This window comes from Triticum urartu, chromosome 4A (genome assembly GCF_056163025.1).
Source record: "Triticum urartu cultivar PI428250 chromosome 4A, HENAU_Tu73, whole genome shotgun sequence".
Taxonomy (NCBI): domain Eukaryota; kingdom Viridiplantae; phylum Streptophyta; class Magnoliopsida; order Poales; family Poaceae; genus Triticum; species Triticum urartu.
The window spans coordinates 609496883-609568971 of NC_141876.1; the positions used below are offsets into that span (position 1 = coordinate 609496883).

At 45.9% G+C, this 72089-nt stretch overlaps 2 protein-coding genes across 12 annotated transcripts; one reads left to right on the top strand and one right to left on the bottom strand.

The window, feature by feature from the left end:
- Nucleotides 1-2061: 2061 nt before the first annotated feature.
- Nucleotides 2062-5744, bottom strand: LOC147977301 (uncharacterized). 11 transcript variants are annotated; one of them, XM_087519951.1, is made up of 6 exons: nt 5436-5744; nt 4049-4389; nt 3625-3726; nt 3408-3536; nt 3214-3328; nt 2062-2529 (listed from the first exon to the last, which is right to left on the bottom strand). In XM_087519951.1, the coding sequence occupies exons 1-4, from the start codon at nt 5506-5508 to the stop codon at nt 3450-3452; spliced, it is 603 nt and encodes a 200-aa protein (XP_087376077.1). In that variant the 5' UTR covers nt 5509-5744; the 3' UTR covers nt 2062-2529; nt 3214-3328; nt 3408-3449. The 11 variants fall into 11 exon arrangements, 4 of the variants coding, with proteins under 4 accessions (XP_087376077.1, XP_087376076.1, XP_087376075.1 ...); XM_087519950.1 differs by having other exon boundaries at nt 2062-2564; XM_087519949.1 differs by having other exon boundaries at nt 3214-3536.
- A 30004-nt stretch (nt 5745-35748) lies between these two features.
- LOC147977302 (methyl-CpG-binding domain-containing protein 9-like) lies at nt 35749-37041 on the top strand. The gene is made up of 2 exons (XM_087519952.1): nt 35749-36357; nt 36558-37041. The coding sequence occupies exons 1-2, from the start codon at nt 35752-35754 to the stop codon at nt 36804-36806; spliced, it is 855 nt and encodes a 284-aa protein (XP_087376078.1). The 5' UTR covers nt 35749-35751; the 3' UTR covers nt 36807-37041.
- Nucleotides 37042-72089: the final 35048 nt, after the last annotated feature.

Sequence of the window (72089 nt, forward strand, 5' to 3'; positions counted from 1 at the left end):
TAGATATGGTGTGATCTATGATGTCTCTTACCGATTTACCGCTATCTTTTTGGGGCTATGCTTTAGAGACTGCCGCATTCACTTTAAATAGGGCTCCATCGAAATCCGTTGAGACGACACCGTATGAATTATGGTTTGGGAAGAAACCTAAGCTGTCGTTTCTAAAAGTTTGGGGATGCGATGCTTATGTCAAGAAACTCCAACCTGAAAAGCTCGAACCCAAGTCGGAAAAATGCGTCTTCATAGGATACCCAAAAGAAACTATTGGGTATACCTTCTACCTCAGATCCGAAGGCAAGATCTTTGTTGCCAAGAATGGGTCCTTTCTAGAGAAAGAGTTTCTCTCGAAAGAAGTAAGTGGGAGGAAAGTAGAGCTTGATGAAGTATTACCTCTTGAACCGGCAAATGGCGCAACTCAAGAAAATGTTCCTGAGGTGCCTGCACCGACTAGAGAGGAAGTTAATGATAATGATCAAGATACTTCTGATCAAGCTCCTACTGAAATTCGAAGGTCCACAAGGACACGTTCCGCACCAGAGTGGTACGGCAACCCTGTCTTGGAAATCATGTTGTTAGACAACGGTGAACCCTCGAACTATGAAGAAGCGATGGCAGGCCCGGATTCCGAAAAATGGCTGGAAGCCATGAAATCCGAGATAGGATCCATGTATGAAAACAAAGTATGGACTTTGACTGACTTGCCCGTTGAACGGCAAGCCATAGAAAATAAATGGATCTTTAAGAGGAAGACAGACGCGGATGGTAATGTGACCATCTATAAAGCTCGACTTGTCGCCAAGGGTTATCGACAAGTTCAAGGGGTTGACTACGATGAGACTTTCTCACCGGTAGCGAAGCTGAAGTCCGTCCGAATCATGTTAGCGATTGCCGCATTCTATGATTACGAAATATGGCAAATGGACGTCAAAACGGCATTCCTTAATGGTTTCCTTAAGGAGGAATTGTATATGATGCAGCCAGAAGGTTTTGTCGATCCTAAGAATGCTGACAAGGTGTGCAAGCTCCAACGCTCGATTTATGGGCTGGTGCAAGCATCTCGGAGTTGGAACATTCGCTTTGATGAGATGATCAAAGCGTTTGGGTTCACGCAGACTTATGGAGAAGCCTGCGTTTACAAGAAAGTGAGTGGGAGCTCTGTAGCATTTCTCATATTATATGTGGATGACATACTTTTGATGGGAAATGATATAGAACTCTTGGACAGCATCAAGGCCTACTTGAATAAAAGTTTTTCAATGAAGGACCTTGGAGAAGCTGCTTATATATTAGGCATCAAAATCTATAGAGATAGATCGAGACGCCTCATAGGTCTTTCACAAAGCACATACCTTGATAAGATATTGAAGAAGTTCAATATGGATCATTCTAAGAAGGGGTTCTTACCTGTATTACAAGGTGTGAAATTGAGCTCAGCTCAATGTCCGACCACGGCAGAAGATATAGAAGAGATGAGCGTCATCCCCTATGCATCAGCCATAGGTTCTATTATGTATGCCATGTTGTGTACCAGACCTGATGTAAACCTTGCCGTAAGTTTGGTAGGAACACTACAAGAGATCAGGCCTACTGTGACGAGCCACAAAATGTCATCGAATAGCTAATAACGTCACAAATTACCCCTGAGTGACATTTTATGGGCGTCACAAGCATCGTCACGGAATCCCCATCACAGATTACTCCCAGTGACGGCGCGCGCAAAAGAATGTCACTGAAAATGTGACCTTCAGTGATGTTTTCTAGAACGTCGGCGACTTGCTATTTCTGTGACAGACGATTAATGTCACATGTTAGGAGCAAAGATGCCATATTATACCCCATTCAGTGACAGGGCAACGTCACTTACTTTATGCCACATCAACACCTAGCAAATTATCCCACTACCAGTGTCAATACTTTCATTATTGATGAAGATGATGTCATCAATATATTTACTTTATTTCAAATAATTCACAATGTATTATCAGATCCACTATATTACAAATGTATATCATAATAAGTATTTGATTCACATCACATTATATCAATAAGTTAAGAGCCAAACCACCTTATAAATTGAAATGGAAGACACATCATATCATATATTCAATCATCTTAGACAAATCATCCACTGAATAGAAATGATAAAAATAAAATAAAACTGACTCAAGTTTGACACGACTCAAGTTTGACATGACAATAGACAAGATAAAAAGTAATATTTTGATAACTAAAAGACGACATGTGCTGTGCTAATGATTGTAATATATTATTCAGCAACTATCTTTCTATTATTACAAAACTATGGCCATCATGCACCATCAGGTTTTGGACTGATTTGCTCTGCTGAGTTGCTTGAGCCCTTAAGAGAAAACCAATCAGGTTATCCATCTCTTGTTGCTTCTTTTCCAAGGATTCATTCTTAACTTGTTGGCTCTTCTTCTCGACTTCCAATTCTTCTTCATGCTTCCTATGCATCTCTTCAAATGCTCTATCTTGTGCTTCCAGTCATGTGGCTAACTCCTCCCGGTGCTTATAAATTGACAAAACACAACAACGTGTTGCATCTTGATGAGATGAATACATGCAAGATAACAATGTATAAGAGTACCACTAAGAAGCTTACAAGCTATCAAATTATGAATCTGAGTACAAAATTAAATGTGAAGGCAAGCATTTAGATGGGCGAATGAAATAGTAAACCCAAGAATAACTCATAATGGTTAAAAAAGCATGTATACCCAAGAGCTAGATTTCATTTACCAATCTTGAAAAGCAGCAAGCATCATCAATATGATATCAATTTAGCAACCCAAGTTACAGGAAGCAACTATGCTAGGACAACATTTTTTACTTCAAACTCTACTAGCCTATAGCACTCTGCTAAAAAGCAAGCAGATACTGGATTTCAGGAATTAAAAACCATACAGTACAATGTTATTCCCATGACTTCATGTTGCAGCAACAACCATTGTGCAACAAACCATTTATTTCTCATTACAAGCATTTTTTATGTTACTTTGTGTCATTGGATTTGGATCAAACCATACATGAACAGCAAAGCACTTCTTAGTGCAACTTTCTTTACAAGAACTGAAGACGAAGTCTTATTCACACACACATTTCTGTTTTCATTTTAACTGTCATGAGTGCACTATGCACACAAAAGCAAGCAAAAAGAAACAACAAAGGGACAGAGAGAAACAAGACAAGTACCTGCCATTTACATCGTTTGCCTCTATCCTTTTGTTCAATTCTTTCTTGTAGAACACAGATCTGTGTTGATGAATTAGAGCTCCCAGACATCCTAGATCTGGATGCATACCCCATGCTGAAAAGGAAGGTGCTATGGGCGCTTTCTTCCTTCGGAACTTCAGTCACAATCACTATGTAGGATACTGGCTGCTCACCTTCTGATTGTGTTTCCCTTTTCTTTTCCATCGCATTATGGATTACTTTTGTTGTCGAACACCCTTCTGGATTACTTTTGTGCATACATCATTCCCAACCTTGTCATCATTCTCCATCTCAAAGTTAATCTGAAATAACAACGATATATAGGATACATAACCAAATTGACTATGCAACATGTGAACAAGTGAATGAAAATAAAGAAAACTATCTCACTGACTCATTTGTAGTGGTACCTCCAGTTCTTGTTATTCTTGAGGTAGCAGCTGCACTGTTCGTGGATCTGACATGCTTTTTTGTTTTTGGCATGGTAGGTACCTGGGTCAAACAAGTCAGGTCAAACAAGGCAGCAAATCAACATTGACTTATGCAATGTCAGCACTAGTTCAAATAGGAACGCAGTGAACATAGTAATCATCATCTAGATTAATTAGTAGGGGGGTGAAATTGTGGAGGGACGGAAAATGTGAATCAGTCTTTAGTCAATTATTTGTGATACTTATACTTATAGTGCATAGTGACACACACATGATACGAGCAAGGTAGAATTAAAGACACTGAATCCACACTGAAGTAGATATTATTGAAGATGAATGTCCACACAATATATAACCATTGATTTGGACATAGCAAGAGCGACCTCCTCTTTATCTCTCAAAGTCTCTTCCGCTGCATGGGCCTCCTCTGCAGCATCTGGTTCATACTGTCGACTCACTGCAGTCATCAGCACCTCATGCCTTTGTGTCGGTTGCGCATTAGAGGCAGTAGGGTATACAAGGCTATGAGCAATGCTTTGTATATCTTCAAGAGATTGCTGCTCCGCAGCCTTGCATGTCGCAATCCTTGCTTCCCTTTCCTTCAAATACACCTCACCCTTGTGTTTCCATTCCGCAAGATATGCCCTGCTTTCCCTCTCACTCTCAAGGACTTGTGGCATGATTTTAGCAACTAAGGCTGAAAAATATGATAGTGGAGTGAACACTGCCAAAAGGTCAAATATTGTGTAAAACAATTGTATACAGGCAATACTTCTAACAAGCAGTTCATGTCAGATTACATAAACAGAAAATGAAGATTTCATGCATTGTGATATAACAAGTGAAGCAAGCAACATGCAGGATGCTTAGAAAACAAGAGAAGGAAGTTCAGAACAAAATAAGTATACTGTAGCTGCTGGCATAGTTCAGAAAACCAGAAAGTTCACTATACTCTGTCAAAACCAAGGCTCAATGGATGGTGCTCTATGTTTGTAAATAAGGATCAGCTTATGCAAGGAGTCCTCCCTTAGAACTTGGAATAAACTACATTAGATCATCAGGGCCTACAATATAAGCCACATGTGTTCCCTTATACTCAAACTTGGAACCGATGCTTCTCTGAGATGGCAAAGACATTACTGTATGATGCTTTTGAGGATTTTTCTTTTTTTGCAAAACAAGCATGCACTGCACTATATATATGAATGCTCAACACATATTTTTCACTGTGCCCTGGGTTGCAGAACAGATCAAAATAAACAACATACATGTAAAACTCAGATCCCTAGCTAATCATAGTATACATTTCCACTGTGCCCCTATGTTTTTGTCGGAGTGAAAACTATCCAAAACCGTACCATAAAATGGGGATTTCTTTTGGATAAAAAGAAGCCCAAATACACTTTTAAAAGTTGGTCGAAGATTAATTTTTGGAAACTTGCAATGCATCTTCCAGTTTCCATGAATTTAACTACCACTCAATCATTTTTCAACGAGACACCATGATTCCTCAAAAAGGGAAAAATAAAAGAAAAGTCATATACCAGCTTCAAGTGTCGACATGTCAAGAACTGAACAATCCAAAAAGAAAAAAAAATCCTGTAACCACAGGAAGTTCTATAAATTCTATCTACGGAAAGGTATGTCACTAGTTACAAATTCCTGCGGCTCTGCACTAGAAATACCAATTACAGAGAAGGGCGGGATGAGGAGTAGTATGCCTGAACTCTAATTATAGAACATAAATGGGTGTCGGGATGAGAAAATAACCGAGAGACGTCGCCGGTCGCAGGGGAGAAGAGAGCCGGGGTGCTCGCGGGGTGGGTTGATGCAGTGGATCCATGTTGGACGGTGGGGCGGCCTCCTCCAATCTGCCGTCGCCGGTCGCTGCAGTTGGGGGTAGAAGAGGGCCGGGTGCTCGCGGTACGGGATGTTGGGGTGGATCCGAGCTCGGACGGTAGGGCGACCTCCCCCGATCTGCCGCCGCCGGTCGTTGTAATCTTGGGGAGAAGAGAGAGCCGGTTGAATCGGGGCAGAAGGTAAATGCGGGGTGGGCGGTGGCTCTTCGCGGGTGAGATATACGGGAGGAATTTGGATGGGTCTTTGACGGGTGGGGACACAGGGTAGATGAGGGAAAAAATAGAGAAATGGATGGAAATGGGTATTTGGGTGAAGGGAAAATAGTTATTTTGGGGAGAAATGGTTCTTTTTCAGAAATTAATTGGCACTTTAATATCATTTAAATATATATAAATAATTATTTTTTAAAAGTAAATCTTACATAAACATTGTGATGTGGTATTTTCCATGTATTATTTACAATTCTGAAAAAAAAATGTGATTGGCACCAGCCAGTCGAAATCGATCCGTGTCGTGCTTTACCTATCACCGTCCTACATCTCCCCGCCGTGATCCGCTGCTAGCTACAGTAGAACCGAGAAGCCGATCTGATCGAGTCACATATGCCACGGAAAGAAAATATATAAATATAACTAACCTACATATAAAGTCACACATGCCTACGTGTATAGTTCAAGAAGATAATAAAGATCCTTTAGCACAATTTTATACTAGCTTCCGAACTCTTTCTTAATGGCAACGCTGTTGTACCAAACTTTTTGCATCGACTCTCCTGATTTGATATTTTATAGATAGAACGAAACACATCTTCTCACAAGCGCTCCATTCAAGTTTTTTGCCCAACAACTAGTACCTGTTTATATATAAGAATAAAATAATAAGATTTCCCATCGAGTCTCCTGTCTCCATTTTAACTTTCAAGATAGAACAAAACAACATTAGCTCACAAGCGCCCAATTGAAGTTTTGAGCATTCCACTACCTATTTATTCTACATATAAGAACAAAATAATTGTGTTAAAAATATATTTTCCCATTACCAGTTTACCCTTTTATTTCCATTTTTATCTTTTACATAAACAACATGAGTTCAGGAACGCCCGATTGAAGTTTTTTGCCAAGCCGCTACCTATTTACATTAGAAAGAACAAAATAGCCATCTAAAAAAAGAAAATTTATAGTATTCGGTGACTCCGGCAAGTTTGTCATGCAAAATACCGAACCATCACGGAAATTGGCGGCCAGGCGTGCTCAAGGGCCAATGCATTACAGTGACGTTTATCGTCATCGATTTACGGTAATTGGTGACGCCGCCTACAAGACCGTCACACATTAGGCATTCCGGTGACGTTGTCCACCATCGTCATGAGGATTTTCATCACAATATGTCAATTTTGTTGTAGTGGAAGGTACCAAAGTAATCCCGGCAAGGAACACTGGACAGCGGTCAAGAACATTCTGAAGTACCTGAAAAGGACTAAGGAAATGTTTCTCGTTTATGGAGGTGACGAAGAGCTCGTCGTAAAGGGTTACGTCGACGCTAGCTTCGACACAGATCTGGATGACTCTAAGTCACAGACCGGATACGTGTATATGTTGAATGGTGGAGCAGTGAGCTGGTGCAGCTGCAAGCAGAGCGTCGTGGCGGGATCTACATGTGAAGCGGAGTACATGGCAGCCTCAGAGGCAGCACATGAAGCAATATGGGTGAAGGAGTTCATCACCGACCTAGGAGTCATACCCAATGCGTCGGGGCCAATCAAACTCTTTTGTGACAACACTGGAGCTATTGCACTTGCCAAGGAGCCCAGGTTTCACAAGAAGACAAGGCACATCAAGCGTCGCTTCAACTCCATTCGTGAAAATGTTCAAAATGGAGACATAGAGATTTGTAAAGTACATACGGACCTGAATGTAGCAGATCCGTTGACTAAACCTCTCCCTAGAGCAAAACATGATCAACACCAGAATTCCATGGGTGTTCGATTCATCACAATGTAACTAGATTATTGACTCTAGTGCAAGTGGGAGACTGTTGGAAATATGCCCTAGAGGCAATAATAAAAGCATTATTATTATATTTCCTTGTTCATGATAATAGTCTTTATTCATGCTATAATTGTGTTATCCGGAAATCGTAATACATGTGTGAATAACAGACACCAACATGTCCCTAGTAAGCCTCTAGTTGACTAGCTCGTTGATCAACAGATAGTCATGGTTTCCTGACTATGGACATTGGATGTCATTGATAACGAGATCACATCATTAGGAGAATGATGTGATGGACAAGACCCAAACTTAAACATAGCACAAGATCGTATAGTTCGTTTGCTAGAGTTTTCCAATGTCAAGTATCTTTTCCTTAGACCATGAGATCGTGTAACTCCCGGATACCATAGGAGTGCTTTGGGTATGCCAAACGTCACAACGTAACTGGGTGACTATAAAGGTAGACTACGGGTATCTCCGAAAGTGTCTGTTGGGTTGACATGGATCAAGACTGGGATTTGTCACTCCGTATGACGGAGAGGTATCACTGGGCCCACTCGGTAATGCATCATCATAATGAGCTCAAAGTGACCAAGTGTCTGGTCACGGGATCATGCATTACGGTACGAGTAAAGTGACTTGCCGGTAACGAGATTGAACGAGGTATTGGGATACCGACGATCGAATCTCGGGCAAGTAACATATCGATTGACAAAGGGAATTGCATACGGGGTTGATTGAATCCTCGACATCGTGGTTCATCCGATGAGATCATCGTGGAGCATGTGGGAGCCAACATGGGTATCCAGATCCCGCTGTTGGTTATTGGCCGGAGAGTCGTCTCGGTCATGTCTGCTTGTCTCCCGAACCCGTAGGGTCTACACACTTAAGGTTCGGTGACGCTAGGGTTGTGAAGATAAGTATATGCAGTAACCCGAATGTTGTTCGGAGTCCCGGATGAGATCCCGGACGTCACGAGGAGTTCCGGAATGGTCCGGAGGTAAAGAATTATATATAGGAAGTGCTGTTTTTCGGCCATCGGGACAAGTTTCGGGGTTATCGGTATTGTACCGTGACCACCGGAGGGGTCCCGGGGGCCCACCGGGTGGGGCCACCTATCCCGGAGGGCCCCATGGGCTGAAATAGGAGGGAACCCAGCCCATAGTGGGCTGGGGCGCCAGCCCCTATAGGCCCATGCGCCTAGGGTTTCCACCATGGAAGAGTCCATGTGGTGGAAGGCACCCCGAGGTGCCTTGGGGGGGAGGGAAACCTCCCCTTGGCCGCCGCCCCCCTAGTAGATCTCATCTACTAGGGCCGGCGCCCCCCCTTGGCACCCCTATATATAGTGGGGGGGAGAGGAGGGATTTCACACCAGCCCCTGGCGCCTCCATCCCCCCCGTTACGTCTCTCCCTCGTAGTCTTGGCGAAGCCCTGCTTCTGTGACGCCCTGCATCCACCACCACGCCGTCGTGCTACTGGATCTTCATCAACCTCTCCTTCTCCCTTGCTGGATCAAGAAGGAGGAGACGTCTCCCGTCCCGTACGTGTGTTGAATGCGGAGGTGCCGTCCGTTCGGCGCTGGTCATCGGTGATTTGGATCACGTCGAGTACGACTACATCATCACCGTTCTTTTGAACGCTTCCGTGCGCAATCTACAAAGGTATTTAGATGCATTAGATGACTCGTTGCTAGATGAACTCCTAGATGATCTTGGTGAAACGAGTAGGAAAATTTTTGTTTTCTGCAACGTTCCCCAACACCATGACGTTCAAAACATCTTTGAAGTTCCGATTCTAAGCAGTTAAGCATGGTGCACTAAACTATCAAGTAGTCATCATATTGAGCTAGCCAAACGTTCAAAACGTCTACATCTGCTCTTGCAATAGGTCTGTCACCTAGCGGTGCATCAAGGACATAATTCTTCTGTGCAACAATGAGGATAAACCTCAGATCACGGATCCAATCCGCATCATTGCTACTAACATCTTCAACTTAGTTTTCTCTAGGAACATATAAAAATTAAATGGGGAGCAACATCACGAGCTATTGATCTACAACATAGATATGCTAATACTACCAGGACTAAGTTCATGATAAATTAAAGTTCAATTAATCATATTACTTAAGAACTCCCACTTAGATAGACATCCCTCTAATCATCTAAGTGATCACGTGATCCAAATCAACTAAACCATAACCGATCATCACGTGAAATGGAGTAGCTTTCAATGGTGAACATCAATATGTTGATCATATCTACTATATGATTCACGCTCGACCTTTCGGTCTTAGTGTTCCGAGGACATATCTGCATATGCTAGGCTCGTCAAGTTTAACCTGAGTATTCTGCGTGTGCAAAACTGGCTTGCACCAGTTGTAGATGGACATAGAGCTTATCACACCCGATCATCACGTGGTGTCTGGGCACGACGAACTTTGGCAACGGTGCATACTCAGGGAGAACACTTTTATCTTGAAATTTAGTGAGAGATCATCTTATAATGCTACCGTCAATCAAAGCAAGATAAGATCCATAAAAGATAAACATCACATGCAATTAATATAAGTGATATGATATGGCCATCATCATCTTGTACTTGTGATCTCCATCTCCGAAGTACCGTCATGATCACCATCGTCACTGGCGCAACACCTTGATCTCCATCGTAGCATCGTTGTCGTCTCGCCAATCTTATGCTTCAACGACTATTGCTACCGCTTAGTGATAAAGTAAATCATTACAGGGCGATTGCATTGCATACAATAAAGCGACAACCATATGGCTCCTGCCAGTTGCCGATAACTCGGTTACAAAACATGATCATCTCATACAATAAAATATAGCATCATGTCTTGACCATATCACATCACAACATGCCCTGCAAAAACAAGTTAGACGTCCTCTACTTTGTTGTTGCAAGTTTTACGTGGCTGCTATGGGCTTAGCAAGAACCGTTCTTACCTACGCATCAAAACCACAACGATAGTTTGTCAAGTTGGTGCTGTTTTAACCTTCGCAAGGACCGGGCGTAGCCACACTCGGTTCAACTAAAGTTGGAGAAACTAACACCCGCTAGCCACCTGTGTGCAAAGCACGGCGGTGAAACCAGTCTCGTGTAAGCTTACGCGTAATGTCGGTCTGGGCCGCTTCATCCAACAATAATGCCGAACCAAAGTACGACATGCTGGTAAGCAGTATGACTTATATCGCCCACAACTCACTTGTGTTCTACTCGTGCATAACATCAACGCATAAAACCTGGCTCGGATGCCACTGTTGGGGAACATAGTAATTTCAAAAAATTTCCTACGCACACGCAAGATCATGGTGATGCATAGCAATGAGAGGGGAGAGTGTTGTCTACGTACCCTCGTAGACCGGCAACGGAAGCGTTGACACAACGTAGAGGAAGTAGTCGTACGTCTTCCCGATCCGACCGATCCAAGTACCGAACGTACGGCACCTCCGAGTTCTGCACACGTTCAACTCGGTGATGTCCCTCGAGCTCCGATCCAGCCGAGTGTTGAGGGAGAGTTCTGTCAGCACGACGGCATGATGACGGTGATGATGTTCTACCGACGCAGGGCTTCGCCTAAGCACCGCTACGATATGCCCGAGGTGGAATATGGTGGAAGGGGGCACCGCACACGGCTAGGGAACGATCACGAAGATCAACTTGTGTGTCATGGGGTGCCCCCTGCCCCCATATATAAAGGAGGGAGGGGGGAGGTGCGGCCGCCCCCTAGGGGTGCGCCTGGAGGAGTCCTACTCCCACCGGGAGTAGGACTCCCCCTCTTGCCTTGTTGGAGAAGGAAAGGGGAAGGGGGAAAGAGGAAAGGGGGGCGCCGCCCCCCTTCCTTGTCCTATTCAGACTAGGGGGGAGCGGGAGCGTGGCCTGCCCTCCTCTTCTCCCTTAGGGCCCATGTAGGCCCATTAACCCCCGGGGGGTTCCGGTAACCCCCCGGTACTTCGGTAAAATCCCGATTTCACCCGGAACGATTCCGATATCCAAATATAGGCTTCCAATATATCAATATTTATGTCTCGACCATTTCGAGACTCCTCGTCATGTCTGTGATCACATCCGGGACTCCGAACAACCTTCGGTACATCAAAACACAAAAACCCTAATTACGATCGTCACCGAACTTTAAGCGTGCGGACCCTACGGGTTCGAGAACTATGTAGACATGACCGAGACACATCTCCGGTCAATAACCAATAGCGGAACCTGGATGCTCATATTGGTTCCTACATATTCTACGAAGATCTTTATCGGTCAAACCGCATAACAACATACGTTGTTCCCTTTGTCATCGGTATGTTACTTGCCCGAGATTCGATCGTCGGTATCTCAATACCTAGTTCAATCTCGTTACCAGAAAGTCTCTTTACTCATTCCGTAATACATCATCCCGCAACTAACTCATTAGTTGCAATGCTTGCAAGGCTTATAGTGATGTGCATTACCGAGTGGGCCCCGAGATACCTCTCCGACAATCAGAGTGACAAATCCTAATCTCGAAATACGCCAACCCAACAAGTACCTTTGGAGACACCTGTAGAGCACCTTTATAATCACCCAGTTACGTTGTGACGTTTGGTAGCACACAAAGTGTTCCTCCGGTAAACGGGAGTTGCATAATCTCATAGTCATAGGAACATGTATAAGTCACGAAGAAAGCAATAGCAACAAACTAAACGATCAAGTGCTAAGCTAACGGAATGAGTCAAGTCAATCACATCATTCTCCTAATGATGTGATCTCATTAATCAAATGACAACTCTTTGTCTATGGTTAGGAAACTTAACCATCTCTGATCAATGAGCTAGTCAAGTAGAGGCATACTAGTGACATACTGTTTGTCTATGTATTCACACATGTATTATGTTTCCGGTTAATACAATTCTAGCATGAATAATAAACATTTATCATGTTATAAGGAAATAAATAATAACTTTATTATTGCCTCTAGGGCATATTTCCTTCATCGTCATCACCAACGCTCCTATCATCGGGAGAGGGCAATCTCCATCAACATCTTCATTAGCACCATCTCCTCTCAAAACCCTAGTTCATCTCTTGTATCCAATTCTTGCCTCCAAGTCCGGGATTGGTGCTAGTAGGTTGCTAGTAGTGTTAATTACTCCTTGTAGTTGATGCTAGTTGGTTTAATTGGTGGAAGATCATATGTTCAGATCCTATATGCATATTAATACCCCTCTGATTATGAACATGAATATGCTTTGTGAGTAGTTATGTTTGTTCCTGAGGACATGGGAGAAGTCTTGCTATTAGTAGTCATGTGAATTTGGTATTCGTTCGATATTTTGATAAGATGTATGTTGTCTCTCTTCTAGTGGTGTTATGTGAACGTCGACTACATGACACTTCACCATTATTTGGGCCTAGAGGAAGGCATTGGGAAGTAATAAGTAGATGATGGCTTTCTAGAGTGACAGAAGCTTAAACCCTAGTTTATGCGTTGCTTCGTAAGGGGCTGATTTGGATCCATATGATTCATGATATGGTTAGGTTTACCTTAATACTTTTGTTGTAGTTGCGGATGCTTGCAATAGAGGTTAATCATTAGTGGGATGCTTGTCCAAGTAAGGATAGTACTCAAGCACCGGTCCACCCACATACCAAATTATCAAAGTACCGAACGCGAATCATATGAGCGTGATGAAAACTAGCTTGATGATATTCCCATGTGTTCTCGGGAGCGCTTTTCTCTACATAAGAATTTGTCCAGGCTTGTCCTTTGCTACAAAAAGGATTGAGCCACCTTGCTGCACCTTATTTACTTTTGTTACTTGTTGCTCGTTACAAATTATCCTATCACAAAACTATCTGTTACCACTTATTTCAGTACTTGCCGAGAATACCTTGCTGGAAACCACTTATCATTTCCTTCTGCTCCTTGTTGGGTTCGACACTCTTACTTATCGAAAGGAGTACGATAGATCCCCTATACTTGTGGGTCATCAGAGCACGACCTCGTTGGAATTGATTTGTTGACCATTCCATTTGAGGAGTTCTTCCAGTGGTTCAATCAGAAGGCCCTCGATAAATTAACGGTCACTTGCTACTGTCTGTAAGTACCACTTCTGTCATTAAGTCTCTATATATAGCTCAGCTCTTTCATTGCATGTATATATGATTATCCTCACTATATTATGCAGATTGAAGATCGTCGAGTGCAGAAAAGCAGAAATGTATGATATTGGGTTCATTAACACAAATCTCATAGATAAATTTGAGGTTGACAAGAATGCCGATGATGCTGAGGCCAACTTGCTCAAATCATTGATAGTAAATCAAAAAAAAGATAAAATACTCTTTCCTTACAACTTCGAGTGAGTGTTACTGTCATGTGCATATTCGGTTTCCCTTATTACTCGAGTGAGGTTATAGTAATGTAACTGATGAGTTATGCATGCATGCACAACTTCCACTATATTCTCCTGGAGATTAAGCTTGAGCAGGGACTAGTAACCGTCTTAGACTCGAGACGAAAATCTCCCGAGACCTATGTGGACATGACTAAAATGCTCGAGAAGTTCAATCGATCATTATCGCACCATATCAACAACTTTTTGTTCATTTCCTGATATCAAGTAATTGTTTTCTTTGTCTCGCAGGGTTTGGAAAGTATTCACCGTACAAGCTCCGGGGCTGCCGGGGGAGCTGCGATGGAAATACCCGAAAGTAAGTAGTACTAGCTAGCTAGTTCCGCGCATCTCGATCCCGTTGATTCTAGATACTTTCATCAATGCCATTTATAATGCTTCATTATCAGTTTGATTGACCTCTATTTCTCGTAAAGTGCTTGTGGCAAGAACAAGGGAATGATTTCTGTGGATACTACGTGTGCGAGTTCATCTACAACGCGACTTGCAAAGATAAGCGGGGCTACTCTAAAAGACAATTTGATGTGCGTAAGCAATAATATTCACAATTTCATTTTATTACACCATCATTTCTGTTGAGTTTCATTCATATATATGTATTAACCACCTTCTTCAAATTAGACGTGGGAGATGCGGAATGAACTCCTACCAGAAGATCGCATGAAAGCAATTCAAGAGGAATTAGCGGGATTCTTTCTTGACCACATCATCAATAAAGCCAGAGAATACCATGTGGAACTTGATTTCAGATGCTAGGGGATTGTAACAGATCTTACATATTGTATATGTATGTAGCCAGTAGCGTCGGATAGATAATACGAAAACTTGTTGTTCGACCAATCTCTCGGAGAAGGAGAGGTCAATCACTTCTCTCGGTATGCATGACGAACTTCTGTACTTAATGGTTTCCTTCATTTTCTTACTAGCTAGCGTGTCGAGGGCCTCTCTATACGTATAGTACGTAGCGTCGACCAAGCACGGAAATAAGAGAGGACACTTCTCTCTATTAATTAATTAGCAACCTAACACAATATATGAAACACCTTAATTAATCATACAAAACCCCCAAATCCACCCCCCTTCAGGAAAAAACCCTAGCCCCTGAACAGCTGACGCGTGGATGCCTATTGGTCCCGGTAGGTGGCACCAACCGGGACTAAAGACCCTTCTGCCTGGGCTCGCCACAGCGGCCACGTGGAGGCCCATCTGTCCCGGTTCGTATAAGAACCGGGACTAAAGGCCAAGGGCATTAGTAACGACCCTTTAGTCCCGGTTCCGCAACCGGGACAGATGGGCCTTATGAACCGGGACAAATGGCCCTTTTTCTACTAGTGCTATGTGTCAGTATTTTCCCCTAGGCGTGGGAGACGTAGGTCGGTGGTAAGAATCATTTGTGCCCATCCTATAGTTCGTCATTCATGTTGTATAGTAAGTTGTACTACTATGGTGAGCGATATGTCTGTTGTCCAATTTAAGTGCCCATGCAACATTATCCCAAGACCTACACAAGTAACACATATTATTTGGGAAATCTGCGACCTCTGACGTGGCACGGGGAGACATCTATGACGACGGAAGACAATATGAGATAATGGCGTCCCACCAAACTTAATGCATGGTTCTGGTTTAACTACCTTAATTATGGAGACGACCACGTTGTGACCACATCGAAGCAGGACGATAGTGTGGAATATAACCCCATGAGGAGGAGTTCCATAATTTTAGGGAGATCCACCTACAGAACAAGCAAATCAAATACACCTGGTGATTTAGGGTTTAGGGCATAAATTGATTGGCGCTCTGCATGCATAGAGAGTAATGTAAAAACAATTTAATTTATGACTTATATGCATGACTTGCTTACTTGGCAGTGAGTTGTAACTATTTAAAAGTAGAAGATTATTGTTGTGCAGTGGAAGGGTGAGCTATTTAAATACAGAAGATGACAACATGGCAAGCTTTATTAATTGCAAATAATAGTTACATCTTCTACAAGATCCTTTAGGAAAAACTAAGGGGTTCACAGACCCAATTATGAAAATTATTAAAAGTAAAACAAAATTTAGCTATCTAACGCGTCGTGCCATTCGCCTCACTTAGACAATGCTTGCTATATAGTCTTTACCGCTCGTTTACGAGCAACGTCTCTCTTACTCCAACAAAATCTCCAAAATTAGCCGCTGATGCAGGCGGCAGCGCGACAGTCACTTTCGCAGGGTTTGACGCACAGGGGCATGTACTTGTTCCAACAGCCACTACATCCGTAGTAGATTTTGCAAGGGTTGTTGCACATAACCTTGACGTTGGCGTAGCACGTGTCGAAGCAGCGTTTGTCACAGACGCTGCACAGTATCGCCGGTGTCGGCGCAGGCGTGGGCGCTGCCCATTCATCACAGTCGCTGCACAGTATCGCCGGTGTCGGCGCAGGCGTGGGCGCTGCCCATTCGTCACAGTCGCTGCACAGTATTGCCGGTGTCGGGGCAAGCGTGGGCGCTGCCCATTCGTCACAGTCGCTGCACGGTATTGCCGGTGCCGGCGCAGGCGTGGGCGCTGCCTCTGGCCCAAGTGACGGGCAGCGCCCCATGGAAGGCAGTACCAGGACGGCGAGCATGGCGGCGATGAAGGCTGCCTTGAGAGCAAGGGTAGTGGATGAACCTACAGAAGCCATTGTTTGTTCTGGATGCAGAAAGCAAGTAGCTAGAGACTTCAAAGAGGAAGACACAATGTATGTAGGAGTCGGGGACGATGTTATTTATAGGCATTCAAGAAAGAGCTCTAGGGTTAGCTACACCTCACTAGAGAAAAAGTTTAGTATATGGATAGATCATCGATCTGAATTAAATGCACAAGCAAAGGCGATGCCATGCACGTTAGCAAGTCCATGTTGCACTGGAGAGAAAGTTGACTTGAAGATACAAGTACACACATACTACCCACTCCGTTCCTAAATATAAGTCTTTGTAGAGATTTCACTATGAACTATATACGAATATATGTACATGCATTTTAAGTGTGAATTCATTCATTTTGCTTCGTATGTAGTCCACCTAATGAAATCTCTACAAAGACTTACATTTAGAAACGAAGGAAGTATATTGTAGTAGTACATGCATCATTTCTTTATATGTTATCAATATGCCTTGAGCTTTGCACTCGCTTGTATTTTTTGAGATGCGCAGATCAGTGGCGGAGCTTCAGTGGTAAACATGGGCGGGCCAGTACAAAGAAAGACTCAGTATTTTTATTCTGATGGCCCAATTTACAGTTTGTCTCCACTGCATCTTCCTTTGACTGGGCAGGCCACGGCTGTTTTTCCTAACACGTAGCTCCGCCAGTGGCGCAGATGCTCTATTCTAGTTGCGGTGACTGCTAAATATTCTATTCCTTTTAAAATAGAGTTATAATTACTACCTCGGTTTCCTAATTCTTGCTCAGTTTAGAAGAGAGTAGGAGCTCCACGCAAAATCTACTCAGTTGGATAGCGCCATTAAAATACTAGTATCACATGTTTTAGCAGTCCTATTTGAACTGCAAAAAACATCTTATATTTTGATATTTTGGGTACGGAGGGAGTATCTTGCAAAATATTTTCTCAACAGGTGCGGGCATACTCTTAGTTCAGAACAGAGTAGGAATCAAAAAAGTAAACACGGGACAAGATAATGGGGAGGGTCCTTTGGCATTTGCAAAAAACATTTTTGGAGGGCAGGAGCATATGCTCCCAAGATCCGAATTGGATTCCCGCAGCCGCAGGATAATGTCCCTTTATCATACCATCGAGACTACTGCTCGCTGGTATTTGAAGTGAGTCCATGTAACTGGTCAGGAACCGTCGGGATGCTTCAACTGGTGGAGGTCACTTGTGTCGGTTCACGTCTAATTATATTGTTATTAGTTCGCTCATTTGGCTAAAGTTGAGGCGGGAATCAGGGAAATTGCTCAACACATATTTTCAATACAAAATCTTGTGCAAATTATGACTTATACTCATTCTGTTCCTAAATATAAGTCTTTTTAGACATTTCAAATGGACTATAACATACGGATGTACGTAGACATATTTTAGAGTGTAGATTTACACATTTTGCTCTGTATGTAGTCACTTATTGAAAACTCTAAAAAGACTTATAGTTGGGAATGAAGGGAGTAATTAACATGCATGAATTGATTGGCGCGCTACATGCATAGAGAATAATGTAAAAACAATTTAATTTATGACTTAGGGCGTGTTTGGCAATCGTCTGGCTTCTCAAATCCTTGACTCCATGCGTGGAGTCCAGCCGAACTCGTCCACTCTTGGAGTTTAGCGAGAGAAGCCAGCGAGGAGCGCAGTGTATTTTTTGTGGAGTTGCGGAGCTGGTCATTCCGGGCTCCCAGCTGCTCGAGGAGTTGGAGTTTGTTCAAAATTACGTGGGGATGCCACCGCTAAGTGAGCGTACCGGTTTGATTCCTATTTCACGAGCGACACACCCAGCGGGCGCCAATTGAGTTTCTCCCTAGTCGGGCCATATCCAGTCTAAATGGGCTGCCAGCCCAGGCCAGTGCTAGCGATAGAGAAGTTGTGTTGGCGAACGGATCGACCGATGGCGGCGCTCTCATGAGAAGCTGGCGATCGGAAGTTGGTGGTGGAGTTCAGGATTTTGCGGCCACGGAGGAGTGCCGAACAGGCCCTTACATGCATGACTTGCTTACATGACATGGTTGCGTGTCTAGAAAAAAATAGGTCATGAGTTGTATAGTAGCTCTTTAGAAATAGAAGATTCAACTTCAAAAGAAAAAAAGAAATAGAAGATTCTTGTTTTGCAGAAAGGTGGGGCCGGCTAGCTATTTAGAAATAAAAGATGATATCATGACTAGCTTTATTAGTTGCAAACAAGATCCTTTAGAAAAAACTAAGGGGTTCGCAGACCCAATTACAAAAGAAAGTATTGAAAGTAAAACACAATTTAGCTATCTCATGTGTCAGTGCCATACGCGTCACTTAAACAATGCTTGTTTGCTGTATACTCCCTCCGTCCCAAAATATAAGAACGTTTTTAACACTAACATAGTGTCAAAAACGTTCTTATATTTTGGGACAGAGGGAGTAGTCTTTACCACTTGTCTACAAGCAACGTCTATCTTACTCCAACAGAACCCCAAAAATTAGCCGCTGACGCAGCCGGCGACGCGGCAGTCACTCTCGCAGGGTTTGACGCACTTGGGCATGTATCCGTTCCAACAGCCGCTACATCCGGAGCACTGGCACATAACCTTGACCTTGGCATAGCACGCGTCAAAGCAGCGTTTGTCACAGTCGCTGCACAGTATCGCTGGCGTCGGCGCAGGCGTGGGCGCTGCCCATTCGTCACAGTCGCTGCACGGTATCACCGGTGTCGGCGCAGGCGTGGGGGCTACCTCTGGTCCAATCGACGGGCAGCGCCCCATGGAAGGCAGTACCAGGACTACGAGCATGGCGGCGACGAAGGCTGCCTTGAGAGCGAGGGTATTGGATGAACCTACAAAAGCCATTGTTTGTTCTGGACGCAGCAAGAAGTGGCTAGAGACTTCAGAGAGGAAGACACAACTAGGCAGCACAATATATGTAGGAGCCAGGGACGATGTTATTTATAGGCATTCAAGAAAGAGCTCTAGGGTTAGCTACACCTCACTTAGTTTAGTATATGGATGGATCATCGATCTGAATTAAATGCACAAGCAAAGGTCGGTGCCATGCACGTTAGCAATTCCAAATTGCACTGGAGAGAAAGTTGACTTGAAGATACAAGTACACACATACTATACTATATTGTACATGCATCATTTCTTTATATGTTACCAATGTGCCTTGAGCTTTGCACTCGCTCGTATTTTTTGAGATGCGCAGACGTTCAAGTCTAGTTGCGGTGACTGCTAAATATTGCAATGCTTTGTGTTTCTCTAGGAGTACGATGTCACGTTACCGACGATGAAACTGACATAAGCGCAAGGACACAAGAGTGACGTAGGTGATCTAGAAGAGATGACGCATTAGATTTTTGCCTAGTTGGAACAGAGAGAAAATAAACAGGCTACAAGTTTACAGCCGGCTGTTGCATGAGCTTCAACAAGTGAAACCTTATATAGCTGTCTCTTGGCTATACTATTAACCATGCTCTAAACTAGGCGAAGTAGATTTTGATATATATGGAATTATTCTCCCTATTTATATTGAATATTATAAAATGTGTCGAAGCGAAGACAACTAATGCAACACCAAGTTAAAGGTAAGAGGTCTCGTCCATATGCATGTTAACTTCTATATTTAAATAATTGGTCCCCATTAACCTAATTCTCTTGTTATGCAAATATGGCACCTCAACATTCAACATGCATGAGAAAGGACACACCATAACATGCAACCATGCAAAGAAAAGCCACCTCATCATGCATGAAAATTTCCATTTCATTATGATATGTATCTTATAAATAATCAAACACAATAAATCATACTCACTCTGACCAAAACTAACTGACTCAACTTTGTACTAACTTACTTTCAGATTTAGTTCTCATATTATTACCTAAAATATTCATGTTTTCTACAACCAATTTTCATTGAAATATTGCAAGACATTTGCGCAACAACGTGCGGGGTATCATCTAGTTGTTAGTAATTCCAAGTTGTACTAGAGAGAAAGTTGACTTTTTTCTAAAAGTAAAGAAAGTTGATTTGGAGATACATATGGGAGCCGATGCGCATCTTAGCAGTGGCTACCACCACAGATCTGGGCGCAGACACCACCATCATAGGGCCCTTCACACCACCATCATGCACCATCCTTGCCGCCACAAGCCACCACCGTGCCCTCTGCCAGCGCAGCACCACCACTCGACCGCATCGGCCCGAGCCAGCCAGCGTCGAGCAGGGGAAGAGAGTCCCCGCTGCCGCCGACCCAAACATGGCTTCGCCCGTCCGCGTGAGCCGGCGGCCGTGGGGTGGGGTGGGGGGCTTGAGGGCCAGTGGCTAGAATTTCTTCACTGGAGGGAACGATCCCTTCATTTTACTTTTCTTGAGGTGATTTTAATCACGCTTGTAATATTACGCGATACTCAGTTGTAGAACATCAATACTTCCTCAAATTCATAGATAAGTGAAAGATTAAGTCATTGGATCTTGAGATTGCCGAAGACGCCACAGGTATCTCGTTATCAACCGGGATGTCGTCTACAACTAAAAGAATATTCCACTATTATGATACATAGTAGACCATTAGGTTTGGTTAGGCTTTTGTCAATGCTATACATGATATCGTATTGAAGACGAAGCAGTAGGATCGATGTCTAGCATATACATGATAACCCGCAAGTATAGGGGATCGCAACAGTTTTTGAGGGTAAAGTATTCAACCCAAATTTATTGATTCGACACAAGGGGAGCCAAAGAATACTCTCAAGTATTAGCAGCTGAGTTGTCAATTCAACCACACCTGGAAACTTAATATCTGCAGCAAAGTATTTAGTAGCAAAGTAATATGATAGTAGTGGTAACGGTAACAGAAGGTAACGGTAGTAAAAGCAATGTTTTTGGTATTTTGTAATGATGATGGCAATAGCAACGGGAAAGTAAATAAGCGAAGAACAATATGTGGAAAGCTCGTAGGCAATGGATCAGTGATGGAAAATTATGCCGGATGCGGTTCATCATGTAACAACCATAACCTAGGGTGACACAGAATTAGCTCCAGTTCATTGATATAATGTAGGCATGTATTCCAAACATAGTAATACGTGCTTATGAAAAAGAATTTGCATGACATCTTTTGTCCTACCCTCCCGTGGCAGTGGGGTCCTTACGGGAACTATGGGATATTAAGGCCTTCTTTTAATAGAGTACCGGAACAAAGCATTAACACATAGTGAATACATGAACTCCTCAAACTACGGTCATCACCTGTAAGTATCCCGATTATTGTCACTTCGGGGTTAACAGATCATAACACATAATAGGTGACTATAGACTTGCAAGATAGGATCAAGAACACTCATATATTGATGAAAACATAATAGGTTCAGATCTAAAATCATGGCACTCGGACCCTAGTGACAAGCATTAAGCATAGCAAAGTCATAGCAACATCAATCTCAGAACATAGTGGACACTAGGGATCAAACCCTAAAAAAACTAACTCGATTACATGATAGATCCTATCCAACCCATCATCGTCCAGGAAGCCTACGATGGAATTACTCATGCACGGCGGTGAGCATCATGAAATTGGTAATGGGGGATGGTTGATGATGATGATGGCGACGGATTCCCCTCTCCGGAGCCCCGAACGGACTCCAGATTAGCCCTCCCGAGAGGTTTTAGGGCTTGGCGGCGGCTCCGTATCGTAAAACGCGATGATTTCTTCTCTCTGATTTTTTTCTCCCCGAAACTCAATATATGGAGGTGGAGTTGGAGTCGGAGAGGCAACAGGGGGCCCACGAGGTAGGGGGGCGCGCCCCCCACCCTCGTGGAGAGACGGTGGGCTCCCTGGCCTTCATCTTTGGCAGGTATTTTTCTTATTTTCTGAAAAGTGGCTCCGTGAAGTTTCAGGTCATTCCGAGAACGTTTGCTCCTGCACCTAAATAACATCATGGTAATTCTTCTGAAAACAGCATCAGTCTGGATTAGTTCCATTCAAATCATGCAAGTTAGAGTCCAAAACAAGGGCAAAAGTGTTTGGAAAAGTAGATACGTTGGAGACGTATCAACTCCCCCAAGCTTAAACCTTTGCTTGTCCTCAAGCAATTCAGTTGACAAACTGAAAGTGATAAAGAAAAACTTTTGCAAACTCTGTTTGCTCTTGTAAATATGTAAAGCCAGCATTCAAGTTTTCAGCAAAGATTATAACTAACCACATTTGCAATAACGCATATAGATCTCAAGTTTACTCATATCAATAGCATAATCAACTAGCGAGCCATAATAATAAATCTCAGATGACAACACTTTCTCAAAACAATCATAATATGATATAACAAGATGATATCTCGCTAGCCCTTTCTGAGACCGCAAAACATAAATGCAGAGCACCTTTAAAGACCAAGGACTGACTAGACATTGTAATTCATGGTAAAAGAGATCCAGTCAAGTCATACTCAATGTAAACTAACAATAATGAATGCAAATGACAGCGGTGCTCTCCAACTGGTGCTTTTTAATAAGAGGATGATGACTCAGCATAAAAGTAAATAGATAGGCCCTTTGCAGAGGGAAGCAGGGATTTGTAGAAGTGCCAGAGCTCGGTTTTGAAACAGAGGTGAATAATATTTTGAGCGGTATACTTTCATTGTCAACATTACAACCAAGAGATGGCGATATCTTCCATGCTACACACATTATAGGTGGTTCCCAAACAGAATGGTAAAGCTTATACTCCTCCTTCCACTAACAAGCATCAATCCATAGCTTGCTCGAAACAACGAGTGCCTCCAACTAACAAGAGTCTCAAGGGGAGTTTTGTTTGCAAATATTTTGATTTAGTTTGCATAAAGCATGGGACTAGGCATCCCGGTGACCAGCCATTTATCTCATGAGTGAGGAGCGGAGTCCACTCCTCTTGAGAATAACCCGCCTAACATGGAAGATACTGACAGCCCTAGTTGATACATGAGCTATTCGAGCATACAAAACAGGATATTTATTTGCAGGTTTAGAGTTTGGTACATACAAATTTACTTGGAACGGTAGGTAGATACCGTATATAGGTAGGTATAGTGGACTCATGTGGAATAACTTTGGGGTTTAAGGGATTGGATGCACAAGCAGTTTTCCCGCTTAGTACAGGTGAAGGCTAGCAAAAGACTAGGAAGCGACCAGCTAGAGAGCGACAACAGTCATGAACATGCATTAAAATTAATCAACACCGAATGCAAGCATGAGTAGGATATAATCCACCATGAACATAAATATCGTGAAGGGTATATTGATTTTGTTTCAACTACATGCGTGAACATGCGCCAAGTCAAGTCACTGAAATCATTCAGAGGAGGATACCACCCTATCATACCACATCATAACCATTTTAATAGCATGTTGGCACGCAAGGTAAACCATTATAACTCATAGCTAATCAAGCATGGCACAAGAAACTATGATCTCTAGTTGTCATTGCAAACATGTTTATTCATAATAGGCTGAATTAGGAATGATGAACTAATCATATTTACAAAACAAAAGAGGTCGAGTTCATACCAGTCTTTCTTATCTCAGTCAGTCCATCATATAATCATCATTATTGCCTTTCACTTGCACGACCGAACGATGTGAATAATAATAAGAGTGCACGTGCATTGGACTAAGCTAGAATCTGCGGGCATTCAATAAACAGGAGAAGACAAGGCAATATGGGCTCTTTTGTCAGATAAACAATAATGCATATAAGAGCCACTTCAACAATTTAATTATGGTCTTCTCCTATCGACCCCCAAAGAAAAGAAATAAAACTATTTACACGGGAAAGCTCCCAACAAGCAAAAGAAGAACAGGGAATGTTTTTGGGTTTTCTTTTTAATTACTACTGCAAGCATGGAAGGTAAATTAATTAAAAGCTACAACTAATTTTTTTTAGTTTTTCTTAAGGTTTATTAAACACACAAGAAGAAAGCATAAAAAGGAAAGTAAACTAGCATGGATCATACAATGAAAAAGTATGAGCACCGACATCTAACAATGAGTGTGTGAGCATAAGTGTAATGTCGGTGGGAAATACATACTCACCCAAGCTTAGGCTTTTGGCCTAAGTTGGTCTATGGCCACGGCTGGCCTGGCGAATATTCATAATAATAGCTGGGGTCGTACTGCGATGCAGCGGCTATCGCCTGCTGAGCTGCAGCGTGACGACGAGCGGCCTCCTCTCTCCTCTCGTACTCATCTGCCTCCTCTCTGGTAATAGTATATCCTCCTCTTGCCTGATAATCAAAGAAGGCAGGGGCAGGGAGAGTAATACGGATAACACGGCGTCTGTCAAAAATTAGTCGATACTGGAGAGGTGATTCGTTCCTCTCGACAAACTGGTGGTGAACCATAGCATTAAAATCTAGATAAGTAGGAGGTGATTCAATATCATCTTCGCGTATGGCTATACCAAGAAAATTAGCTATGCGGGTTGCATAAATTCCACCAAAGAAATCTCCATTAAGTCTATTAAGATGCAACCTACGTGCAACAAAGGCTCCCAAATTATATGATTTGTCTCCTGACACAGCACTCCTAAGAATACTGAGATCGGGGACACACATGTGACATGCCTCATCTTTACCATTTATGCATCTACCTATGAAGAGAGCAAAATAATGTATAGCAGGAAAGTGGATGCTCCCTATGGTAGCTTGTGTAATATCTCTAGATTCTCCCACAATTATGCTAGCAAGAAAATCTCTAAATTCAGATTTGTGAGGATCCCTTATACTACCCCATTGTGAAAGTTTTCATGCAGTGGTAAAATCCTCTAAGTCCATAGTGTAAGATTTATCATAAAGATCAAACAGGACAGTTGGAGAATTACGTGAAGTTGAAAATTCAAACCTCCTCACAAAGGTTCTGGTGAGGTTGTGATACTGGCTGCACTTATCTTCCTTGAAGCTCACAAGATCAACGTTACGCAGATATGCGTTGAATTCTTCCTTAATTCCCGCTCGATCTATAAAGTTCTCAGAAGGCCATTCACAAGGATGCACTGGAGCGTCTATTGGTGGCTTTTCATCAGCATCACACATTGCAAGCCTGGGTCCTTACTTCCTTGAAGAACCACCTTGGAACATTTTCCTAAGCATTTTTCCTTCTCTGAAAAATTCTGAAATTTTTTAGTAACTTCAAAATAAAAGTAAACCAAACTCAATAATATTGATAACAACTACTCCTACAAGTGTCTAGAGCCTATATCATGCACCAAAACTACTTTTGACCATATAAATTTGACATCCAAGCTCAAGAACAGGGTCACCTAAGCAGCAACAATTTGCAATGAATAAAACACTAGAACAAAAACTAATTGGACCAATGGAGGAGTCACATACCAAGGAACAATCTCCCCAAGCAGTTTTGTGAGAGGTGCTTTGAGCAAGGAGATCGAAAATGGCAGCAAAACGAGCTTGGACTCAGGTTTGAGCTGGTTATTCGTGTTTGGGGGAGGAAGAAGGAGTGTATGGGTGAAAGGATAAGTGGAGGGGGGCCACCGTGGTCCCACGAGGCAGGGGGCGCGCCCTCCACCCTCGTGGGCAGGTGGTTGACCCCCCTGGTGTGTTCTCAGTGCCAAATATTCTCAAATATTCTGAAAAAATCATATTTAAATTTCAGGGCATTTGGAGAACTTTTATTTTCGAGGTATTTTTATATTGCACGGATAATCAGATAACGGACAGAAAAATATTTATTTTTATTTTTATTTAATATAAATAACAGAAAGTAAAAGTGGGGTACAGAAGGTTGTGCCTTTTAGTTTCATCCATCTCATGATCATCAAAAGGAATCCACTAACAAGGTTGATCAAGTCTTGTTAACGAACTCATTCCGAATAACATGGAACCGGAGAAATTTCGAATAACACCATGTCACCTCAACGGGGATATGCACATCCCCAATAATAAGAATATCATATTTCTTCTTGATAGTAGGAAGAGGAAATTCAAAACCTCCAAATATAATCGATGACATTTTTCCAATAGAGTTGATACTATGAACTTGAGGTTGTTTCCTCGGAAAGTGTACCGTATGCTCATTACCATTAACATGAAAAGTGACATTGCCTTTAGTGCAATCAATAACAGCCCCTGCAGTATTCAAAAAGGGTCTTCCAAGAATAATAGACATACTATCGTCCTCGGGAATATCAAGAATAACAAAGTCCGTTAAAATAGTAACGTTTGCAACTAGAACAGGCACATCCTCACAAATACCGACAGGTATAGCAGTTGATTTATCAGCCATTTGCAAAGATATTTCAGTAGGTGTCAACTTATTCAAATCAAGTCTACGATATAAAGAGAGAGGCATAACTAACACCGGCTCCAAGATCACATAAAGCATTTTTAACATAGTTTCTTTTAATGGAGCATGGTATAGTTGGTACACCGGGATCTCCAAGTTTCTTTGGTATTCCACCCTTAAAGGTATAATTAGCAAGCATGGTGGAAATTTCAGCTTCCGGTATCTTTCTTTTATTTGTAATTATATCTTTCATGTACTTAGCATAAGGATTGGTTTTGAGCATATCAGTTAATCGCATACGCAAAAAGATAGGTCTAATCATTTCAGCAAAGCGCTCAAAATCCTCATCATCCTTTTTCTTGGATGGTTTGGGAGGAAAAGGCATGGGTTTCTGAACCCATGGTTCTCTTTCTTTACCATGTTTCCTAGCAACAAAGTCTTTCTTATCATAACGTTGATTCTTTGATTGTGGGTTATCAAGATCAACAACAGGTTCAATTTCTATGTCATTATCATTACTAGGTTGAGCATCATTATTAACATTATCACTAGTTTCAGGTTCATTACCAGATTGTGTTTCAGCATCATAAATAGAAATATCATTTGGATTCTCAGGTGTTTCAGTAATAGGTTCACTAGAAGCATGCAAAGTCCTATCATTTTTCTTTTTCTTCCTTTTAGAAGGACTAGGTGCATCTATATTATTTCTCTGAGAATCTTGCTCAATTCTCTTAGGGTGGCCTTCAGGATACAAAGGTTCCTGAGTCATTCTACCAGTTCTAGTAGCCACTCTAACATCATTATCATTATCTTTACTATTCAATTCATTGAGAAAATCATTTTGAGCTTCAAGTACTTGTTCTACTTGAGTGGTAACCATAGAAGCATGTTTACTAATAAGTTTAAGTTCACCTTTGACATTAGCCATATAATCACCCAAGTGTCCAAGCATATTTGAATTGTATTTCAATTATCTACCAAAATAAGCATTAAAATCTTCTTGCTTAACCATAAATTTATAAAACTCATCTAAGCATGGGCTAGCAAACTTAGTAAATGGAATTTCAGCTTTATCATATATATAGAGAGAATTTATCTTTACTACCTGTGTCGGGTTATCAAGACCATGAGTTTCTTCAATAGGTAATGGATTAAGATTATATGTTTCTTCAACAGGCGGTAAATTAAGACCATGTATTTCTTCAATAGGAGGTAAATTCTTAACATCTTCAGCTTTAATACCTTTTTCTTTCATATATTTCTTTGCCTCTTGCATATCTTCAGGACTGAGAAATAGAATACCCCTCTTCTTCGGAGTTGGTTTAGGAATAGGCTCAGGAATTGGCTCCGGAGGTGTCCAATTATTTTCATTTGTCAACATATTATTCAATAGGATTTCAGCTTCATCCGTTGTTCTTTCCCTGAAAACAGAACCAGCACAACTATCCAGGTAATCTTTGGAGGCATCGGTTAGTCCATTATAAAAGATATCAAGTATTTCATTTTTCTTAAGAGGATGATCAGGCAAAACATTAAGTAATTGGAGAATCCTCCCCCAAGCTTGTGGGAGACTCTCTTCTTCAATTTGTACAAAATTATATATATCCTTTAAAGCAGCTTGTTTCTTTATGAGCAGGGAAATATTTAGCAGAGAAGTAATAAATCATATCCTGGGGACTACGCACACAACCAGGATCAAGAGAATTAAACCATATCTTAGCATCACCCTTTAATGAGAACGAAAATATTTTAAGGATATAAAATATCGAGTTCTCTCATCTTTAGTAAACAGGGTAGCTATATCATTCAATTTAGTAAGATGTGCCACAACAATTTCAGATTCATAACCATGAAAAGGATCAGATTCAACCAAAGTAATTATATCAGGATCAACAGAGAATTCATAATCCTTATCAGTAACAAAGATATGTGAAGTAGAAAAAGCAGGGTCAGGTTTCATTCTAGCATTTAGAGATTGCTTACTCCATTTAGCTAATAACCTTTTGAGTTCATTTCTATTTTGGCAAGGTAAATTAGCTAAAGAAGCTTCTTGATCAAAAATAGGAATAACAAGTGATTCTTCATCATCACTTTCATCAATATCATCAGATTCAATATTTTCAATTTCTCTAGCCCTAGCAAGTTGTTCATCAAGAAAATCACTAAGTGGCATAGTAGTATCAGGCATAGAGGTAGTTTCATCAGAAGTATCATGCATAGCAGAAGTGGCATCATCAATAACATGCGACATATCAGAACGAATAGCAGAAGCAGGTGTAGGTGTCACAAACTTACTCATAACAGAAGGTGAATCAAGTGCAGAGCTAGATAGCAGTTCCTTACCTCCCCTCGTAGTTGAGGGATAGATTTTGGTTTTTGGATCTCTCAAGTTCTTCATAATGATAAGCAGATATATATCCCAAGTGACTCAAAGAATAGAGTATGCTCCCCGGCAACGGCGCTAGAAAATAGTCTTGATAACCCGCAAGTATAGGGGATCGCAACAGTTTTCGAGGGTAAAGTATTCAACCCAAATTTATTGATTCGACACAAGGGGAGCCAAAGAATACTCTCAAGTGCAGCTGAGTTGTCAATTCAACCACACCTGGAAACTTACTATCTGCAGCAAAGTATTTAGTAGCAAAGTAATATGATAATAGTGGTAACGGTAACAAAAGGTAACGGTAGTAAAAGCAATGTTTTTGGTATTTTGTAGTGATGATAGCAATAGCAACGGGAAAGTAAATAAGCGAAGAACAATATGTGGAAAGCTCGTAGGCAATGGATCAGTGATGGAGAATTATGCCGGATGCGGTTCATCATGTAACAACCATAACCTAGGGTGACACAGAACTAGCTCCAGTTCATTGATATAATGTAGGCATGTATTCTGAACATAGTCATACGTGCTTATGGAAAAGAACTTGCATGACATCTTTTGTCCTACCCTCCCGTGGCAGCGGGGTCCTTACGGAAACTAAGGGATATTAAGGCCTCCTTTTAATAGAGTACTGGAACAAAGTATTAACACATAGTGAATACATGAACTCCTCAAACTACGGTCATCACCGATAAGTATCCCGATTATTGTCACTTCGGGGTTAACGGATGATAACACATAATAGGTGACTATAGACTTGCAAGATAGGATCAAGAACACTCATATATTGATGAAAACATAATAGGTTCAGATCTGAAATCATGGCACTCGGGCCCTAGTGACAAGCATTAAGCATAGCAAAGTCATAGCAACATCAATCTCAGAACATAGTGGACACTAGGGATCAAACCCTAACAAAACTAACTCGCTTACATGATAGATCCCATCCAACCCATCACCGTCCAACAAGCCTACGATGGAATTACTCACGCACGGCGGTGAGCATCATGAAATTGGTGATGGGGGATGGTTGATGATGACGATGGCGACGGATTCCCCTCTCCGGAGCCCCGAACGGACTCCAGATCAGCCCTCCCGAGAGGTTTTAGGGCTTGGCGGCGGCTCCGTATCGTAAAACACGATGATTTCTTCTCTCCGATTTTCCCCGAAACTCAATATATGGAGGTGGAGTTGGACTCGGAGAGGCAACAGGGGGCCCACGAGGTAGGGGGGCGCGCCCCCACCCTCATGGAGAGATGGTGGGCCCCCTGGTGTTCATCTTTGGCAGGTATTTTTCTTATTTTCTGAAAAGTGGCTCCGTGAAGTTTCAGGTCATTCCGAGAACGTTTGCTCCTGCACATAAATAACATCATGGTAATTCTGCTGAAAACAACGTCAGTCTGAGTTAGTTCCATTCAAATCATGCAAGTTAGAATCCAAAACAAGGGCATACGTGTTTGGAAAAGTAGATACGTTGGAGACGTATCAATACACAAGTAGCACTCATATTTGCTATGATCCTTTAATTGCATTTTAGTAGGTCGAGACAAAATTTCACAAACTTGGCAAACTTAAATAGAAGATTATTGAAACCCTACATGGAAATGCTATCAACCCCACAATATGGAAACCCTTTTCCACATCCTAAATGTATTTTGACTAATCAATTCACTTGCTAATTAAAACTCAAAGCCTTAGTATAGCCTTGGGCTATGGTTAACAAGAGTTATTAGTCTATAAAAATCCTTGCACCAGGTTCCTTAGCAATCACAGTGCCAATGGAGAAGTTTATCCAATTTGCCTCGATCGAAGTCACAAACCATGTCATAAAATCCTCCTTGATCAGGTTTTGGAAAAACTAAGAAGGACACCCCATCAGTTCAGGGAGCATCATTGGCATATAGGAGGAGAAGATGTCAAGTTTTATTTCCTCAGTAAAAGGCTTCTCCAAGGAAGCATTGTCAGTAAGTAAATCAGACTCTCTCTAAAAATTAGAGTCAAGATGGATCATGGATGTTAGGTTTTGGTTTTTGTCCAAAGAGTTTCAGAGGAGTTAGAAGCTAGAGGGAGCATCTTGGAGTTAGAATGGACCGTCTCGTCAGACACATGAGACAATCCAACAACTTCCTCCTTTAATTTTCAACCGCCTGAAAATAGGAATTATACCTATATGCATAAATTCTCTCGAGATATCTACCAAGCCTTAGTTTCCTTGGATTTCCAAAAAGCGTCCAACTCCTTAGAGATTTCTTTCAACCCATCCCTTGCTAGTGTGTCGTACGGGTACTACTGTAGCCAGACGACCGCTGCTCACGCCAGCCCAGGACACACTGGGGTGAGCGTTTACAACATGTATGATAAACACAGGCAATATTTGTAAGCCATTGTTTCTTGAACAATACAAAATAGCCATAAGATGGTACTTTACAAAGACAGAGGCAGCGGAAAATATCTTTTATGGTAGCATGAACTTGGAGTGACGCCAGTCCAAAGGGATCTAGTGGGTTACTCTCCTAGCGCACGAACACTCCGGCTTCTCCCTAGTGGAAGACGGATCCACTGTTGAATCTGGCCACGTATAAAGCCATTACTTTGAATGTATTCTCAAGTCAACCATATAACATATATCTTAAGCAAAGCAATCCATGGCATTGAATCATGCATCAACTACGATATCAATAGAGGTAATTGCACCGGTGGTGCCTGAACTTGCCACTGATGTTCACTTTGGTGCCTGAACTTGAAGAATACATCAAACTGGTTCCAATACTTGACACTCTTGTTCAAATATGGTTCAAATCACGTTCGGATACGTCCATATGGCTTACTCGGCAGGCCAACATGGCTGACTTGCAAAATATGTCTCCATGCCCATCGGGTCCCACCTGTTAGGGTGCAACATAAAATAAATAAACAAAATAGATGGTTACCCAGGTATCGATCCGATGACCACACACATAGTGGGCGATGGGTGCGGACCACTTACTCTATACGATGGCATGCACACTCTGAAATTATAAATAAAAAATAGTAAACAACAGTCACAATAATAAAGATATGTTCGTGTAGTTTCAATATTCACGTAATTAAAATAATACTTATGAATTCTAAAAATGTATTCATAATTTTAAAAAGCATTCACATGTTTAATAAACTTAATATAAAAATTTGAAAAAAATACATTTTCAAAACGTTAATATAATTTTTAACACCTTCATGATTTTAAAATAATATTCAAGTGGTTCTTTTATAGAATATTAGTTTTTTTGCTGTTTTACGTGGCCTTTTCACATAAAAATATTCTTGTGTTATAAATAATATGCATACAAAAAATAAGTTACATTTTAGGATCTATAATCTCGGGGAACACTAGGCTATTAATTAATTTTCCACAAACATTTTCTAATTCATTTTTATTCAAATATATATTTTAACAAATGAATAAACTTTATTAAAACACGTGAACACTTTTTTCAAACAAGAAACGCATTTCCTAAAAGCATGAAAATTTTATATACTACACGAACATTATATTAACACATGAGATTTTGAAAATTGTATATATATTTTTAATTAAAATATATATACATTTTACAAGTTTTAATTTTCATTAAGTATATGAACACTTTTATAATTGAACAGACATTTTAGAATGCATAAATATTAATATAATTATGTGAATACTTATTTTATTTATAATTATTATAATTTATATACTTTTATTTCTTTTTAGGGGGATATTTTGTTATTTCAAAAAAAAATGGACAGAAAACTAACACGTGCAAAATGGGCCGAACTGACAGCAGCCCATTTGACCCCAGGAGTGTGATGTATAAGCAACTCAAAAAGAAAAAGAGTGATGTATAAGATATATGATATATATATATATATATATATATATATATATATATATATATATATATATATATATATATATATATATATATCTGCGCGCACAACAATAAGGTATATCTATCCTCATCTGATCAGAAGCACAGTTGGGCGGACTGGTTACGCAGAGGTCATTTGTTCGAACCCCAGCGGCGACTTAAACTTTGGTTATGTTTTTTAGTTTATTTGCGGCTGACAGGTGGGGCCTGATGGTCATACGGACATATATTGGCCTCGCGACACGTTGGCATGCCTAGTCAGCCATATGGACGTATCCAAACATGATTTGAACCGTATTTGAACAAGAGTGCCAAGTATTGGAACCAGTTCGGTGTATTTTAAAAATTCATGCACCAAAGTGAACATCGGTGGCAAGTTAAGGCACCGCTGGTGCAATTACCTCATATCAATACTAGCTACCATTTCCTATCAAATTATGTAGCAAGATTAATGGCTGAAATAAGTACATTATGAGGAAGATAAAGCATGTCAAGTAAATTTCATAATCAGGTTATTCCAAGACCCTCCTTTAATTATTCCAAGATCCTCCCCAAGTTCTCACAATCATCCAACCGACTTGCTCATATCCACTCATGGTTGTACGTCTAGTTTCTTGACATCACCTGATGTCCATGCGCCTACACTGTAAGTCTAATAACTCTCGCCTTTCCATAACTCATTTCCAGCATTAACATTACTTAGGTTTGTACCTCCAGACTAGACACACAATAGCGTACCCTCAAAATTAAGGTATTATTCACCATGGTAGATACTCCCTCCGTTCCGAATTACTTGTCTTGGGTTTGTCTACATACGGATGTATCTAGATACATCTGTATCTAGACAAATCCAAGACAAGTAATTCGGAACGGAGGGAGTACAAGATGTTGCCATTGCGACCAAGTGGAGCTGTGGCAACCAAGGCAAGGAAAGCTCGTCGTCAGGATCCATACATACATATGTACACGCGCAGCTGACAGACGTATACGAGAAAGCGAAAAATCAAGTCATTTGCTACCAACATTACCGGAAAGTCACTAAAGATAACAAACGAGCACTTCCATTATACACCAAGCAAGTTATTCAAACTTCTCGAGCATGTATTGCTCCACACTAGTGCATGAAAGCAACTTCGCAAAGAAAAAGGCTTTGCAATATTTCAACGGTCATGCCTTGAGTTGAATAGAGGATGGCGTTTTTTTTTTCACGAGAGGTGACTTGGTCTTCATCCATTGTCAACACAAGTGCAAGATTCCACCGCTTGGTGTTGGTGTTGCCTTTTGATATCTTCAAAGATTCCATCGCTTCCCTGCACATAATACCCACAATCATCAGCGGTGTGGATAATGCATGCAAGATTACAAACAATACGGTCACATGGCTTTCTTCTATAATACTCCCTCCGTCCGGAAATACTTGTCAGTGACTGACAAGTATTTTCGGACGGAGAGAGTACTAGAACATGAAACTTCTCTCATTGAGGGGTGCAAAAAGGGCACATGCCATAAATCTAGGAAATAGACCGATACTACCATTGGTCAAGTGTTTAGTAAGCACATAAGAGCAGAAGTCAGGATAACATGTTCCCAATATATCACAAACACTGACATGTGCCGAAGCATGCATGCAACGATGCAAAAAGGGGATAACATACATTTCCTTGTATTCCTTTATATGATTTTACTTGGCCAAATCATCTTTTCTCTAGTATTTTACGGTATACCTAATAATTTCTCTGTGTGCTGATTTTCATAGTGGACAAAGTAACAACCTACATTGTCTAACATTTATCTTCAAAATGCAGAGAATAGATATGCTGAAATTTCTTTGTGATGAAATGCTCAACACAGTCCTGATAAGAGAACATATAGAAAAATGCCCAGATAAGTTCAATGATCTCCAGAAGAAGTTTATGCTTTGAATTATGCATTGAAGGATTTGAAAGATAAGGAGGAAATGAGGACTTCATATGGTGAAATGGATACTTTATCGGACCAGATTTCAAAAGTGCATGAGTCAATTGGCACAGTAGAGTCAGAGCTTAATATGGCATCCCTGAGAAGAGATTTTCGGGAAAGGATTCCTTGGGTCGACTGTACTGGGTGTTAGGACGATCTGGTAAACGTCCTTTACTGGTTGCTGATGGGTCTACTTCTGATTGTAAAGGGTGGAATTCTGCATCTGTCGTTGTTTATGAATCGGATGAAGAAATCCGTAGCCTTGTTGACTGGCTAAGGGAATACGATCCAAGGGAGAAGGAGCTGAAACGTGCTATCCAGCAGTGGCAGTGGCAGTGGCAGCGGCAGAGGCATCTTCATCACCAGCTGGGTAATTTTGTTCTCAGTGATCCTCCAGTATCATCCAAGGGGTCGTCGAACAGCAGCGAGCAGCAGCTTATGGAACTTCCCAGTACCAAGGCTGCAGCAATTTTGGGGCAAACATGCCGCTGCGACTGCTTAGAGCCTATTGGCCTGCTCAACACTACTGCACAACATGTCATGAGACTTACTTCACGTCAACGGAGTATGAAGATCATGCTGGAAAGTGCAATGGACATGTCAACAATGAGAAGGATTCTGTTCGTCCTAGCTCCACCTCTGGGTCCACAAAACCGATGAAGTCATGCCCACATGACTTTGAAGAGATTTGCAGAAAATTTGCCACCAATGATTCAAACAAGGAGATAGTGAAGGATATTGGACTTATTGGATCAAACGGAGTTCCGTCTTTTGTCCCTTCACGTGCAGCTTTTATTGATGCTCCAGTCATTCTGAATAAAAACAAAAAGCAAGATGGCATCCCAAATGATGATTGTGTTTCCAGCTCCTTAGAGGATTGCCAGGCAATGTCTGCACAAAAGTTATTGCAGGAGGGGTCCAATTCTGCTCAAGATTGTCCTGCAGCTAGTACTTCCTGTGATGAAAATGTGTCAAAAACTAAGGAGCCAGCCCCTGATACCGATACTACTTCCTGTGAGGAAGCAGCATCTTCTGCAACAGACAAGCCAACAAGATTGCTGGCTGTTAATGGTGGCTTGGTTCCGGAGTCATCATTGAGACCTCTTACAGGAAGAAACTCCCATATCCTAAAGCAACAGAAGATCAATTTGCTTGATATAGAAGCAGCGTTGCCTGAGGGAGCTTTCAGAGCCTCAAAGTCTCAACAGATGAGAAGGCGTTCATGGCGTTCATTTGTGAAGCGTGCAGAATCAATATCTGAGGTGACTTCATCATCTATTTGTTCACCTTAATTCGTCATACAAAATATATATCTATCTACTACGTAGTGTTTATTATTTTTATGCCTGTCCATTAAAAGCTCTCTAACATCATATCCATATATACAACATAAATACTTGAGAGCCAGCGCTGTCATTATCCATTGCACTGATTAATCGTATCTGTTCTGTGCCTCTTCCAGATGGTAGTGGCGACCAGTGTCTTGGAGAATATGATAAAATCCGAATTCCTCAACAATGATTGGTGGTACTGGTCCTCCTTCACAGTTGCTATCAAGACATCAACTGTATCCTCACTCGCTCTCAGGATCCACACTCTCGACAACTGTATCATGTACACCAAGGAGCCTAACACCGTGCCGCCAGCTGACAGTACAAAGGTTGTCAACATGGGGAGGAGGGGGAAAGAGCCAGAACCATCAGCGTCGTAATCTGCGCCACTATTTGTATACCCAAACTTAGATGTTCCGCTTTGTATTGTGCAACAATGTGACGCTGTGGTGATAGAGATGGTATAGACAGATTCTTTGGTTATGTGGCCCTTTGAGGCTTTAGGCTAAGCTTTGATTCTGGTGCTCCTGCAAGGCTGCAACCTTGACCGTTCATCTTAATGCCGGCGAAGAAGGAAATGCATTGTTTCGAGGATAGTTGTGTGCCTTATATCTACCAGACTATAGTTGTGTGCCTTATATATGTTAGTGCCGGCGAAGAAGGAAATGCATTGTTTCGAGGATAGAAGCGGCAAGATCTGGCGTTTAATTTTTCCGCCAGGAGCAGCTGCATGCGAGCGTAGTTTTTCCTTTTGGCCTAACCTATTTTGGCTTTCAGGGATACAGATAATTTATGTTAGGTCTGAGAAGCCGAGGATCTGGTGCCATTTGTACCCACCTTCACATGATTGACAGCACTCTCGCACTGCTCCAGCGCATCCTTCATCACCTCACGCCGGTGAATTTGCCATGAAGGACATGGGCCCTCTGCACTTCTTCCTTGGTATTCACGTCATGTGCACCGCCGGTTGCTTCTTCCTCTACCAACAGAAGTACGCTGAGGACTTGCTCGACCATGCTGCCATGGACACCTGCAAATCCTCCCCCTAGTGGCGGCCCAAACATACTTGGAAGTTGGAATAGCATTCGAATTAATAACATCAATATACATTGATTTAACTGTAAATACTTCAGATCTAGTCAACTTCCAGCGCAATATATCGGGTTGGTCAGACAGTTGAACCTTCATCAGTCTCCTAACTAGATGGAGCCACTGTTCGAAACGATTGCCCGCTAGCGACCGCCGAAACTGAATATTAAGGGGAACAGATTGGAATACCGTTGCCACAAACACGTCGTGTCGTTGAGCAATCCGATATAAAGACGGATATTGAATGGCCAAAGGTGATTCACCAAGCCAAGTATCCTCCCAGAAACGTGTAGTCGTACCGTTTCCAATAACAAATTTCGTCCTATTGAACATAGATTGTTTGACTTTCATTAGTCCTTTCCAGAAAGGCGAATCAGTCGGCCTAACTGCGACCTGGGACAATGTTTTAGTCTGGAGGTACTTGCTGCGTAGGATCTGCGCCCACATGGCCTCAGTCCCGGAAGACAGTTTCCACAACCACTTACTAAGAAGGCATCTGTTCTTAACTTCGAGATGTTCAATACCAAGACCCCCTTGGTCTTTCGGTCTACAGATGATGTCCCATTTAGCAAGCCGGTATTTTCTCTTAAGTTCATCACCCTGCCAAAAGAAACGCGATCGATAGAAGTCCAGTCTTTTCCTAACACCAACTGGGACCTCAAAGAAAGATAAGAGAAACATGGGCATACTCGTGAGCACCGAATTAATCAATATCAAGCGCCCTCCGTATGACATGAGCTTACCCTTCCAACAACTCAGTTTTTTCTCAAATCGATCCTCGATGCATTTCCATTCTCTGTTTGTAAGCCTACGATGGTGAATCGGAATACCAAGGTAAGAGAAGGGTAAACTCCCCAACTCGCACCCAAACAATTGCCTGTAAGACTCCTGGTCATCTTTGGCTCTACCAAAGCAGAACAACTCGCTCTTATGAAAGTTAATCTTTAACCCGGTCAATTGTTCAAATAGGCATAACACTAGCTTCATATTTCTCGCCTTGGCCAAATCATGCTCCATAAAGATGATTGTATCATCGGCGTACTGAAGGATGGAGACACCTCCCTCAACAAGATGAGGTACCAACCCGCCCACTTGACCATTTTCCGTAGCCCTTCCTATCAAAATTGCTAACATATCCACCGCAATGTTAAACAGGATAGGGGACATCGGATCTCCTTGTCTTAGGCCTTTATGTGTCTGGAAGTAATGACCTATATCGTCATTCACTTTAATTCCCACACTCCCTTTTTGCGTAAAGGACTCGACCTGTCGGCGCCAGGCTTCATCAAAACCTTTCATACGCAGTGCCTGTTGGAGGAATGACCACTTAACCTTATCGTACGCTTTTTCGAAATCCACCTTAAAAATTACTCCATCTAATTTTTTGGAATGGATTTCATGGAGCGTTTCATGAAGAACAACCACCCCTTCAAGGATGTTCCTGTCCGGCATGAAAGCAGTTTGGGATTGCTGCACCACAGACTGCGCAATCTGTGTGAGCCTATTAGTCCCGACCTTGGTGAATATTTTGAAACTAACATTGAGGAGGCAGATCGGTCTGAACTGCTCAATCCTCACAGCATCCGTTTTCTTTGGTAGCAAGGTGATAGTTCCAAAATTCAAGTGAAATAAATGAAGCTGTCCAGAGAATAGATCACGAAACATGGGTAGTAAATCCCCCTTAATAATATGCCAGCACTTTTTATAGAACTCAGCCGAGAACCCATCCGGACCGGGAGCCTTGTTATTTTTCATTTGTGTAATAGCATCTAATACCTCCTTTTCTGAGAACGGGGCAACCAGGATATCATTATCAGCAGTAGACAATTGAGGCACGTCCTCGATCCTGGACTCATCGAGGGACACACAATTGTCCTCCGGCGGTCCAAATAACTGTCTATAGTATTCAGTAATATAGGTTTTGAGATTATCCTGCTCTAAAATAGTACCCTCATCCTGCTCTAGCTGAAAGATCCGCTTCTTTCTGTGCTTACCGTTAGCAATGAGGTGAAAGAATTGAGTGTTCGCGTCCCCATGGACTACTTTGTGGACCTTGGCACGCACAGCCCACTTCAGTTCTTCTTCTCGGAGAAGTTCCTTCAGCCTCTTCTCCGCCTCATTTTTATCCTGGAGCTCGGCTGGCAGCAATATCGCGAATTCGGCTTTTACGTCCAAGGCCTGTACAAGAGAGAGGAGTCGATCCTTCTCAATCTTATACACCCCACTGAGGTGCTTAGCCCAACCCCGTAAGAAAGTTCTCAAATGCCTAATTTTGTTCTGCCAGCGCTCGACCGCCGTCCTTCCTCCAACACCCTTGGCCCACTCCCTGGCTATGATGTCTAAGAACCCCTCGCGTTCGAACCAGGCCATCTCAAATGAGAAGGTGTTTTTGTTTCCCACATGGTTCGGCTCCCCTGAGTCAACGAACAAAGGTGTGTGATCGGAGATTCCCCGGGTGAGAGCTTGCACTGTAACAAGAGGGAACTTCTGTTCCCACTCCACGCTGGCGAGAACCCGATCAAGCTTTTCATACGTCGGATTTGGCAGAGCATTAGCCCAGGTAAACTTTCTACCAGAAAGCTCAATCTCCCTTAGATCTAAACTTTCAATAATGGTATTGAACATAAACGACCATCTGCCGTCAAAGTTATCATTATTTTTCTCTCTCTCCTCCTAATGATATTGAAATCACCCCCGACCAGAATCGGCAATTGTTCGGACCCACATATCCGAACAAGATCCGCCAAAAACTCCGGTTTAAGCTCTGGTTGGGCGGCACCATAGACTGCTACCAAAGCCCAGTTGAACCCATCAACTTTAGACCTAACTCGAAACTTTACCGCGAAGTCACCCATAACTACACTTCGGACTTCAAGGGAATCGCACCTCACACCCAGTAAGATACCTCCCGATCTACCTCGGGGCGGGAGACAATGCCAGTCGAAATCAATACCACCCACGAGAGAGGAAAGAAATTGTGGCGCAAAATTCTCTCTACCAGTTTCCGACAAAGCAATAAAATCTAACCGCTGTTCCAGAGAAGCTTCAGCAAGAAATCTTCTTTTAGCCAAGTCCTTCAGACCTCTGCTATTCCAAAAGATTCCTTCCATAGTTCATCATGGAATTTTTTAGCAGTCCGAAACCTAGCACTCCTACGCACTGCAGAGTCAGGATAAATCTTTCGATTCCACTTACGCTTAGGTTCAGTAGGCTCCGCCACCCGGTCCTCATCACCGGGCTGAATGGAATCAACAACTACATCATGTAAGGGCTCATCATCACCCTCAGACTCCTGATTGGAAGGTGCTAGATCCGCACATAGGTTATTAAGCACTCTAACCCCTAAGGCATCAATTTCCTCATCATTCATGGGTTTGACCGCAGCAAGATGACGAATAGTCTCTAAGGCCCGCTCCGCCTCTAGATCTAACATATCATTCACCGAATTGGAAATTTCATTATCAGTAGCGCCGAGTGAAACTCCTAACTGGTTTGCATTATTAATAATCTCCTCAGGGGCATAATGCAATAAAGAATTAGATGTGTTAACGGACATACCAGAGGACATCGCAGCATCTTGAAGCTTGGCCGCCCTCATAGCGCACCGCTGCTGCATATCATCCACCTCTGGAAGGTCCATAACGCGAGCACTCATCCGCCTCCCCGTCAAAGCCGGGTCTGGGACCCCGCCAAAGGCAATAACCTCCTCTCGCGGTTGAGGAGGCCGCGGGCTCCCAATGCCCTCGGACAGGGGTCCGGTGGGTAGGACAAGAGACGGGACGACTGGGGCCACCTGCCCCATCCCTCCTCCTGCCCCACCTACCGGCTCAGAGCGACGCGTGGAAGTCATCGACGGTGCGGTCCTCCTGACCGCAGGCGAGGAACTCAGAGGAGAAGCAGTCCGCCCAACTACCGGGGAGGAGGGAAGAGCCACGGCCACCTGCCCCAGCTCTACCCCCAGCGCAGCCGCCGGCGCGGGAACCACCGCTCCCACCGGAGAAGCAGGAGCCGAGGCCTCCTGCCTCGGGCTCGCTACCCCGGTACTGGCCAAGTCGATCGGTCTCGGCGTCGCAGTAGGAGAGGAGGCTGGGCAACCTCCCCCACGGCCGACCAACGCCGGCCTCACCGGAGTGACCTGCAGTAAACCACGAGAAGGAGAAGCCGGGACCACCTGCCCTAGACTCTCCTCCCCAACGAGCACCTCCGAGCCTGTCTTAATATCCCTAGGCGAAGCTACAATATGAGGAGGCGAACCCACCTGAGGCTCCACCTCCGTCTCCATCCCAGGATTAGCCACCACCTCAAACTCCAAAGGAGGAAGCATACACTCAAAGCAATCAGCAGACTCAACCCTGTCACTCCAAAGCCTAGGAGGCGCCGAGGATGGCTCAAAAGACCCAAAACGCAATGTACTCATCGGTACCGTCGGGGCCGGTGCAGGTTCGACTACAGAACCATCACGGGGTACCTGAGCAGCCATACTAGTCCCATTGGCCCTCTCTCGTCCTGTGTCCTCAGACGGGTCCTCACGAGCACCGGCATCACCATCCCCCTCGTGCATGTCCATATCAGCCCCAGAACCCACATCGGCCAACAACTCGACATCCTCAAACTCTATCTCGAGAGAAAACACCTCTCCCCGATAAAACCAGTTAACCATGTTCGGGATAAAATCAATGTCCAGAACGCCCACTAAGATCCGGGCCACCCCATGTGCACGGGTAAAAGCCATGTCCACTTCCTCAGTCTTACCCACCAGCATACCCAAACTCGCGACAACTCGAGCATCAGTCAAAGCCTCAGATGGGGCTCCTGAAAACCGCATCCACACCTTTGTGAGCGGTTTGCCCTTAGGCTCCTCTTTTTTCCACTCGTGGAACTCCAGGATACACTTAGTACCAGGCAGCCTGCTTAACCCGAAACTCAGCAGCTTCTGTAAGTCTTCCACCGTTGGGAAATCAACCCTAAAGACATTATCCTCGAGCCGAACAAGCTCCCACTGAAAGTCACCGGGAACCAATTCCTGAAGTCTCCGCACAATCTGAGCCTCAGATACCACCTCTCGGGTGGCTTTCACAATGCCAGTAGTCATACTCTGAGCCACAACATTAATATCCCTCGCCGCCGGGGACTCAAAGAAAGTGAGTTCGGCACAATATACTCCATACATCGTGAGCACAGGAGCCTGGTCACGCATAACCGGGAAGTCCCCCATGACATGAGCATTCTTGCCACACAAGCTACAAAGTTCCGCTACACATTCTGCAATAAAATGGCCTTTCTCACCACAGCGATAGCATAACATCTTTTCTTTCTTACGAGCCCATTTAGATGCCCTCTCAGACTCAGCCATGTCCCTTACCTCGGCATCTCCACCAGTATTAGGAACCTCCACATTGTCCAAATCCGTCACCACCTCCATCGGCTGGCTAGGCAACTCCGTCGACTGCACATGATCAAGAGCCATATCCGAAGAGGCCGGGTCAACCACAGCCGGTGTTGGAGCCAGCTTGCGAAACCGACCACGACCAGCACCCCGTCCACCACCACGGCCACCACGATGGCCACGGAAACCACCTCTCTGCCGGTCGTGCGGGCCCGAAGTCCCTTCAACGAAGGTACCCGTCGGACCAAGGAAAGGTCTCTCATCCGAACCATCACTTTGCCATGCGTATCCACGTCCACCTCCCGTAGATGACGACCCTCGGTTTTGGCCTTTTCCATACACATCATAGCCATCATCTCCCCACTGCCCTCGGGGCGGATCCGATGACACGGCAGTTACGTTGCCAGGTCTTATCTGCGTCGGTCCCGATCGAATATGCTTCGGTCTCGTGATGTGATGAGGCGGTGGTGCTGCCCGAGGCTGACCGGCATGGGTAGCCTGAACCCCCGGCCTTACCCCATCATGGCCAACTGGTGTAGGATCATCATGCACCAGCGGCCTCGGCGGTGCAGCTCCACGCCCTCCGGCCGAAGTAGACGGATGCCTCGTCGGAGGCGGCCCACGTCCCGCGGCAGCCAATGAGGGCGGCCTCACCCCGGGCTGAACAGCAGGTCCTCCAGTGCCCCGACCCACCGGTGCCGGCAGCACGCCCCCACGACCAAAGCCATGCACAGGCCGGGGCGGCGCGGCCCGGCCACCGGCTGCAGCAGGCGGCGGCGCACTCCCGCCATGGCCAGCCCCCCGTCAGAATCTGCCTTAGGAAGCACCGGCTGCCCACCACGCCCGGCCATGGTCCCGAGCGGCGGAATACGGCGAGCCCGGCCGTCCCCCGGCAGCAAGGATCGACGCGATGGCTTGGAGCCAGGAACCCTAGGACGCGGTGTACGTTTCTGGAACGACAGACGTCTCGGGCCGCATGCTTCGATGCTCTGTATGTGTTCCAAGGCCTGATCCGACTGGGCCTCATACCTAGTCGATCCCAGCCCAGCAACATCCCGCGGCCCAACAACCGAAACCCCCCCCCCTCGCGGCCCAGGAGCGACTTCAAACGCTCCTGGCGGAATGCACCGATCTGGGACGCCATGACCGCCGGCTGCGCCGCCGCGGTCACCTCCGGCGCCGATCGAGCCCGAGTTCGGCGAGGATTCTTTCTTCTAGTAACCGTAGTCCAAGAGTCCGGTCGAATCAGATCAAAAACAGTCAAATTCGGAAGACTAACCTTAGGTATAGGGCCCCGCCATGGCCTGACTGCCGTCGCCGCCGTTCGCCGGTGAACGACGCGGCGCACCAACTCCGTCCTCTCATCTGGATGTAACCCGATCCGCGACGGGTCCTCCACCGGTACTACCGAGTCGACAGTAGCAGCTACATCGTCCTCGCCGTATCCTGCATGAAATAAATCCAAGATCAAGTCTGATGGGGTAGGCGACTCCGGCGAGTCCCCCGACTCCGCTCTGTCGCTGTCAGCCTCCTCGTCGTCCGAGTCTAGAAGAGCCCAGAAATGGCCGCCGACGCCTGCCCGAGGTGCGGGACGAGGCGCCGCGGTGATGGCCTCCACCGTCGCCTGGGGCGTCGCCCAGGGAGTCGCCCTCCTCCAAAATGAATACCCATCCTCTAGAACCTGGCGCCGCCACTGACCCACCTTCACATGATTGACAACACTCCAGCTCCAGCGTATCCTCCATCACCTCACGCCGGTGAATTTGCCATGAAGGACACTTCTTTCGTATTAGTGTCACGCGTAGCTGGTTGCTTCTTGCTTTGAAGACTTGCTTGACCGTGCTCCCATTAACACCTGCAAATCCCCCCCCCCCCCCAACACACACACGTCAATTGACACCAAGGACAAGCTCCCGTGGGTTGATGGGCCGCGCGTCGACGATTCCTCCGCCTAGCACAGCCTCGCCGGGGTGCTGCAGTAACCTCACCATCACCTGCCCCCAGCTGGCCTACACCATGCAACAGATTTGCCTCCACGCATCTGCCACCAACAGCTGATCAGGTTGGTGCTTCAGTACATGCGCGGGAGGCGGGACACCATCTCTTGGCTTGCACCTCCCCGGCACGTCTAGCTTGGATCTGCGCGCCTTCACTAACGTTGACTTTGCTGGCTGCCTCGACACTCACCGCTCGACGTCCGTGTTTTGCATCTACCTTGGGTTATGCCTTTGTCTCCTGGTCTTCTAAGCGACAAGCCACTGTCTTCCGGTCCAACGCCAAGGCAGAGTATCGTCGTGGCATTGCCAACGTAGTTGGAAAGTGCTTCTGGCTACGCCAGCTGCTTGGTGAGCTCCTCACCCCGGTGACCAAGGCCACACTCGTCTTCCACGACAATGTCTCGGCGGTCTATCTCTTTGGCGAACCAAGTGCACCACGGGCATACCAAGCACGTGGAGATGGACATCCATTTTGTCCGCGAACATGTTCACATTGGCGAGTTCCGCGCCCTCCGCATCCACACCAAGCAAAGGTCACTGATATCATGACCAAAGGCTTGGCTAGGGACATTTTTCTTCGATACAGGTCCAGTGTTTGCGTCGCTCCATACAAGTCGTGGGCATGGTAGTGCCGCATGTCCTGTTGAGTAGTGCACACGTTCTGCCGGTTGTGGTCTCTCTAACATGGTATTAGATGCTCCCGGTCTGACTAGCCCCTTTGCTTCAATCTCCGATCCTCCTGCTTCCACTGCTATGGATGGCCATCAGGATTCCTCTGACTCCTCCGAGGATGGCGCCGCCCTTCCCCTGGCGGCCGCTCCTTGTACCTCGTCGTTGTCGGCCTCTATGCTTCAGACGATCGACATTCGTCAACACGTTCCGGTCACTCTCGACCTCCTAGCCGGCAACTACTCACAGTGGCAACGCCATTTCGACACTGTAATCATGATGTTCGGCCTCCGCAATCACGTCAACGCCGACATGATTCCCCAACCCAATGACCCCGAGTGGCTGATGGCGGGCCACGCCATGGTTCACCGGCTCTACACTATGATCTCACCTGAGCTGTTTGACGCCTTGAGGTAGCCTGAAGACACGTGCTCACAGTTTGGGCGGCCATCAACGGCATCTCCTGGGACAACTAGCCCTCGCGTGTTGTGTACATCAACGCCGAGTACCACACCGTCGTGCAAGGTGACATGACGATCATGCAGTACTACACCAAACTTAAGACCTATGCCGACCAACTGCGATCTCGGCCAGCCTGTGACAGAGACTCGGCAAGTCTTCCACCTCTTGCATGGGCCCGGGCATCAGTACGATGGTGTGATCCCACACATTACTTGCGCGACGGCAGGGCTTTCACGCTCTCGTCGGTTGGCGAAATAGCCTATAACTGACGCTTAATGCACATAATAAGATCGCAGATGATGAGATGAGTTTAGGGCGGCAGGGGCTTGCGGTGCTCCTGTCCGCGCACTAGTTGGCGAAATAGCCTACAACCGGCACTTAAGGCACGGAATAGGATCGGGAAATAGGATCAGGGATGAGCTTAGGGAGGCGGGGGGCTTGCGGTGCTCCAGACCAGGCAATGGTGCGACGGTGAACTTTTGTTAGAATTTTGCCCACAGGATCGATCACACCAAATCACAGATGAACACAGGCATACGCAAAAACTTTCACCGATTGTTGGAATTTCGCCCACAGGATCGATCACATCAAATCACAGATGAACACAGGCACACACAAAAACTTTCGTCAAAGGTACGTGTCGTGCCTCTCTTTTCCCTCTTTTTATTTTCTCCTTTTTTGACTCACGGTGTTACAATAAAGTCACGTCCTAGGCTGTGCTTATATATGCACGAGCCGACCCAAGGACCTCCTAAACCGACTAGTATTCTGGACTCCAAACGCTTACACGGACATGGCTAAATGTCTAGTACTTGGACTCCTAATTTCCTATTAGGCTACTGCTCAAAATACCACACGACATGCAAGCCGTATACAACTAGGACACCTAATCACCGGCCACCCTCATAGTGATTAGCTTAAACCTATTTTTATTAGGACAAGATTATTAGATTATTGCTAACAATCTCTTCCTAATCTTGACTCCACGTCTTCTATGCTTCTCCGGTCTTGGCTCGTTGTAGATCACCCCTTGTCGACTCATCTGCTCACATCACGACAAGTTAAATTGTTAGGCTTCATTGATTGCAACAATCTCTCCCCAATTTCAACTTGGCGAATTTACGGACCACCTCAAATATGCCTTGAACTACCCAGCCTCGCTAGTAACCTGTGGAATTTCCCACCCGGTGGACTTCACCATCCACCCTAGCAAGATACATGCCGACTCCTTGTGGATCACACCACCCCGTGCACTACACCATGCACTTCAGCCTCATGTAGAGACATGGCCTCATTGAAGAGACTCACCTTCACTGGTTTACCGCCCCCGCATAGTTGAAGTTGATCCTCTCGTCGAGACACAGACGACCTGGGCTTCATCTTCATCTTCAACGCCTCCTCACAGAGACAAGCACTTGGACATGACAACGACCGACCGACCGTGCTAACCCGCACGACTCCTTGACTCTAACTCCCGGATGACGATCTTGACGACTTTCCAGCACCGCATCACCGCACCACCGCTCCCGTCAACGATCTCCATCCGCCACCTTGCCGACGACAGCCTGACGTCTCCCTCCTTGTCGCTCCGATGAACGACGATCGCTTGTTCCTCCTCTTTGCCGCATCATCTAGCGACTTCATGGCCCGCTCTTCCTCGTCGCTGCACCACCCAGCAACCATATCGCCCACCCCGAGGCGCTAGCAGATCGCCACCCCGGGGCAAGCGCGGCTTCAAATCGACCTAGCTCTGATACCAATTGTTGAAATTTCGCCCACAGGATCGATCACATCAAATCACAGACGAACACAGGCACACGCGAAAACTTTCGCCAAAGGCACATGTCGTGCCTCTCTTTTCCCTCTTTTTATTTTCTCCTTTTTTGACTCACGGTGTTACAATAAAGTCACGCCCTAGGCTGTGATTATATATGCACGAGCCGACCCAAGGACCTCCTAAACCGACTAGTATTCTGGACTCCAAACGCTTACACGGACATGGCTAAACGTCTAGTACTTGGACTCCTAATTTCCTATTAGGCTACTGCTCAAAATACCACACGACATGCAAGCCGTATACAACTAGGACACCTAATCACCGGCCACCCTCATTATGATTAGCTTAAACCTATTTTTATTAGGACAAGATTATTAGATTATTGCTAACAATCTCTCCCTAATCTTGACTCCACGTCTTCTATGCTTCTCCGGTCTTGGCTCGTTGTAGATCATCCCTTGTCGACTCATCTGCTCGCACCATAACGAGTTAAATTGTTAGGCTTCATTGATTGCAACAGCTTTGGCCCAGAAGTTCATCTCGACTCCTCCGATTTGCTTGCTCCTCGGCCCAACTTCTCCCTCACGAGCAGCTGGTAAATATGGTGGCTTGGTTCTCGTCCTCAGTTGCCGAGATTTAGGGCTGATTGCTGATAGGCACATCATCTATGTATCTTGATTAACCCACGAGGTTATATACTTCTTCCCTCGATTTTATTTTGCCCAATAGGTTTGTAGTAGAAGTGGGTACAGGTTACTCGATCTAATATAACATCCAGGGATGCTGCGTCGGTGGAGCAGATCAAACGGCTGGGCCACTCAAATGTCATTTTTCATCAGTTAAGAGTTAAGACATCACAGATGCTTGACTCGGTCTATTTTGTTCTGTCCAGTAGGTTATGTGCGTACAGGTTACTTGAGCTTTATTGTCACTCGGTTAATCCCTGTCATACAGAATTACAAGTTGCATTGCAAATTTGTGGAACAAGCAGATGCATTACAGGCTATTCAACGTTTATTTTCGTTCAGTTAATCCATCCATGGCATATAGAACTAGAAGTCGCATCACAAATTTGTGAAACAAGCATTACATCCGGTTAATCCCAGTTACATGTTACTTGCTCGAGTTTCTCTAGTAGAGACAACGAGTTGCATTGCAAATTTATGATTATAAAATCGATCTGGACATCAATTTTTCTTGTTTGCAAGCACCACCTTTGACCAAAAGCTTGCAAGCAACCTTCTGTTGGAGCTCTTCAGCGATGAGCGCCGTTTTTTGCTTGGTTTGGTCATCTATATAGCAAATGATCAATCAGTTAGACATCCATCACTTGGGTAACAAACGCTTTTACCACTTGGCTAACACTAGTAATGATAGCAAGCAAGTACAACTAATTCGTGAATAGATCAAAGTATAGCAGATTTAGCTGTACAAAAGGAACAAACAACTCTGTCCAGGTTGAGACTCGTGATCTAGTTCATTAGATTATTCTTCGAAAAATTGCAAGTGTCAAGTGCACTGTCTGAACTTAGCACCATTAGATTATTCAAGAGGCACATCATTTTGCTGAATGGAAATTGTAAATGACAGATGTATTCTCTTGAGAATAAATACATATGGCACCTTTAAAATTGTTAGATTGTGTCGAATATAATGTACAAGGTAGGTTATAGTTGGACTTGTAGTTGTATTGTGCTTAGATAGGATATCGAGTCGTGTCCAAGTAGGACACTTGTATCCTAGGCCTCTCATATATAGCGGAGCTAGACACACGATGTAACCTATGCCAACATAATAGCACCGGAACGCGGGGGAAGCCGACGGCATGTGCCGGTGTACAGGGCGACCGGGTGCGGTATTGTAGCGGTGTCATGGGGAGGAGCGCCCATAGTCAGGCCCCGGGGATGTAACCATATCGGTGAACCTCGTTAACAAATCTCGGTGTCGCGCTCGTGTGATTGCTTGGTCCTCGGATGATCGACAGTATGCCTTGGATTTGTTTTAACAAGTGGTATCATGAGCAAGGTTATGAGGAGGCTGTGGAAGTTGATCTAAAGGAAGTATCGAGTTCGAGATACAGCCGGTTACGGTGTGGTTCTCGGCGAGATCGAAAGCAGCAGTTGCAGCACGCATCGGATCAGCGAAAGGCTTGCGTGCGCGTTGCAGCGGCAAGGGACATGCGGCGGTCGATCAGGATCGATCGGGCAAGCGTACATAGGCGCGCGCGGCAAGCCACGCTCGGCAGGCCAAGCGGCTGAAGCCAAGGCGCGCGCGGTGTGGGCTGGCTCAGCGGGGCTAGCCGGTGCGCGTGGTGTGCTGGCGGACGCGCGGAAGGCTGCCTAGGCGCTTGGCGGCAGGGCTGCAGTGTAGGTCCGGTTGTCTCAGGAGATTTGTTATGGAAAAAAAGAGGACCGGGTCCTTGTGTACGACACGGACGGAGGCAGAATCAGAATAAATCGAGCAAAGAAAAAAAATTCATTGATATGTATCCATTGGAGAGCATCGTGGCAAAGCAACAACAACATCGGGAGTTGAGCTAGAGCTACTACACGTGAGAGATCAAAAGCGTTTTTGGTTGAATTGCTACTAGTACTGGGAGGTGACCACGTTAGGTTTGTTTATCTACTTTGACATCGTGGAAAGAAGCTCGGTTATTTTTCACAAGGTTAGCTGTACGAAGAATCATGACGCCATTGGACATCGGGTTTGAGGTGGAGAAGTTTAATGAAACTGAAAACCTTAGGTTATGGCAAACATGGATGAAAGATTGTTGGCACACAAGGATGCTTGAAGGCGTTGCGGGAAGTCATGTCAGCTAAGATGGAATTATCAGGTGATGGATTAGAATTCTTGGGAGACGATTTGGGAGCCTAGAGCGTGTCATGCAGCCGAACAAGTTTGGCTGGGTCAGACTTGTCAGTCTGATGGATCGACGCGAGTCGGTTGATACAGAAGACGGTGGTGGGATCGGCAATGACGACATAACCGCGTGATGCTAATGGTGACCGACTTCTGGGCGTGGAAACACGCGGCACGGGCCTGAGTGCTTGTGTGGCTTCTACAAGACTATGGCGCGGGGTTGATGCAAGACGGTGCACACTTGAGAGCCTGAAGTCGACGGGGCGCGAGGGTGGACTGATCATCTATCATGGAGTCATGTTGAAGGTGGAGCTAGATTGAGGGGCTATAGCGTAAGTGCACAGAGAGTCGAAGCCTATTTAGCGGGGAAAAAAGCGAGTGACACGTAGTTCCGACTGGAGCCCAGTGGTCTCATGGAAGCGTGAAACTCGTCATCGGTCGGTGATGATCGGTGGTACTCTGCAGTGGTGGTTGACTGGTGTGGTTTTGCGACCATTGAAACTCGACCGGGACAGCGGAGGCTCGGCGGTAATAGCGGCGAGGCGTGCGCTACGCATAGGGCATGGAGACGGGCGAGGACTCTGGTGGTCATACATGTGGTGAGACAACTGTGAATTTGACTCGGGATGATTACAAGCAACGGTGAAATTCTTTCAAGTTTCAGACGGGCAGTCAAGAAAGGAGCGGTGATGTTGAGTTCAGATAACTCTTATATGTGACACCCAATATGTGAGTTGTTCAATTTCACACAGGTCAGTGATCAGTGTGTGATGATGTTGGACTGATACTCTGGAAGTTGGGAGCACAAACTAGAGTAACAAGGAACTTAATTTCGCTCGAGCATTGATTGTTGTCAAGAAAAAGGAGGGACTACAAGTTGCAGGTGGAGTCATATGCAGTCTTCGTAGTAGCAGCGGTACTCATAGGATAAGCTCAAGTCCAATGTACATGAAAGTTTGACGCATTAACGAATTCAAGGTGGTGGACAATATTCGTCAAGGTGGAGTTTGTTAGAGTTGTGTCGAATATAATGTATACGGTAGGTTACAGTTGGACTTGTAGTTGTATTGTGTTTAGATAGGATATCGAGTCGTGTCCAAGTAGGACACTTGTATTCTAGGCCTCTCATATATAGTGGGGCTAGACACACGATGTAACCTATGCCAACATAATAGCACCGGAACGCGGGGGAAGCCGACGGCATGTGCCGCTGTCCAGGGCGACCGGGTGCGGTATTGTAGCGGTGTCATGGCGAGGAGCGCCTATAGTCAGGCCCCGGGAATGTAGCCATATCGATGAACCTCGTTAACAAATCTCGGTATCGTGCTCGTGTGATTGCTTGGTCCTCAAATGATCGACAGTATGCGTCGAATTTATTCTAACAAAAATAATACACAGACCACCTTATATTGGATTCAACGCCATAAGTGTGTTATCCTAAGCGCCTGTTAGTTACTATTCATTCATTGTTATCTAGAGATTAATTGCAACTGAAATATATGTATTTCTAACTATCGGTTTCGAATCGCATCATAGGTCTGTTATTGGATTTCGTACTGGATAACAAGGAAGAACAAAGGATCAGCTCATTGTGTACATGGCGGCTCCAGTTGACAATCTAATCTTTGAACACTAATCTTTTTTCTTCTTTATTACTGTGAACTACTAGTTCTAAAATAGTACTCCCTCCGTTCCAATTTAGTCATCATGGATTTAGTTCAAATTTGAACTAAAATCACGACGACTAAATCGGAACGGAGGGAGTATCACTACCGGAACAGGGCTTGATGCCGGCGGGGCTGTTGGCACACAATGGCCGTCGGGCTATCTTCGGCTACGCCGACGGCCCCCGTCGGCAAAGAAAAGTTGTTGGCTTATCCCAGACTCCACCTACAGCTGCCGTTGACATATACGGGCCGTCGGCATACATGTGGGCCCGCCGACCACGCTTGTGACGGGCGGCTAACGACGTCGGATCTATGCCGACGGCAGGGACGGGCGGCCATCTGCATAGATACGGGTGACACGTCATCGATCCAAACCACACCGACCAAGACCTATGCCGACGGCTGCCGTCGGCATAGATGAGACGTCATCGATCCGCGACGCGCCGTACATCAGCCCTCGCCTAGCCGTCGGTATAGTTTTTTGCATTTCTTATAGAATTTTTTTGTTCCTTTTACGTATTATTATTTAATTTACTTACATGTAGCATGTGTTAATATAAGTAAAAATACCTTACTTTTCAAATCTATACGGAGGGGTGTGACCCCCCTCACGGACGGCGCTGCCGGCGGTGGCCGACGCCTGGAGGGAGGAAATAGCCGCATCGGGTCTATACGGAGGGGACGTTGCTCCCAAGTGTTTATATGGGATGACCTACCACAACCGTGTGGTGTGGTGGCATGTCAAACGCCCGACACGTGTCTTCGGGGTGTGGCCCCCCTCACGGACGCCGCCGCCGCCGACACGTGGAGGGGGGAAACGGACGCGTCGGGTCTACACGGAGGGGATGTAGCTGTGGGTTTGGCCCGGAAGTTGCTCCCAGGTGTCCCTCTGGGCTGACCTAACACAACCGGGTGGAGAGGTCCACTGGTCAAAGCCCCTCCGTGGGAAAGTCAAAGGGCTAGATCTCGTGGTCAATCGCTCCAGGGTTAGGCGGGACGGGGGCCCTGGGAGGGTATCAATGCCACCGGAGCGTCGCACCGGCCCCTCATACATGCGGGGTGGTGTTGTGGCATGTCTGAAGAGGCGGCATGCATCTCTGGGGTGCGCCCCCCTCACGGCCGGCGCCACCGCCGGCACTTGGTGGGGGAAAACGGACGCGTCGGGTCTACACGGAGGGGATGTAGCTGTGGGTTTGGCCCGGAAGTTGCTCCCAGGTGTCCCTCTGGGCTGACCTAACACAACCGGGTGGAGAGGTCCACCGGTCAAAGCCCATCTGTGAGAAGTCAAAAGGCCAGATCTCGTGGTCAATCGCTCTAGGGTTAGGCGGGACAGGGGCCCTGGGGGGGGGGGGGGTAGCAATGCCACCGGAGCGTCGCACCGGCCCCTCATACATGCGGGGTGGTGTTGTGGCATGTCTGAAGAGGTGGCACACGTCTCCGGGGTGTGGCCCCCCTCACAGACGACGATGACACGGTAGTGGACGTTCAGCGGTAACCCCAAACATGAGGGGGTCACACTCCGGAGACGCCTGCCGGGCGTTTGCACACTTCGGAGAGGCCGTATGCTTATATTTACACATGCTACATGTAAGTTAATCAAATAATAATACATAAAAAAACATAAAAAATTATATATGAAATAAAAAAAGGAAAAATATAACTATGCCGCTGCGGCCATAGGGACGGGGTGACGCGGATCGATGACGTGGCGTCTATGCCCACGGCAGGCGTCGCCATATATCGTCGTATCCCCTCGCGGCTGCCCGTGTCCACTCATTCTCCCCTAGCGCCCGGCCCCGACGACCCCAACTGCTCGCCGCCGCCACCGACTCCCTGCCCCTTGTCGCCGGTGCCGCACTCGCCCCCGCCCCCTGCCGCTGCCCACTCATCGCCGCCGCACTCGTCACGCCCCCTCGCCTCGCCCCCGCCCCCTGCTGCCCCCACCCGTGTCGCCACCGCCCCATCCCACTCCACCTCGTCCTCGTGCCGCCGCCCCACCCCACCACCACCCCACCACCCGACTCCCCGCCCCTTGCTGCCGCCGCCGCACTCGCCCCCGCCCCTGCCGCCGCCCACTCCACCCTGCCCCCTCGCCACCGCCGCCCCACTCGCCCCCACCCGCGCGCGCCGCAGCCGCCTACTCCACCTCGTCCCCTGCCGCCGCCGCCCTGCCCCGACCCCGGACACCCTACCCCGCCCCGACTCCCTACTTGCTCCTTCTCCGGCAAGCTGAGCCTTTTCTTTTTTTTTTCAATTTATTTCATTTGTTAGATGAATGCCACTGTTAGATGCATGGATGAATGGATATTATATGCGTATGCTAGATATATGAATAAAATGTATTTTTTTGTTTTGTTTAGTTTTATTAGGTTTTAAGATGCATAGTAGATAGTTCTTATTAAGTTTGTGAATGGACTTTAGTCGAGTTAACAAATGTTTTAGACACTTAGTTTGTTAAATATAGATGATGTTGGTTAAGTTTGTGATAGATGGATGGATATTGGTCAAGTTAGTATTTGGTCAAGTTAGTGTTAGGTCATGTTGATTCATAAGAAGCAATTCGACACACTTAGTTTCTAAAATAGATAATGAAGCTTTTTTTTGCAATTTGACATGTTGTTTCATGTTGATTCATAATGTTGTGCCAATGCTTAATGTGAGGTGATGACCTAATTTTTTTCACACGGTGGAATTAACAGGATTTGTGGTGTTCCATCTTCGTGGAGTGATCGCCGACGTTGGAGGTGTTGGTCCACGATCGTCTCTCCTTTGATCGACTACATCCTCTACATCGGAGGGTGAGCAATAATTCCATGGCCTCGTCTGCTTTTTTTCCATGTCACTGACGATGGCGATGAGGAAGAGCCTCCACCTCCGTTAGACAACGAAGAAGATATGCGTGATAGTGATGATGAGTGCTACCTCTTGAGCACTGTGTTGGTTTTCCCTTGAAGAGGAAAGGGTGATGCAGCAAAGTAGCGTAATTATTTCCTTCAGTTTTTGAGAACCAAGGTATCAATCCAGTAGGAGACTACACGCAAGTTCCTCGTACCTACACAAACAAATAAGAACCTCGCAACCAACGCGATAAAGGGGTTGTCAATCCCTTCACGGTCACTTACGAGAGTGAGATCTGATAGAGATAATAATAATAAGATAAATTTTTTTGGTATTTTTATGATATAGATTGAAAGTAAAGTTTGCAAAATAAACAGTGATAGAAATAGTTTGTTGACGGGAAATTAATATAATAGAGAATAGACCCGGGGGCCATAGGTTTCACTAGTGCACTACTAGGGAAAAGCCTACCAACAGCGAGGGTTTTGGGCCTCTCAGTAGCGCGGGCATTGGCGCTACTAATAAGGCGCTACAGCTAACGTATAGCAGTAGCGCCGGTTGTCCCACGCTACTGCTATACATGAATAGCTGTAGCGCTCTTTGGTAAAGGGCGCTACTGATATTATCTGCAGCGCTGTTTGCTGGGACGCGCTACTGACAATGCGGCGCTACTGCTAAATTTCCCCCCTCGCTACTACTAGTTTATTTATTAGTTTTTTCCTGCATATTTGTTTTGTATTTGTTTTGTATTTGAATAGGCTTTATACAATAATCTTTAGCATATCATACACATACAAATGTAATCATAGCATATACATACAATTAGTCTCATCAAATCATGTCATCATCATAATCATCATCCAACACAAAGTGGTCTCTCATCATCATCTCGAAAATAGCGATACAAGTCTTGAATGACATGCAAATACATCATCATCCATCTAAACAATGATATACGCGAGAAGAGCTATCACTTTGAGAACATGAGTTCGTATCCCTCTTTCGCATTAGCATGAACCTCTAAACTAACTACTGCCTGTCGCTCGGAAATCGGAAGGGCCTGACACTCCGGCCACTTGTCGTATATATACTCCTGGCATAACACTTCTTCACCATCTATGATCTATGCACCTGCATCATCACATGAGTCGATGATATGCAACATATATAGTTGAGCAACAGAAAGAGACAGACTTGACAAAAATAAAAACAACATATCATAAGCATAAATAACAAAGTTCATCGTACCCGAAAATGCCCTAACTAGAGTGATTTTCGCTAGTCGAGGAGGAGGACGGTTTAATTACATCACAAATAAAGTTTCACCGTGCATAACTCAAAGTTTTGTCATACAGAAAGTATGGACTAAACGGACACATTGTCATATATCGACAATCACTCCAACATGTCGTTCCATCCATCCAAGTCAGGGAGATAGTCCCCGAGCCTAGTGAAAGGCTTTAGGTCGAGACGCTGAGAGGCTATCCATGTTCGGACGTCTTCCCACGACATTTGTCCTCCGTAGAACATCCCTGTTTTTCCGACGACCTCCTTCATGATGATTTGGGCAAGTTCGCGCTGGATGTTATAGAACTCAGCTCGAAGTCGATGATCCTCGATATCTCCTATGTCCTTTGCCCATTGCAGAATATGGGAAACGCCGGATCTAGGTGACATGCGAAGGTTCTGGTGATCCCGTCTGTACTCCAGCATGTGGTGTAGGACATAGAATCCATCACGAAGAGAATCTTCGGTTGCCGGATGCAGCAGAAGTCAGTCTTATGGCCGAAGGCGACCCTGCCGCCCCTTCTCTTCTTGTCCCTGGCCTCTCCACCCCTTGCTTGGTAGTAAAACATAGCACTGTCGAGAACATCCTTGATGTGGGTGTAATCCTTTTTGTGAATGTTCTTCGACGAGTCCAAGTAAAGAGCGTGGGAGAATCGGGGGTAGAGGATGATGAGGATGGCGCGCCCGCCGCTGCGCAAAATAAGTCCTCAAATTAATTAGCCTCCACCATGCAAATGAATGATTGAAATCGAAGGAAGGATAGCAGCGCGGATGACTTACACGGGATGATAAGGCATGAGAATCGCCTCCTTGTCCTTATTGGCGAGCATGAAATTGACGATGTAATCCCTCGCGTATTCACGGTGATTTGCGCAGACTCCCAAGAAGCCCTCGTGCATGTAGTATGGGTCAGCGACACAGATATGAGATATCTGCTCAACCCCGATGATGTAGTTCATGTGCAAGGCATAAAGGTGGACAAACGTAAAATCCAGCTTCTTCACGTGAAACATGTTGAATATGTAATCGAATCGGAGGAAGAACTTATCCGCGGGGAAGCTGTCGACGTACGACATTTGCCACGGAACGTTAACCACGTAGAGTGGGTATCCTGGATCTTTCGAGGCGATGAGGTCTTTCTCTACCTGCAGCTCATCGTCATGAAGTCTCTTCAGATCGCCGAATCTGGCCCGTAGCGCTGTTGCAGGTAGGATTGCTTGACCGGGGATATGCCATTTATCCGCACCGGGGATATCTATATGGTGAAGCCGAGGCTGCTGAGGCGGCTGGATCATAGAAACAACTTTTTTTGCCTTTCCTCGCTCTCTTCCTAAACTTCTTTACTACTGGAAGGTCGTCCATAATATGTTGAGAAGGCAATTCAGGCACCGACTCATGACGCTCAAACCCTGAGGAGGCGCCAGTATAGACATACTGTTCAGCAGCACCATTGTCGTCCTCATCCTCATCCATGGCGACGTCATCAGCGACTAATGGAGCCTCCTCCTTTCCCCATCCGCTATCACCCAACCCGACACCTGACGATAATTGGGTAGGTGGGGTGTTGATGTTCATACCTTGCTGAGGCTGCGTGCTCGTGGGTGTGCTCCCGGCCGTCTCCAGACGAAGCAGACTCTTTGGCCACAACAGGACCCACCCAGCATTGCAACAATCACCAAGCCACCGTGGTGTCTCGTCGTCATCCCCCAGTAGTACTGGAGGAGGCAAATTCTCGTGGCCCGGTTTGACACTGGCCACGGAAACCTTGAAGACGTTCGGGGGGATTGGCCGGCTGTGGAACAATGGTTCCTTCGGCTCCATTATCATCGCCTTCCCCACGTCCACCTTCTGGTAGCCGATGGTGTACAATATGGTGCACGGGGTTTCGTCGGCCTGCAAAGAAAAGTCTGCGACGTGAGACATCCGAAAGGCAACGAAAACGGGAGATTATACATTTATATTGAAGGGGGCCGGTGTGACAGATACCGTGAGGGCGTCGAGCTTAGCCAAAGACGAAGCACCGCCTAGCACGTCCGGTGCGGGAGCTGGTGCAGGAGCAGGTGCAGCTGCAGGTGCTGGTGCAACGCTAGTCGAGCTGCTCCCCGCCAAGAAGTCAGCAAGGGGAAAGTCCGCTGCATCTTTTTTTGGATTTTGCCTGGTCCAATTGAAAACGGCCGGAAACAAGGTAGTAGAAATATCTAAAGCCACATGTTTTGCGGCAGCTACCGCTGTTGCGACTGTCTCAGTTGATTTCTTCTCAACCGCAATCTCAACCCTCTTGTCGATGTTTTCTTCATTTAACCTCCGTCTTTCCTTTCTCTCCTCCGTGGTCTCACGGTAGTACTTCTTCCACGTGGCGCCGTCTCCGACACCGTGCACGCGTCCATACGACGGTCGAGTATCCACCGGTTGTTGTTTCAATATGTTCAACGCCCGGTTGAATGGAGTGTCCCACTTGGGCCTCACCAATGCCTCAGACGGCGAGTCGCTTTCGGCCGCAATCCTGTGCTGCTCTCTCTGCAAAAGGCACAATGATCGTTTACAAATATGACTAACGTGTGCAGTCGAATTGATCAGAAACTAAAATTACCAGCAGTCTCATGAACTCCGTAATGACCGATGTTGTCTCGTAAACCTTTTTCACTGGGTCCCAACGGTGCCGGGCCCTGAGGACGTCACGCTCCCGTGGGACGGTGAACTCCGCCAAGGGGTCTGGGATGCCCAGACTCGCGGCTTCCGCGTCCTCCTTGGCCCATTTGGACCTCTTTCCGCCGTAACCACGTCTTCCGAGGTGGTGGCTCCCAATGTTCCTCTCTTGAAGCCCCTTGATGTACTTGGACTTTTTTTGGCATCTCGGCCTCGCAAGCCTCCTTGAATATTTGAAACTGCTCTTCCGTGATTGTCGGATTATCCTTTACAATCTCGGAGTAGGGTTCCTTCTTGTCGATGATCCTTGCTTTCACTTGATTTTTCCAGGCGGCCAAAGCGTTGCTAAACTTGGTCATGGCGTGTTTGTTTATCTTCTTTATTGCCGGGTCCTCATCTAGATCTTTATAATCATTCTCATTCCGGCCCGGGAACAAGAATATCTGGTGAAACTTCTTTAGGAGGGAGCTCCTCATATTTTCTATCTTCTGTAGTTTCTCATCGTTGATGGTGGCGGTTGTCCGTACGATGGAGCCTATTTGATTGCCGTAGCATCGACGCGCTTCCTCGGGCGCCGTTGGCTCAAAATTGCCGTCGTCCACCTCCGTGACCACCACTCTAGTAGTCCTGAGTTTGTTAGGAACCCGTTGCCTCTTTGCTTTCGGTTCTACACCGGCTCCGCTCCCCGAGGCAGCGCCGGTCTCGATGCCTGTATGAGTCTGAGCGCCGGTCTCAGTCTCAGCACCGGTCTGCGTGTCGGTCTCAGTCCCGATGCCACCGGTGGGCCCAGCAATAACATCGGTTGATCATCGGTAAGGCTAAAAAATTCGTCTGCCGCCCGGTAGGCGTCGTCGCAATCACCAGAACCCTGTCCTTCATCATTGCTATACATGTTTCCTATGATTAAATCTAGTCAATTAATTCTAGACCTAATAAAATGAATAATGACATAAAAAGGCCTATTATTTTGCAGGAACGTTGACTCCTTCCTGGTGCGGCAAATCACATGGGCACTCGATATGTCCTAGTTTATAGCACAAGTCATGCCGATATTCACGGAAAATTTCGGCATGACCTTTGCTAAAAAGTGGACAAATCGAGAACCTGAAATTTGCCGGAACGGAAATGAATCAACATTCCCGCAAAATGTATATAGGCCACTCAGCTTCATTGAAACAACAAAGCCACTTGGGCACAAACAACATGACCACTTCAATGAAAAGATATAATCAACAATAAAAGTCTAGGAAGGGATCATCTTTAAAATAAAACTGGCCTAAATAACCTAGATAATTAACCTAATCAAACTAGTTAACCTGACTAGTTCTCTGTCAAAGCCCTAACTAAAATTTTGCACTAACCTAGGTAACCTAGATAATTAACAAAATTAAACTAGCTAACCTATGCATGAGAGAGAGAGGAGGCGTGGGGGCTTACAGAGGATGGCTCCGGTGGTGGCAAGGGAGGCAGTGGTGGCGAGGGAGGCAGTGGTGGCGAGGGAGGCAGGGGCGTCTCCGGTGACGGCGAGGGATTCAGTTCTGGCGAGGGAGGATCTGGTGGCGTCGACGGCGGCTCCGGTGGCGTCGATGAGGCCGCGCGGCTCCGTGGCGTTGGGGGCGGCTCCGCTGGCGTCGACGGCGCACGGCTCTGGTGGCTCCGGGGGCATCGACCTCGGCAGGAGACGGCGGCGAAGTGGGGCGACGACGAATCGGGGAGACGGCAGCGGGGTGGGTCGAGAGATTTGGGGGGCAAGTGGTGGCCGGGGGGGGGGGGAAACGGTTTTTTGGTTAAGTCAAAACTAGCGGTAGCGCGTTTCGCAGAACGCGCTATAGCTAAGGTAGCTATAGCGCTTTTTCCAAAACGCGCTACTGCTATACATATGTAAGTTTCTCTCTTTTTTATTTCCTTTTCTGTTTCTATAGCGGGGGTCCTCGAAACGCGTTGCAGCTGCGTTAGCTACAGCGCCTCTTACTAACACATGCTACAGCTAAGCCTTTCTCTGTTTTTTCGCTTTTTCATTTATTTTGCTTTACATTTTATTTTTTTTCTTTCTCCTTTTTCTGTTTCTTTCATTTTCATTTACTTTTCTATTTGTTTTTCATTTTATTTTATTTCCATTAGCAGTAGCACTGTTACAGGGAAACGTGCTGCTACTCATGCCCTAGCGGTAGTGCGCTTCCTGCAAGGCCGCTACTGCTATGCGTAGCCCATCGTTCCAGCAATGGGAATATTAGTAGTAGCGCTTTTACGGGCACACGCGCTACTGCTAGAATCGTATCTGTAGCGCGGTTTATTTTGAACCGCTACTGCTATCAAGCACTAGCGCCCTTTTTTAACCTGCGCTGTTGCTAAATTTCTGTGTATAAGGTTTTCCCTAGTAGTGGTGGCTTCTCTCAAGATAGCATAAGTATTACGGCGGGTGAACAAATTACTGTCGAGCAATTGATAGAAAAGCGAATACTTATGGGAATATCTAGGCATGATCATGTATATAGGCATCACGTCCGCGACAAGTAGACCGAAACGATTCTGCATCTACTACTATTACTTGACACCTTGACCGCTATCCAGCATGCATCTAGAGTATTAAGTTCATAAGAACAGAGTAATGCATTAGGCAAGATGACATGATGTAGAGGGATAAACTCAAGCAATATGATATAAACCCCATCTTTTTATCCTCGATGGCAACAATACAATACGTGCCTTGCTGCCCCTGCTATCACTGGGAAAGGACACCGCAAGATTGAACCCAAAGCTAAGCACTTCTTCCATTGCTAGAAAGATTAATCTAGTAGGCCAAACCAAACTGATAATTTGAAGAGACTTGCAAAGATAACCAATCATACATAAAAGATTTCAGAGAAGAATCAAATATTGCTCATAGATAAACTTGATCATAGACCCACAATTCATCGGATCTCGACAAACACACCGCAAAAAGAGTTACATCAAATAGATCTCCAAGAAGATCTTGGAGAACTTTGTATTGAGATCCAAAGAGAGAGAAGAAGCCATCTAGCTAATAACTATGGACCCAAAGGTCTGAGGTAAACTACTCACACATCATCGGAGAGGCTATGGTGTTGATGTAGAAGCCTTCCGTGATTGATGCCCCCTCCGGCGGAGCTCCGAAAAAGGCCCCGAGATGGGATCTCTTGGGTACAAAAGGTTGCGGCGGTGGAAATAGGGTTTCGTGGTGCTCCTGGATGTTTTCGGGGTATGTGTACATATATAGGAGGAAGAAGTAGGTCGGTGGAGCCATGAGGGGCCCACGAGGGTGGAGGGCGCGCCCAGGGGGGTAGGCGCGCCCCCTACCTCGTGGCCTCCTCGTTAGTTTTTTGATGTCCACTCCAAGTCCCCTGGATCACATTTGTTCCAAAAATAACGCTCCCGAAGGTTTCACTCCGTTTGGATTCCGTTTGATATTCCTTTTCTGCGAAACACTGAAATAGGCAAAAAACAACAATTTGCACTAGGCCTTGGGTTAGTAGGTTAGTCCCAAAATAATATAAAAGTGTATAAGTAAGCCCATTAACATCCAAAACAGATAATATAATAGCGTGGAACAATAAAAAATTATAGATACGTTGGAGACGTATCAAGCATCACCAAGCTTAATTCCTGCTCGTCCTCGAGTAGGTAAATGATAAAAAACAGAATTTTTGATGGCGAATGCTACCTAGCATAATTCTCAATGTAATTTTTCTTTATTGCGGCATGAATGTTCAGATCCGAAAGATTCAAGACAAAAGTTTAATATTGACATAAAAAAATAATACTTCAAGCATACTAACTAAGCAATCATGTCTTCTAAAAATAACATGGCAAAAGAAAGTTCATCCCTACAAAATCATATAGTTTGGTCATGCTCCATTTTCGCACACAAGAATGTTCTCATCATGCACAACCCCGATAACAAGCCACGCAATTGTTTCATACTTTAGTAATCTCAAAAAAAATTCAATTTTCACGCAATACATGAGCGTGAGCCATGGATCACTACTAGGAAAAGGCTAATTAGTGGCGCACCTGTTTTGGCCATTAATGGTGCACTATAGGTGCACCACTATCATCACGCCACTAGTAACTAATACTAATGGTGCACCCCTGGTGCGCCATTAGTATACCAGACAATAGTGGCGCACCACGGAGTGCGCCATTAGTATGTCAAACGGTGCGCCATTACTATGCCTCCTAGGGGGGCATATTTACCTTGTGCTCTTGGTTACTAATGGCGCACTTCTAGGTAGTGCGCCACTAGTGTGTTTATTGCAGTGCGCCACTAAAGTGCAGTGTGGTGCGCCACTAGTATGAATATTAGGAATTATTTTTTTCTTTTCTGATATTTGCACAGGTAACAAAATATATTACTGTACAAAATATAGACAGCATAACATATAAACAACAGATTCATCAAATACAATAGAAGATTAGTCTCCGAATACAATTCATCATATTAGTCTTCGAATTCAAAAGACCGAACAAAGTTAGAACATTACAAGTCTCGAGACCGCGAGTAGCGAGTTTGTCTTCACATTACAAGTCGATATCGATCATCTAAACTACCATCACCTAGAAGAGAGCTGCAGTCATCACGATGGGCATCATCGCGATGAAACTGGTCTTCATCCGGTTCCTCCTCCGCTCCCTCCTCTCTCCCGCTAGATAGCGCGCGTATCTAGCTTCCGCCTCTGCCCTAGTGGTGTACCCTTTGTAACTGTTACCGCTGAAACGGTGAACCTGTCTCCGACACTCCTCCCAGTCGTCGTAGACTCCGGGAACCTTACCCTTGTACACGACATACGACGGCATCTCTATGCACTAGCCAAATAAAACGTTAGTAGCAATTCACAGACAATACATAAGCAATATATAAGTATGAAACAAAAGGATTGGAAGAGAAAAGCAAGACATTAATAGCACGATTCATGGTCCTACTAATAAATAGCATCAATTACATATAAGTTGAACGACTGTCCAAACCAAAGAGACATACAAGTTCATTAAAGTTTAATTACAACATGAGCTAATCGATATTTCAAGACTACACATAGCATCACTACTTTTGACTCGACTCAGGGACCGGAGCGTGGATGAAGCCGCCGTCTATTGTGATGGTCATGAAATCGCGTGTGTTGTCAGCCTGCATTTGTAGCGTTGTTTCTATCTCACTGTTGGACGGTTGATATCTGAGGTAGAACTGCCCCGAGTTACGAAGGACATCTTGATGGATGATTTCCGCAAACTCCGACTGGATGCGAAAGAATTCTTGTCTGATGTCCGCGTCCTGGATTGCCGACAAGCTTGCGGTCCAACCTTTGAGATTATTTGGTAGCAGAAGGTGATTATGGTCCCGTACGATCGCCCGCATGTGATGGAGGGTGTAGTAGGCATCCTTCTGACCGCCAGGCGGCTGCTTGACGCAGGGGAACGTCGTATTGTGGGCGAACACGTGATTGCCGTACCTACGAATTGGCCTGCTGAAGGTGCCTCCAGATCTGGCGTAGCCGGGGAGAACATCATCAAGAACTTTCTTGATATTTGTGTAGTCTTTCTTCGACTGACGGTCCGAGTCGAAATACGTGGCCATGGAATATTTAGGGCTTAAGAGGATGAGTGTGCAATGTGTATCACTGCACAAAACACGAAATGTTAGAAAAAAAAGAACGATCGAAATCTAAGAAATCATATGTTACGGGGCGGTGAGGGGATGACTTACTCAGGAAAGTAAGGCACGAGGAAGTTATCCTTATCTGGGTTTGCCATAATGACGCCTTCGAGGTATGAACTCGCGACTTGCTAGTCCCCAGCGCTGCCCAAGATCTTGGCACGCATGTAGGAGGGGTCGACTATCATGATGTCCGGGGTCTTGTCTCTAATAATCCGCATCTCCATACTCAGCGAAAATAGGTGAACAAAGGTGTAGTGAAGCGGATGAAGGTTAAACATATCGAAGATGTCAACAAAACGCAGGACGATCATACCCTCGATGGCGCTATCGACAAAGCCCTTGACCTCTGGCACCTTGGCCATGAAAACCGGGTATGCCACATCATTCTCTCGAAGACGCTGCTTCTCCAAAGAAAGAACACTGTCATGCAGACTCCGCATAGCACCGGTTGCAGCATTGAGCAGATTAGTGGGTAGCATCAGCCTACCCACCACATGCAGCCTCCTCGAGATATCCTTAGGTGAAGGTGGTCCGTCCTGAGCACGGATCATACTCGGTGCCGGCTAGCTCGCACCCTTGTTACTCTTTCTTTTCCGTCCCTTCTTCGTCTGCTGTAATGGGATCGAGTTCTGCTCGCAGACAACCTTCTTGAGTGTGTTGGGGTTGATAATATATTGCACCTCGGCTATCTGAGGCTCGGTGAAGGCGGCAGCTGGAGGCGTCTCCTGAGAACTGAACGCCAAACGATGCCTATTACAACTGGGTTTCTCCGCGGTACCAGCTAGATCGTCTTTTGCAGGGTTGGGTTCTTGAGAAGGAGGCCCCAAGAATTCATCACCGTGCCCATGTTCGTTGAAGTACTTATCGACATTGGTAAATGTACCGTCGTTGTCGTCGTCGTCCGGATCCTGTGCCATATGCATGTCCGGATCCTGTGCCATATCCATGTCCAGCATGTCCGGTAGCATTGCGGGGGTCTTGCCATGGCTTGGCGCCGGCACGACTGGCGGTGTTGTCTGTGGGGTGGTGTCCCCCTCCCCCAAATGAATCTGGCTCTTCGGCCAAAGCATGGGCCAACTTATGCAAGCGCTGAGGGTCATCACATCATCTTCGTCGGCCCCATGGGGTCAATACGGAGGTAACATGTCGTCGAAGCCCGGCAGGACCCGACCCAGTTGAACCCTATAAACGATGGGTGGCATCTGATTACTGTGGAACACGCGGCTGCCCGGTTGAACGATTTTGCCCTTGGCGACATCGACCAACTCGTCATTCATGAAGTGCAGGAGAGTGCACGGAAAGTCGGCGGCGCCCTGCGAAAACATGTAGGGCGTCAGGGATGCCCAGTCAAAGGCAAGGAGATGAAGTCATCGACCGAGAGGCTTAATTAGTTACCATGATGGCGTCGAGCTCTGCTAATGTCGAGGTACCACCAATGGCGGGCGTGCAAGTGACGGAGGGTGTCAGTGTCAAAACCGGCGGATCTCGGGTAGGGGGTCCCGAACTATGCGTCTAAGGCGGATGGTAATAGGAGGCAGGGGACACGATGTTTTACCCAGGCTCGGGCCCTCTTGATGGAGGTAAAACCCTACGTCCTGCTTGATTTATTCTTGATGATATGAGTATTACAAGAGTTGATCTACCATGAGATCGGAGAGGCTAAACCCTAGAAGCTAGCCTATGGTATGATTGTATGTTGTCCTACAGACTAAAACCCTCCGGTTTATATAGACACCAGAGGGGGCTAGGGTTACACAAGGTCGGTTACAAAGGAGAAGATATACATATCCATATTTCCTAGCTTGCCTTCCACGCCAAGTAGAGTCCCATCCGGACACGAGACAAAGTCTTCAATCATGTATCTTCATAGTCCAACAGTCCGGCCAAAGGATATAGTCCGGCTGTCCGGAGACCCCCTAATCCAGGACTACCTTAGTAGCCCCTGAACCAGGCTTCAATGACGATGAGTCTGGCACGCAGTATTGTCTTCGGCATTGCAAGGCGGGTTCCTCCTTCGAATACACCACGGAAGAATTTGAATACAAGGATAGTGTCCGACCCAGCAAAATAAGTTCCACATACCAGCGTAGAGAGAATAATATTTCCACAAATCTAATCTGCTGACACATTTTGGCAACTTGACATTATGCCATGGCCCAATGATTATTTGAACCGTTTCCTTTAACTAGCCCCACACATAACGTGAGGCAGTTTCTTGACATGTCTTGTCAAAGCAAAGATCGTGTCCCCTTATTACGGGATTCTCATCAATACGGGCATGGGTAACCCAACCGCGCCATCGATTACGGCGCTTGGGGGATAAGCGAGTTTTACCAGGCTAGTGGGGGCGCATAGTTTCGGCCGCCCTTATAAAGGGACAAGGTTTAACCTTTTTCTACCCACGCCTTCTTCCTCCTTGCTCATCCATTCTTGCGCACTCGAGCTCCAACGCCCAAGTCCACATCCTTCCCCTCAACCTTCTCCAATCATGTCCGGAGCGGGAGGCAAATGGATGGCTTCCTCCGTTACGGAGGGACACATCAAGAAGCTGCGCAGAGCCAGATACTTAGCCGCGAATATCGCACATCGGTTGCCCGCTACGGGGCAGATCGTTCCTACCCCTGAACCTCATGAGAGGGTAGTTTTCCTCCACCACTTCCTCCGCGGACTGGGGTTTCCCCTCCATCCATTCGTCCGTGGTCTCATGTTCTACTACGGGCTGGACTTCCATGATTTGGCCCCGAACTTCATCCTCAACATTTCAGCGTTCATCGTCGTGTGTGAGGCTTTCCTTCGCATCCGGCCCCACTTCGGCCTGTGGTTAAAGACTTTCAATACCAAGCAGAAGGTGGTGGGAGGCCAACAAGCAGAATGCGGCGGAGCCATGGTGGGCAAGATGCCCAATGTTATATGGCTTGAAGGCTCCTTCGTGGAGACCATAAAGGGGTGGCAATCGGCGTGGTTCTACATCACCGAGCCGCGCGACACCAACTGGGTGGCTGCCCCCGAGTTTTGATCCGGAATCCCCATGTGGCTCACCTCCTGGAAAGAGAAGGGCCTGTCCTGGGGTTCATCGGTGGAGCTGGACGGACTCTAGAAATGTATCCGGAATATGGCAGGCAAGAAGCTCAAGCTTGTCAACATAGTCCAGGTCATGCTCATCCGTCAGATCCTCCCATGTCAACAACGGGATTTCAACTTGTGGGAATTCGACCCGTCCCAGAACCAGACTCTGAGCGAGCTCTTCAACACGACGCACAAGGACGTCTGGATGGTGCTGTTCAAGGGCGCCGAGGTCCCTCCCTCTCTCACCGAGGACCGCGGGCTAAGCGTGAAGCGCCTAGCGCATTCGGTGATTTCTATACATTTGGTAGGATATTTATTTCCCCTAGCTTAACCATGTGCGGGGCCTAAGCTCCATGCCTTTGACAGGACTGGGTGGAGACATCGGGGCAGATTAACTGTCCGACCCCTCTGCCCGAAGACACTGCGGACGCTCTCCTGATGGAGATGCTGACTCCGGCTCCTTACAAGGTGTCGGAGAAGACCAAGAAGGCCAAGGGAACCCGAAAGAGTTCCCAACGCCAGGTGTTATCGGACTCATCGTCCGATAACTCCGCGATGCACTCCTCCCCCGAAGACGAGGAGGAAGATGAAGATGCTCCCCCTCCAGTCGGGGGAGACAAGAAAAGGAAGGCCGCCCCAACCGGTGGGGACAAAGGGTCCAAGAAGGGAAGGACTCTCCTTCCGAACTACTCCACCATCGCCGCCGAAGGCGAAGATGAGTGGCTGCTCAGGGCCAAGCCCCTGGCGAATTCGTAAGTATTTGGATGCCACAGTAACTCATAGCATACCTTTGTCGCACTGCTTCTCCTAACGCCAAATTATGATTATGCAGACCGCCACGAGCCCATATCGACATATCTTCGTCGGACGGCTCCCTGGGCTCGTTGGATATGGATAGCGATCCACTTCCGACCGCCACCTCCCCTTGCCCTATGGACAACGTCGAGGTATTGTCTCAAGAGGCACCGGGTTGAGGGGAGACAGTCCGGAGGCGCCTCAAGGAGACCTTCCGGATTCCGGGAGCAGAGGGAGCAAGGCTCCCGAGGGCTCTGAGTTCGGCCCTCAGCCGAACACCACGCCGGAACCTCCAGTGGTTCCGGACTCAGGCAGGCAGCCTCCTTCCAAAAGGGGCAAGACGCCTGTGCCGGTGACCTCTGTCCATCCAGAGGCACCGGACAGTCAGCCGGGAGCGCTTCGCAGCGCTTCCATCGACGAAGAGCATCGCAATATTATGAGTGCGGTGATCCAGAAGGTTCAGTCCGCCATGAGCGGACCGACTGAAGTCTGTGCCAGCCTTCTAATAGGCTTTGAGGTAAGTGTTTGAAATATAGGAAAAATATTACCGCATAGACAGTAGCCCCTGATGCTCTGTTCGGTGTTCACAAAGAAAAGCCGAACAGAGGATCACACAATATCGCAAGAGTCTAATATAAATATGTCTATGTGCGTATGCATGCCTCGCTGCTGACCTCTGCCGCACTGACTGCGGAGGTCGCCGCACTGAAGCAGGACCTCGAAGGGTCCAAGGAAGAGCTCGGCCTTGCCAAGAGGTAGCTCGAGGAGAACAAAGGTAAGTAGTACCTAGTTTATGGATATATATAAAAAGAATGCGATTGCAAAATGACAGGATCATCGTAAATTTGCCAGGGGCCATGACCGAGGTGGCGACCCTGAAGCAAGCGCTATCCGAGGCCGAAAAAAGCGGCCCAGGAGCGCACCGAGCGGGAAAAACAAGAGGCATGGGTGGGCGAGATGCAGCAAGAGCTCCACGCTCTCGTGACGAAGCACGAGGCGTTGGAGCTTGACTTGAAGACGCGAGTGTTCGAGCTTGCCGTGGCCCTTGAGAGTGCCAAGGTTGAAGCCCAAAAGGCCCTCCAGGCGATTGATGCGATGAAGAAGATAGGGGTGGGTAAGGCATTCTATATGCGAAGCAAGCATGTGAAAGTAAATTACTTGTTACTTACCTGAATCCGGAGCTCTCTAGGAGCATTTGCATATTTGCCTCGCAGCGTGTCGGATGCTGCATAGTTTTACCAGGCCGAGGAGGGAAGCTCAACGGAGAAGCTATTCTGGTCTGAGTATACTGGGACCGAACACCCGACGCCTCTGAGTGACCAGCTGAAGCAACTGGTCGAGCTGCACAAGGCGTCCTAACAGGCCATGAAGGGCTTTATAGTCCGGATGTGGCCTGGCGAAGCCATTCCCAATAGCTACTTCGGCCTGGTGAGGCGGCTGGTGGATACCTGCCCACGGCTGGAAGTCATTAAGCGGTCCGTCTGCATCGAAGGCGCATGCCGGGCTTTTACCCGTGTCAAGGTGCAATGGGCCAAGATGGACGCCGTGAAGCTGGTGAAGGAAGGGCCGCCTGCGGGCAAGGAGCATCGCCACCCCAAGATGTACTATGAGGGTGTCCTGAAGGGTGCCCGTCTCATAGCGGACGAGTGTGCGAAAGATGTGATATTTGAATAAACTTGCTCGTGTAATCCTATATTATGAAAACTTGTTCATATGCGCTATGCAACTCTTGTCTAAATTTAAAATATTACCTTCTGTTCGGCTGTTTATCAAATCTGAGAGATGGCTAGTCGTCGGCTTCTGCCCCCATGCCACGAGTGCTGGGGTGTTCGGGATAAACCTGAGCACTCTTGTTCCCATTGTTGGGTCCTTCGAGGGAGGTGCTCAGCACAACGAAGAAGGCAATCGGACTATAATGCGTTGTCACTCTCACTTAGCCATAGAATTCTATAATTTTAAATTTCGGTGAAGCCCCTAGTATTCGGAAGGCCGAATTCGGGGCGCAATACACGCCTTAAGCCGGACAGGGCCGACTCCTCGCTCTAAGCGGCATAAGTCTTTAGGGACTTGAGACCTCTCGAACAGCGACCAGTCTCTCGCCTTACCATGACAGTCAGTTTTAGCTTTCTGTACCGAGGTGCTTAGCCCAGCAGAACCGGGGCACAATCGCAGTAGTTCTCCCAGTGCTACCTTAGCCGATAGAGCAGAACGTAAGGTACCAAAACATGGGAGCCGGGCAAACCCAACTATTGACCCAAGACATGATTCGGAGTTGATGCATATAATGCTATAAGTTCGGGGTGCCGCACTGTCGAAAGTGTTCGGACTTCTCACGCCGTATTATGGGGTATGCTTAATCCCCTAGCGTATTGGCCGTACCAGAGTGTACGGGTGCTAGATGTCATGAATGAACATATATGTATAGAAAGGAAGAATGCAATAATAGTCTTAATGCTATGCATTGTTTTATTCAAAAGGGTGCGTTAAAGCAGAATTATACAAGTAGAGCGATAAGCAAAAAGTAGGACTGTTTGACATGTCCCTTCCAAGGGCAAGCTGAGGAATAGTATTAAAGCAAATATTTCACTCGTTATTGTAATCCACCTGGGAGTTCCGTGGTCTGACGTAGCTTTCTGCCTCCTTGGTTGCTGCATCATGTGTTCGGCAATCATGCTGCCGGACAGGGTTTCCAGATATTAAAGTCCAGAAAGAGAAAAATAACAAAGCGGGAAGCCCCTAGTGCGGTTGAAGCCGCGTCTTGGGGCGTGCTGTAGTTGTGCCCCCCTCCCCGCCTGTGCCCATGGTATTTTTAATGCATAATTATGTACGCGTGGCACGGATTTCGCTGTTTGGCTGGGGCCGGGGTGGGGGCCGCATTGCTATGCGAGCTCGGAACATGCCAGGCGGTCCTGTTGCCGATTACTCCGGGCACGCTTGAAGATGTGCGGGTCCTTAATTGCCGAACTAGTGGATTGCCTTAAGAGGCTGCTTTGTGCTTCTGCTGCGAGGGCTGTAGTGTGCTCCTCCGTGCAGAGAGAGCGCTCTGTGTTTCCATTGACTGTGATGACCCCCCGAGGTCCTGGCATTTTGAGCTTGAGATATGCATATTGTGGTACTGCATTGAATCTTGCGAATGCGGTTCGCCCGAGCAGTGCATGGTAGCCACTGCGGAACGGGACTATGTCGAAGAATAACTCTTCACTTCGAAAGTTATCCGGGGATCCGAAGACCACTTCCAGTGTGACTGAGCATGTGCAATGGGCCTCTACACCTGGTATGACGCCTTTAAAGGTCGTTTTTGTGGGTTTGATCCTTGAGGGGTCGATACTCATTTGGCGCACTGTGTCCTGATAAAGAAGGTTCAGGCTGCTGCCGCCATCCATAAGGACTCGAGTGAGGTGAAATCCGTCAATGATTGGGTCTAGGACCAATGCGGCGAATCCTCCATGAT

Excerpts from the sequence above, each read along its gene's own strand:
- LOC147977301 (XM_087519951.1), bottom strand. The coding sequence starts at position 5,508 with ATGGATCCACTGCATCAACCCACCCCGCGAGCACCCCGGCTCTCTTCT. Across the intron at positions 4,390-5,435 it reads GCGACCGGCGACGTCTCTCG|TGTTCACTCCACTATCATAT; the intron begins GTTATTTTCTCA and ends ACCTTTTGGCAG. Across the intron at positions 3,727-4,048 it reads CTTTGAGAGATAAAGAGGAG|GTACCTACCATGCCAAAAAC; the intron begins GTCGCTCTTGCT and ends TGTTTGACCCAG.
- LOC147977302 (XM_087519952.1), top strand. The coding sequence starts at position 35,752 with ATGAAGTCATGCCCACATGACTTTGAAGAGATTTGCAGAAAATTTGCC. Across the intron at positions 36,358-36,557 it reads GTGCAGAATCAATATCTGAG|ATGGTAGTGGCGACCAGTGT; the intron begins GTGACTTCATCA and ends TGCCTCTTCCAG.